This window comes from Triticum urartu, chromosome 2A (genome assembly GCF_056163025.1).
Source record: "Triticum urartu cultivar PI428250 chromosome 2A, HENAU_Tu73, whole genome shotgun sequence".
Taxonomy (NCBI): Eukaryota; Viridiplantae; Streptophyta; class Magnoliopsida; order Poales; family Poaceae; genus Triticum; species Triticum urartu.
Window position 1 is genome coordinate 75,585,958 of NC_141874.1, and position 72,089 is coordinate 75,658,046.

The following is a 72,089-nucleotide window of genomic DNA, read 5'->3' on the forward strand; positions in this document are numbered from 1 at the left end:
GGATTCATATAGGTGATTGTATGGGCATCTGTGTATGTATTGTGTTAAAAAATCACTTGAAAGAAACGCTAGCCTAAACTACTAGCCTAATTTGTACATGAATTGTCGCCATCCACCTAAACGATGCCCCGCGAAATAAAAATGCCAGCCTAAACTACTAGCTGGAGTGAGGCATGAATCGCCCTCCCCGCCACCATGCGCATGAGAGGCGGGTCGAGGGGATGTGGATCCACGAACTCGTCGGCGAAGCTTGGAAAGTACGAGTGCCCTAGCTGCTGCGGTGCAAGAAAAAAAAAGAAATTCTCATTTTGTTTTCCATTTGAGAAGTCCAATGCCCTTACACTCTATCTCCTCACTATTAAAATTCTTAGGTTTATTTTCTATGCACCATCCAAAGATACCTCCCATAAAATTCCTATGTTTAAAATCTTGTATAAATTCAAAGTGCATGCCATCTCGATCATGTGTCTTTCTTATTTACACTTTTTAAAATTCTCGCAATCTACAGAAACCATGTTCATGCTTAAGTTGTGGTTCAGTTTTTTTTTTGAGAAAACTTTCAGTTTATTCATCTTCAATCATGGCAATACAACGAACACTAGAAATAATAAAAATTACATCTAGGTCCGTAGACCACCTAGCGACGATTACAAGCACTGAAGCGAGCCGAAGGCGCGCCGCCGTCATCGCCCCTCTCTCGTCGGAGCCGGGCAAAACTTGTTGTAGTAGACAGTCGGGAAATCGTCGTGCTAAGGCCCATAGGATCAGCGCAGCAGAACAGCAACCGCCGCAGATGAAGAGTAGCGTAAATCAGAAGGATTCAACCTGAAGAAACACAAACGTAGACGAACTATGACCAGATCCGAGCAAATCCACCAAGGATAGATCTGCCGGAGACATACCTCCACACGCCCACCGACGATGCTGGACACATCACCGGACGGGGGCTAGATGGGGAAGACCTTATTCCATCTTCAGGGAGCCGCCGCCGTCTCATCTTCCTGAGAAGGACACAAACCCTAACAAAACTTAAAGAAACATCTAAAAACGAAGCCCTCCCGCCGGCAAGGGCCGGGATCCACCGCGCCGCCATGGCCCTAAGGCCACCGGAGACGAGATGGACCGGCGGCGGCGCCGACGGGAGGCAAAGGAACCCTAAGCTTTTCTCGGGGAGGAGGCTAAGTTGTGGTTCAGTTAACAGAGTGTCTGCCTATTACGATCACTTTGCCTATCTAAAAATGATTCTGTTTGTAACAGCAAAAACTTTTCTTCGTTGCAGGTTATTTTTTGCTTTACACACTAACTTTGTACGTGGTCTATGCTTTACCGCATGGAGTACTGACCGTTGTTCAAGACGGTGTGTCGGTCTTTCTCTTTTATGGTGTTATGTTGGATTTATTTTTTAGTGCTTGTGTGCATCTTAACTGTCAAGAGGCCAGTTGTTGCTCATTTGCTCTATCCACTTGGTGTGCCATTTTGAGTTAATAAAAAAGCATTTTAATCAAAATATGTTTAAGTCGTGGCTCAGCTCTTTTTTTTCGAGAGAGAGAGTGTCGTGGCTCAACTCATTGCCTCCAATCTCCCCTTCACTTCATCACTCAGCTGACGTGGCAGCCAAGTGCATGTCCCGACGGGGCTTCTGACACGACTGTAACAGAACGGGCCATGCGCCGCCAAGCTAAGTTGCCATCATGGACCAGCACCGGGTCGATCCAGACAAGCCCGAAAGCTACACTGGCCGTACGTCATCAACACAACTACACAAGGGGGCTCTACCCGTGTAGATAGATAGCTGAAGAGATAAGCCTCGCCCACGACACGATAGCACGTCCCCAACGACACGTCTTCACCCTTCACACGCGCTCGCGCTCGCATGTTGCGTGCGTCGCTCGCATCGTCGCGGGCCAACGGTTCGCGTGCGTCTGCTTTCTTCCACTCCGCCGAGCCGTGGGCTGGATCGGCTAGCCATTCCGTTGTGCTCGTTCCGTGAAAGTAATACTATCTGCCAGCGCTAGGTCGCTCGCTCTACCACTGCAAGCAATTGCTTTTTTTTTAAACTCACTGCAAGCAATTGCTGGTAGATGGATATGCGCGCGTACGGCTCGTGACCATTGAAAGTGTGTGCAAACCTTGATGGGGTGAAAGCAATACGACAGATGTGCTAGTGGTTCAGCGGTGAGAGCGAGGTTGTTGTTTGTTCTTGCTCGCTCGTCTTTAATCCATAAAATTGGGAAGTACGGTGTGGCGTGTTTATTTATTTATTTTTAAGAAAAAAGGATCACCCCAGTCTCTTCATCATTGCGACGCAGACAATCATATATTCCCTCCGTCCGAAAAAACTTGTCATAAACTTGTCCCTCAAATGAATGTAGCTAACACTATTTTGATTATAGATACATTCATATGAGGGACAAGCTTTTTCGGACGAAGAAAGTATTTATTAAAAATCAAAACTATCAATTTCCAACATTACAAGCCATAACTGACACAAATAGAGATGCAGCGGTGCTATACACACGACGCCGTGCGGACGACTTGTGCACGATAGCACATATCGAGCCGTCCATACATGCTATCCAGCGCATATCAGCGGCTGGACAGCTAATCGTCTCACTGTCGTGCACACATCCATCGTCTACATAGTAGTTTTGATAGAGATGTAGCCTACACACATTGGCGAAGCAAGCCTCAAAAATCTGTGGGGTCATTGCTAATTTTTTAAATATTTTCTTCACATGCATAATAAATGCACAATATTTTCACCTTTTTAAACTGTTTCTCTCAAAAGTTTTAGGGTCAGCTGACCCCTCACCTAACATAGAATTGACACTGTGCCTGCACACATAATCTATTTTTAAACTGCTATCCAAACCAATTGTATGTAACGTATTTATTTAAGCACAACATGATTTTAACCAGACATATATTGAAGTTAACCTAGGCATGGGAGGCCCGGCACGACAGGCCCGGCCCCAAGCCCAACATTCAGATCGGGCTCGACCCTCACTTTCCAACCAACCCTGGTCTGAAAGACGGGAGTCAATAACCATGTGTTTTTAAAAATATTTTATGAAAATTAGATATAATATAACATTACATTGTCTTGAAAAATAGGGTAATTAATATTTGTAAATAAAAAATAATCATGTATCATTATAAGAAATCGGATAAAACTTCTGTAGTAAATTGTCGGAAAGTTGTAATTTAATAGTGTAAGTATACCTCGCTACTCGCTTACAACAGTACTACCTCCATCCTGATTTATTGGTCCCTATTATATTTTGTGTCAAATTTTGACTATAGATTGAACTAACAAAATGTTCATGCATGTTATAAAAAATTATATAATTGAAGACTATGTTTAAATACGAACCTAACGATACAATTTTTGTTGACATGCATTAGCATTTTGTTAGCTAAATCTTTGATCAAAATTTGGCATAAACTACAAAGGTGGCCTATAAATCAGGACGGAGGTAGTAGGAATTAGAATCAGACCAGTTTGACCTCATCATGGCCGGAGCTGTAACGTTTGGACTTGTTCATCAGGAGTCTTCGTGTGCTGCTAACCCTTAAAACCTCCACGCCGGATAGCACTGCAAAGCTCTCGGCTTTCGTGTAGACCGACGCCACACACAACTTGCCGGAGCCCAACGGCAGGAGGTGGGTCTTCCCACACCTTCTGCAGCGCCGGCCGTGCCTCAGCGAGGTCACCGCACAGAGCTACTCGCCCTCACGTGAAAAGCCAAACCAGAGGCCATGCTCAGGGACGTACTCGGCGCGGCCTCTGAACGGCAGCGCGCACGCGTTGCCCTTGCTCCACCGGCCGCTCACCGTGTCGTAGGAGTATACGCCGGCCGCCACAGTGGATATCCAGATCCGCGAGTCACCGTACACCGTGTAGGCAATGACCGCGTAGGGGTTCACGGCCTCCTCTGGCCCGTAGCTGCTCGGGTCCTCGTCGTCATCAGGGAAATCGAAGGTAGGCTGCGGTAGAGGGCGCCAGTGCCAGTCCTCGGGGTGGAGAAAGCCCGGCCGGCGGCCGTGGACGAGGGCCTGGAAAAGGTGCGACTGGGGCGGCGATCCAGGCTCTCTGGCCAGGACGTAGAGGTCGTCGCCGACGGTGAAGGATATCGTCTTCGACCTAGGCTTGTTGGTGAGCGGCGTCGCCCGGACGGACCGCGAGGCGGCGTCGTAGAGGATGGTGCGGCCCTCGTGGTCCACGGAGAAGACGCTGTTCTTGAAGGGCATGAAATGCATCCACCCGGTTTGGTGCCGCCTGCAGGGCCAGTCGAATGATATGGCCGGCGAAGGCAGCCTCCCAGGAGCCGTCCCTCGTGGTCCACGGCCTGGTTTGTGGCTGCTGGATCTGCTGCTCCTCTTGGTGACCCGGCAGGGTGGAACAAGGTTTGAAGGCCGGTCGGGGGGCACGCAGTTTGTTGACCAGCAGATTCACGAACCAGCGGTTCATGTTTCCTCTCCCAATCTGCGAGAGGGAGAAGAAGGGGATGAAGGAGAAATGGCGTGACATGGTGGCGGCGCAATGAGAGATGCCCGTGACTTGACCTAACGCTCCCTCCGCCTCCGCCGCTACGTTCCTTTCCCAGGCCCTTTGGGCCTCTTTCACTGTCACTACTCAAACGAAGTGCCGCGCCGGCGTACCGCTAGGTACGGTACAGGTCCCGTTTTTTCACGGTGAGGTCGGCGGAGAGGGGGATCGAGAGAGTGGGGAGGACGGGGTCAGGAGGAGGAAGAGACCTGCGGCGTAGCTCGGCCTGCTCCGCGCCATGCCGCCATTTGCCCCTGCTCTTTGATATTCAGTAGGCAATGACGCAATGTGTGAGTGTAATCGCACCACACACTTCAACGCAGCTCACTCGCAAGAGTAGATCTCACCCAGGCGATCGTGCCAAGATGCATGCATGCACCTCCCTTCCCACCCGCCTGCCTCCACTGACACACGAACGCACCCGTCGTACTTGGTTGTTTGAAATTTTGGAGAGTTTTTGTAACTTTTGATCAATTTTCCTTATAAAGAAACTGAACAGGCTTGAGTGGTCCAAATTGGCATGTCTCAGTAATCAATTATATTTTTTTAGCTCATTGTGCCCAGCCGTTTAAAAGTTTGGACAATTTTTAAATTTTAGCTAACATTTTCTAAACGGGATTGCTAAAGCTCGATTGAGAGTTAACGAAGTCTCAGTCGATCATATATTCATGAGCTCTTATGTGGAGATCCGTGCAAATTTTCATTTTAAATTTTTCTTTTTCTTTCTTATATGTTGTGTCACTTAACTGAGACTTCGTTAAGTCTCGGTCGACTAAGATCTAGCCACACCCTTTCCTAAAAATGTTCAAACCTTTTTTTAAAAAAGCAGTAATTCAAGCTACCTTCCCTGAGTAAGTTGGGAACTTCTCATCTCATTTGCCTAGATGTTGATAATTTTGGTGAAAATATGGTTGAACGATATGAAAACTACCTCACACAAAAGAGGAAACATCAAGCATGCCAACTCAAGCCAGACATATGAAATCTTTCCCAAATATATTCACCGGCTTGTGGGGCCTATATGTTAGTTTTCGGCCACATTCTGCATCATAGAGATAGAAAAGAGAACCTTGCACCAAACTAAAACACCAAAGATGCCAACTCAAGCCAGGTAGTGGAAGTCTTTCATGTCAATCTTCATCTGACCAAAGCAATGTGCCTCACGTAGCTTGAAGCTGAATTGTTTGGTTACTATTGCAAATACAGAAAAGGGGAGGAATCGAAGAGAAATGAGTAAATCCGAGGCGAATTTGTTGGCATACTAGATTTAGATATATCAATAACCCATCGTACCAACAAATAGTTGGACCTTACGTATGATCAACACATCACCGCGAGCCTAAACTGTGCACCATTGTGTCGCTCTGACCTAAGCCATAAGAGCATCTCCAACTATACAGAACGAAAAGCGTAGCTGAACCAAGTGGTCAGTTTGGTAAGCTATCAACAAAAATTTGCAATCAATGAAAAAAGCGGAGTCGAAACCAAAAGCGGTTTCCTTTTTCTTTTTGGCTTCTGGGGCCAAAACATGATGACCATTTTTACCCGGACGAAGAGAAATTGCTATAAGAATGGTATGTCTGGGTCTACACTAGCAATCGACCAACCAAAACCGTTGTTAGGAACCCCAACCGCCTGATCCGAAACATCCCAGCTGCAGGCTCGCAGCAACCTCCTCGCGCCGCCGTCGTGGCCTATTTCGGCCGCCCTAAACCGCCGTCGCCACTCCCTCGGCTGCCCCAAGCCACGTTGCCACCCAACCACTCATTCCTGTCAGGACGCACATCCAACAATGCCCCACTACAGATTCGGCGAGAATTGCCGCACCCAACCAACATCTTGCCTCGATACGGCGCCCGACCCCATACCGGGCCAAGATCCCATTCCCCACGTGGCGGCCGCGACTCTGCCGCCCCTCTCCCGCTGACTGGCTACCCTCCTGTTGCAGGCTCCCCAATTGCATTGACTAGGATTTGTTGAAGCTCAATTCATCTTTGCTCGCGGGAGACACAAATGTGGCAATGATGGTCGCCGACGGTGACTATCGAAGATGGTGACACGGGGCCAAAGGTGAAGGGCAAAGAGGGTGAGGATCTGTGGCATGCAAGTGTGGGGGAACGCATGTCCCTCGTGTCCGCTTTTTATTTTGGCTTTCAATTTTCAAAGTTTTATATATTTTAAACGAAAATTTCAAATTAAGTTCTGTTTTCATATTCATGTTTCTCATAACCAGTCCATTCAAATGAGATCCATTTTGAATATACTTTGATGGTTTTTTAAAATAAGTTAAGTTTCAATGTTGAAACTTAGTACGAGCGACCGATAAAATCAATTATTTTTGTGTCTATGACCGACAAAAAAATTGCTTGAAATTATTTCTTTGAAATTGGTTGAAACTTGACAGTTTGAGATGCAAAAACCGTAAATTTCATCGTTGAAACTTCAAACTTTTTGAGATTTTTTTATGAACTACTGCGTGAATCACGGGGCAAAACAAGTGGGCGGCAGGACTTGGCAGGTGAGTGCCCGCGCACTTGCGTGCCCGTGCACATTTTCGAGGGCGAAGAACCTGATTGTAATCTCATGTTATGCTTTGGGGGTCTTTGTGCTACTTTTCATGGTGCTATTTGTGGTAAAAGAAGAGGCTAAATTTTTGGTTTGCTAGAAAAGCTGAAAATTTTATAAAGACCAAAAACTTTTTCTTTCCGCCCTAAAATCAGTTTTAGATCTCTAAATTTTTTGGTCTGCTGCTGGAGATGCTCTAAGCACTCATAACGCACGGTGTTAATATTTGAGTGTTGGGTGGAAATTAATTGCACTTCACTCACGCACAAAATTTATCCGGCTCCGGTGAGGGGCTGGCGATGATGACGACGCGTCTTCGATTCGCTTCAATGTTTGTAGTGGTCGCTAGGTGATTCACAGACCTGGTTGTTGTAATTTGTGTTACCTCTGAAGTTCTCTGCACTGTCATAATCGATTATGAATAGATCGGAAATTTCACCCGCAAAAATATTGAGGTCAACTAAAAAAATCGTTGTATCTAAAATCAATGCGAAATGTACATGTGGCCATAATTGAGGTTTCCTTCTTAAGCTTTAGCGGGCCCATGTGGCCATGTAATTTCCCTGGTTGAGTCACTAAACCACGAACAAATTGCGCAGCCGGTCTCGTCAAAATTGGAGACTTCGCAATTTAGCGTTTATTAAGCCGTGGCTTACTCATCACTTCCAACCTCCCCTTCACTTGATCATTCAGCTGGCGTGGCAACCAGTTAAGAGCATCTTCAACAGCCGCCCAAAAAAAGCTCCGCGCACTAAAAGTTTATTTTTTTGGCACCGGGCAGCTTCAGCAGAAGCTGTAGCGCTAAAAGTTTTTGGGCACGCGCTCAAAAACACTATCACGTGCAGCATATTTTAGGCGCCGGATTGCGCGCGCTTCACAATTTACACTATCTGCATTTTAGGCGCGCGTTTTTGGGCGTCTATCAAAGCAAAGTTGGTACACGCGCATTAAAAATGCTATAGTGGCGCGCTATAACGTTTATTGGCCGCGTAATTTTTATGTGGCCGTTGAAGATGCTCTAAAGATGCATGGCTCATCGCCCAAATGGGCGTGTGACACTGCCGCAACAGAACGGGCCATGCATACGCCCGCCAAGCTAGGTTGCCATCATGGACCGCCAGCCGATCGATCTGGACACGCCCGAAAGCTAGACTAACCGTACGTCAACACATTACACATGTGGGGCTCTACCCGTGCAGAGATATCTGAAGAGATAAGCGTCGGCCATGGCACGATAGCACGTTCCCCACGACACGTCTTCACTCTTCACACGCGCTTGTAGGCTTGCGTGCATCACTCACATCGTCGCGGGCCAACGGTTCGCCTGCATCTGCTTTCTTTCCCTCCTGCCATCTGGAAAAGATCCCAATTTTTTTAAGTCATCAATTTTCTTTTTAAGAAACAAAAGAGTATAGATGCTCACATACACGCACATGCGCTTATCATGAATCCGCACATCCTACCCATATGGGCAACTTTGAGACTCAACCGATGGGTCTAGAGATTAACGAAGTCATCACCCACGCCTTGCCGTCGATGGGAAGACCACCTCCCATTGAAAGAATATCCGTCTTTGTGAGACACACATGTGTTAAATCTGGGGTTTGATCCCTAATGGATTGGGGGTACAATCACCCTTCTAACGGTCTAGCGGCAAGTTGGTTCTCTTTAAGGGGCTGTTCAGCAATGCTTCGCTCCACAACTCCCGAAGAGGAGTTGGCGGAGCTGTAGTTTAAAATGATGAAGTTGTCATTTAGCTACTCTGCAGATTCTAGAAGCGGACCATTACTGAACAGTGCCTAAATTGCCAAATTTAGTTTCATGGTTCACATGTTTGACTTTCCATCTTGTATTTTGGTGAAAATACTTATTAAACCAACATGCAAAAGCTAAACTAATATCAGAGGTTGTAAAAGAACTACCTGAGCCAACCGCTCAATCATCTGAGAACCTGAAATCATTGAATGCATTGTTGTTGAAACACACGACTTGCAAGGAAAGCTTATCAATTGTTGCTTCGTTGCATCATTGTTATGAGAAGACTAGGAACATAAAAATGAAAGATGATAGATAACCTCTGACCGAAACACACATGGTGTTATTATCGTCATCGCTGCCAAGACATGTCGAGGGTCAGACAACCGGATTGCATGTCGACCCACCGGACAAAAACACGATGGATGCCTAGGTGATGGCTCCGTGGGCCACGATGATCAGGATGAAGATAGAGTCGAGAAATTTTTATTCTAGTTTAGATACATCCATTTAAGCGACACGTAATTCCGAACGAAGGGGTATGTAACAATGAAGTTTCACTGCTCTGTGATGCCCGATAGGTCCTTACAGACAAGGGGGCTCAAGCTAGGTCTTTTCAGTTGTATGTCTTCTCTAGAATCACATATGCTTGTAGGGGACACACGGTTTGTGTTCTGCTGTATGCACCTTTTTTGCATGGTTGTGTTGTATGTAATTAGGAGTACAATTTCTTCTTCTTTTGTATCGTATTCTTGTCTTGAAAAAGAAAAATGGAAATTATATGTGTCATTATCAACAAGGTCCATTGTGCTTTAATGACAAAAGGTAGGCATGGTCACATCACTATGTGCCAACTGACATTTTCATGGTGGTTATGCCGACGCGATGGATAAACCCGAATGTCTTAGTACCTCCCATTTGCAACCGACCGAAGCCCTGCCTTTTCATTCAGAAAAGAAAAACTTCCTGAAAATTGATACAATTGTGATACCCACACACACTAATCCCGAGATTGCGCACCAACCGAGCCGATGACCCTGCCACCCAAGTGACAAGAGACGACACTACAATACAACACCAAATTCGAAGCCACCGCTTCGGTGTTCGCGCTGGCGCCAAGGCTACACACAACTCTAGCTCATGACTCTGCCGCCCAACCGACCAGCACCAACATCCTACTCGCTGGAGATTTTTGGAGCCACCGCTCCGAATTTCACATCGACCTCGAGGCCGCGAACTAGCCCAGTCGAAAGCTCTTTTGCCTAAGCAACCAAAGCCAACACAAGACGCACGAGATTTTTGGAGCCGCCGCTCTGACTTCCATACCGGCCCCGAGGTTGCTCTCGCGTAGCTGATGGCGAAGCTACGAAGCCACATGAGGAACCGCCAATAGACAAAAGACTGGGCCTCTAAGGCGTCACCCCCAAAGGGTGAGCGACGAGGACCACTGCTGATGCCCCTCCGACCAAGGCCGAAGCTTGCGCTTTCACTCGGAGAGTTCATGACATAGATGAAAGATCGTGGATGTCGCCTAGAGGGGGGTGAATAGGCGCTTTAAAATAATTACAGTTTAGGCTTGAACAAATGCGGAATAAACCTAGCGATTAATTTGCCAAGCACAAAACCTAAAACAACTAGGCTCACCTATGTGCACCAACAACTTATGCTAAGCAAGATAAACTACTAGGTGATAGCAAGATATATGACAAGAAACAATATGGCTATCACAAAGTAAAGTGTATAAGTAAAGAGCTCGGGTAAGAGATAACCGAGGCACGCGGAGACGATGATGTATCCCGAAGTTCACACCCTTGCGGATGCTAATCTCCGTTTGGAGCGGTGTGGAGGCACAATGCTCCCCAAGAAGCCACTAGGGCCACCGTAATCTCCTCACGCCTCGCACAAATGCAAGATGTCGTGATTCCACTAAGGGGCCCTCGAGGGCGGTCACCGAACCCGTACAAATGGCAACTCTTGGGGGCGGTCACCGAACCCGTACACTTTGGCAACCCTTGGGGGCGGTCACCGGTACCCGTCAAATTGCTCGGGGCGATCTCCACAACCTAATTGGAGACCCCGACGCTTGCGCGGAGCTTTACACCACAATGATTGAGCTCCGAACACCACCAACCGTCTAGGGCGCCCAAGCAACCAAGAGTAATAAGCTTCTCAACTTGTAACTTCCACGTATCACATGAAGAACTCAAATCGATGCACCAAATGCAATGGCAAGGGCACACGGAGTGCCCAAGTCCTTCTCTCTCAAATCCCACCGAAGCAACTAATGTTAGGGAGGAAAATGAGAGGAAGAACAAGAAGGAGAACACCAAGAACTCCAAGATCTAGATACAAGGGGTTCCCCTCACAAAGAGGAGAAAGTGATTGGTGGAAATGTGGATCTAGATCTCCTCTCTCTTTTCCCTCAAAAACTAGCAAAAATCCATGGAGGGATTGAGAGTTAGCAAGCTCAAAGAAGGTCCACAATGGGGGAAAACGAGCTTAAGAGATTGGGTTCATTGGGGAAGAAGACCCCCTTTTATAGGTGGGGAAAAATTCAACCGTTATGCTCACAGCCCGCACAGAGCGGTACTACCGCTAGGGCGGAAGTACCCCTTTGAAAAACAACAGCGAGGAGGCAAAAGGCCAGTAGAACCGCCGGAGCGGTACTACCGCTCATCCTCACGGTACTACCGCCCGACCTCACGGTACTACCGCAAATGGTACCGGTACTACTGCTTGCGAGCGGTATAAAAAAATACTTCCGTGCCTACTTCCGCTGAGCAAAACACGAGATTTTGGTCCGGAGCGGTACTACCGCTTAGGAGCCGCGGTAGTACTGCTCTGGAGCGGTAGTAAAAAATTACATCCGCTCTAGCCACGGTAGTACCGCTGCAGCCTTTACAAAAACAGCCATAACTTCTGCAAACGGACTCCGAATTCAACGAAACCAAGTTTGTTGGAAAGCTAACGACATGGGATAACACAATATTGATAGAAATATCAATAAGAAGCAAATGAGAAAAGATCCATAAGAAAATGGTGAGAACCCTTCCTCGGAAAAGACAGGTAAAACCTCCAACACCGAAAACATCATAGAAGATTCATGCAAACTCCGTTTTTGATGAACTCAAGCTTGTCATCAAGATGACCATAAGCTCTAAGACTCACAAATAGAACTAAACAATAACCAAGAAATATGATGCAATGATGCAATGGTTTGAGCTCTCTACGAATGATACGATCAAGCTACTCATCGAGATCCCCCCTTGATAGTACGGCAATCGATCCTATGACCCGGTCTCCCAACTACCATCATGAGACCGGTAAAATAGAAAACCTATCAAGGGCAAACCTTTGCCTTGCACATGGTCCACTTGAGCTAGATGATGACAATCTTGACTCCCTCAAGTTGGACCACCTTTCTTGATTGTGTTGGCTCGATGAAGACTAGTTGATTGCTTCCCCATACTCAACTATGGGTGAGCCACTCTTCCGCACATCTTCACAAGTCCATTGTCACCACAATGGACGGCAAGCTTCAAGCATTTGATCTCTTCGTGATGCTTCACTTGAATTTGCACACCGCAACCTAACCCCACAAAGAACTCTCACGAAGACCATGGGTTAGTACACAAAGCGTAATGGACAATGCTTACCATACCATGGGATCACTTGATCCCTCTGTACATCGTGTATGCTTTATGTGTTGATAAACTTGATTCACTCTTGACTTAGTCTTGATCAACCTTGATTCTTTCCAACTCTCTTCATTTGGATGATGTCTTGAAGGTAAACATGAATGATCAAACAATCTTTTTCTTCAAGACATGCTTGCAATAAGCTCAACTTTTAAATGACCAATCTTTGGATAATTCCTTGAATAGCACCTTGGTCGACACAAACTCTCCTTGAAACCAACACATGTACTCCAAAAAAAGCCTATGGACAAAACCTTCAAATATAACTCAAGGCAACCATTAGTCCATAGAGATTGTCATCAATTACCAAAACCAAACATGGGGGCACCGCATGTTCTTTCAATAGATGACGAGGGGGTGATGGGCTCCATAATGACGCCTCCAGGGATGGAAAGACATCCTAGGATAACCTCACGCTTCCTTTTATTACGGATGGTAGACGGACGAGAGGCAGTGACGGTGCCGCGAGCAGAAACGAATAAGGTGGTCAACTTGCCAGAATGGATCATCATTGGATCCACCTATGCCCGTCTGAAAGCTAGATTAGCGTGCGTCATTAGAGCATCTACAGCCTGGCTTAGCAAATCCGCCCTCCTAAACGTCCGCAGACGCGCCCGGTCTATGCCCGAGCGTGTCCGTTTTTGAGCCCCCAGTTGTTCGTGCATGCAACGATATTCCTCATTTTCTTCCTTACACGTACGGTCACTTGCATGTGATTGATGGAGATAAAGAAAGAAAAAGAAAAGAAAGAATAAAGAAAGAGGAAAAATGGCACGGGTGGGCTGCGTCTTACATGGCAGACTGCCCGGGCGCGTCCCGAGCCTTCATATTCTCCCTAGATTTAGTATTAATATGAGGGTTTGCGGACAACCTGATTGTATAAGGATAACTAGATGATACCCCGCACGTTGTTGCGGGAATATTTTACAACATATTTCATTGTGATTCGTTGTATGAAACATGAATATTTATTATGTTTGATTAATGTATAGTTGTAAAATATTTATTAAATATAAATAGAATACTAGAATAAAAATTCTCATGTATGTTTGCATGTTGAGATGGGTCTTTTTTCATGCATGTGTTTAAAGTGACATGTTTGCATGTTAAGAGACATATGATAGTGAGGATGGATCTTTTTTTCATGCATATAATGCGATGATGTGGTATGCTTGCATGTTAAATAGATGGTGAGGGTAGCTATTTAAATATAAAAGATATGGGGTCCGGCTTTTTTTTTTCTCTCATAACTGATCGGACGCGTCGTTTGAGGAGAGGCGGCTGTTGATGCTCTTACCAGGGGCTCTACCCTCTCTTGAGGATAAACCTCGCCCATGCCTGACACGGTATGCCGGACCAGCAGCACGGCTCGCAACAAGCCGACAAGTATATCCTCCTATCTTCGTTTGATCTCTTGGCCTGTTGGGTTACGTAGGTGCCCCGGTCTCGTCACCCAAATCAGGGTAACTATTTAGCTTCGATATCCACGTACGTGCCCCAGTCTTCGTATACTCCACCATAGAGGTGATCAATACGCCACAGGATGAAGCTTTTTGGGCAATGGTGGCAGCCCCTATCTATACCCCGGTTATTTTTCGGTTTTGCTATTTCACAGACGAGTGTTTTACAATTGGGCATCATTCAATTTTGTGGCCGTTCAATCTTGCACAGAGATTCATGCTGGGAGGTGCCTTTTTTCGGGCGTTTTCCTTTTATGTTCCTTACCGGTCGCGTAATAGTTTCCGGGCGAACCCGTTACTGCCCAAGTGCCCATCCCCTAGGCCCTAGCCCTCTTTGTCTCCTTTTTTCATTTCTGTCATTTCGATTCCTTAGCGATTTCCTTGTCGACCATGGCGATTCCGAGCTCCTTCTCTACTGCAACTTGATTTCTGATCCAGTTCCTTGTGGTTTCGGTTGGTTGTTCTCGTCTGCTCTCTTTCCCCACTGGGTTTCTTCTAGATCTACTGGTTTGATTCGATTCCCCTGGTGTTTGATATAGAATGTACGTGTACGTGTACTCGTAGCGGTGGATTTTCTCTAGCGATTTTTGTTGTTCTTGTAGTGGTAGGTACATGGATGTAGCGGTGGATTCGTTTCCCCTGTCAATTTTCTATGTGCTGGCCTAGGCGTCTGATCTGCTGGATCTAGTGGTATTGCTAGTTTTATTCTTGATCGTTCTTGTTATGTAGATGTAGGTCCTTGCTCTTCCCTCGCTGATTTGATATCTGCTAGCGTGGGAGTTTGATTCAGAGGGTGTTTTTTGGGGGTTAGATGTAGGTTCCCTGGTCGTTCGTTTCTGTATGTTTGTGTGATCTAGATGCAGTTGCTTATTTTCAGTCCTTGCTCTAAATTTCCTTTGCCCTGGTCAGTTGATTTTGCTCGTCTGTGTGATGTAGAAGTAGGCGCTAATGGTCAATCCTTGCTCCTTGCTCTGAATTTGGTTCACCAGTCATTTTTATTCTAATGGCCCTTGTGATGTAGATGCATGTCCTAATTGTCAATCCTTGATCTGAATTTAGGTTCAAGTGATGTAGAGATGTAGTAGTAATTTAGGAAAACCTCCCTCATCTGAAGTCAGGTTCTTAGTCATGTGAATGTTCTTATTCATTATGTTTTGGTTTTGTATGTGTTTGGTGGTCTGTGTTGTATCTTCAGCTATTTTTTTGTTCATGAATTTCTCTGCCCTAGTACTTCTGTAATGAGCTGTTGGTACTTTAGATGCTATCTCCTTATTAGGTTGTGTAATTTTCAGTTCTAGTGTTATGCAATTTCAGTTTTTCACTCATTCTGTAGTATGGTTTGATATGGTCATGTCAGTGTTGTTGTATCCTCATATATTTGATGCTTAGGGTTTTATGTGTGTTACATTTCAAGATCATGACGAGAATGAACTTCTCTTTCATGTAATGGTTTAGAGGAGTCACGGTCCTGTTCCCTGCCAGTCTTTTTCCCTTCTAGACTAGACGAAGGAAATATTTATTCCATTCGGGCAGGTGAGCAAGGGCGGCGTCAGCTTGACCATGTCTTCTGTCTTAGTCGTTTCAGAGACTAAGTTTCTCATTCAATGGTGATGTATTTATAGAAAGCAAGGCCTCGCTCGACGAGTCATGTAGTCATAGGTTTGAGTTCCCTAATCAGTAGTGTAAGTTCCATAAGTAAGTAGTGTAACTTCCATTTGAATTCCATTAGTTTGCAACGTTTTTGAATTTGTATCACACTGGTGAGTTTCCTAGTTTTTTAGTACTGCAAGTTCCATAGGCAAGTTGTGGAAGTTTCCTAGTTTTACAATGCCCGCTTGCACTTTTAGAACCTAACATTTTGGGTTTATCTTTGTTGGATTTGTATTGAATCCATTTTACCATTTGAAAGTCTAAATGGAAATTACTGAAACTAAAGTGTAATCACAATGTTCTAGTCTCTTAAACTCATGTGTTTTTATTAGAAATACAGTGTAATTTTACTGAAATTTGTACTGAGCACAATGTATGTTTCAGTGAAATTTTAGTGCAATTATTGTGTGCATTTTCAGTGGAATTATACTGCTTTTGAATTGTAATTACAGTGAGGATTTCAGTGTAATTACAGTGAGGATTTTAGAGCAATCACATTATCTTTTTAGTTAATGTACCTCTCTAGATGTTTTGGGTTTTGTCATTGTTGGTGCATTCACTTTAGAACCATTTATTTTCTTTTGTTAGGGTTATTTGTATACTCGTACTTTATTTCTGCCCATTTGTGTAAGAAACCTTAGTTGTGCACATGATTTTCTAGTATATGTAATTTCAACAGCTTCGTAACTGTATTTTCAGTGTTTTGGGGCTTATAGCTACTATAATTTACTACTTTGGAAATGCTCTTTTTTTGCCACTGTACATGCTAAATATTGTGGTTATGCTATGTCCCTAGTGCTTTTATGCAAACTGACCAGTTTTGTGCTGTGGAATAGATAGATCATGTGATCTCTGCAAATTGTCTGGTGATTCTGCAGGTGCTTGCATATCAGAGATGTGCAATTAATTAGGAGCTGAAAGTTAAGCTACTGTTGAGTGTTGACATATCAAGTGCTCAAATAATGTGTATTTTTTCTAGTTGTGTAATTACATTGCATTTCAGTAGAGTTACCGTGCTTTTTATTTATAAAAAGAATGGACTTTCAGTGCAATTACAGTGGGGATTTTAGTGGATTTTCTAAAGTAATCGCAGTTTACGTTACAATGTAATTACGGTGAATTTTTAGTCTAACTACAGTGGGCATTTAAGAGGATTTTCAGAGATATTATACTGTATTTTATAGTGTATTCCATTGTATTTTTTGCAGTTAAATTGAACTGCCATTACATTGTCTTTTACAATGTAAGTACAATGTTTTTTCAGTGTAATTACAGTGTATATTCAGAGTAATTACAGTGTAAGTACAATGTTTTTTCAGTGTAATTACAGTGTATATTCAGAGTAATTACAGTGTAAGTACAATGTTTTTTCAGTGTAATTACAGTGTATATTCAGAGTAATTATAGTGTATGTAATTTTTTCAGTGGATATTCAGAGTAACACACTGTATGTAATTGCTGTGAATTTTCAATGTAATTACAATGGGCATTTGAGTGGTATTTCAGAGTTATTAAACTGTATTTCCGGTGTATCTTTGTAGTTAAATTGAACTGTGATTACACTGTTTTTTATAGAGCAAGTGCTGTGCTGTGCTTTTTGACTGGGATCTTCAATGTAATTACTCAGTGTGTATGTTCATTAGGATATTCTGTTTGGGGATGTGAGCATGTGGGCACACATGCTACTAAACTATCTAGTTATCCCTTGCCTGATTCATGTGGGTTTCGTATACAGTGTGTGCTTTTTTCTTCTACTATATAGTTTGTTCTGGCTTTATTTGTGCTTTGCAATGTTACTGAACTATCCAGTTCATGTTTCCTCTCTTGATTTATGCAGTACATTTGTTGTTTTCACATGTCCTGGCAAAATTTCTCTCTTGATCTTCAGAGCTTAGAAAATTCACTAGGCATCAAAATAGGGATTGGAACTGAAGAATCTTCAGAACTGCGAAAATTGGGACCCATCCCTTGACCTTTTTACTGCCCAGGCGTAATTGTGGTCTAGTTTTAAGAAACCGGATCTAGGGCATCAAACCCGTTATGGTCCAGATGGGATTTTAGGCTGGGTCGTTTCAGTCCTGATGCATAAATGGCATAAATGCGCTGCTTTTGCTGTTCGTTGACATACATACAGCCAAAGGAGGAAATAAAGGGCATACACGTGTCAGCTCCCTATTTGGTGCAAAATTTGATTGTAATCCAATTGGATTCCAGTCGACTGTCAAGTAGACAGTCCCTTTTTTTTGGGCAATCTGACTGCATAGAGGTGATCAATATGCCATAGAAGAAGAAATTTGCATTCAGGCTAGCGTTTTACCAACATTTTATATTCTTTCTATCGAGGGAGGCCAACTCTGTTGCACATACGTTGGCGCAAGAGTGATCTTAGGAGTTCTGCATGGGTGGATGACTCCCTGCTTCTATCTTTTTTCTTTCGAACTTGGCCCCTAAGGATATTGATTACGTTAAAAAAGAAGGTGGTTGCCCGGTTAATTACGAAAAACCGGGCTAAAACCATTACAACAGCCCACACAGGGCAAAACCGTCCGACTTGGCCACCCACACGGAGAAACACAAAACGCTGTAGAGAAGAACCACAAAATCGAGGTCGTCACCAAGCGTCATCGTCATCACCCAGTGACTCCGACTTCACCATCGACTTCCGCCAATGAAGCCCTTGTCGCCACAAACGCCGAAACCCATGTCGGCTCATGCCAAACAGACGATTGCCGGTGCAGAAGTCTAGACAGCTCCGATTGAGAAGACCACCAAAAGACAGAAGAAATGGCAGAGTTGGCGCCAACCAACACCTCCTCGAATACCACCAGCCACTTGTCATCGTCACCACCTAGCACACCACGGCAGCTCTGACTCTGCGACGGCATGTCGAGACGTAGAAGAGACCTCGAGCATGTTGGGTAAGAACCAACAACCGAAGCCCTATCGCGACTCTGCACCGCTTGCCATCATCATCATTGCCAAACTGGACGTCACACCACCACATTGCCGGTTGGGCACTTGCCGGTTGGGCACTTGCCGGCCGCAATGTCGTGAGCGTCTAGTATATGAAGAGCACGAACGGAATCCAAACAACGCCACAAAGAGGGAAGCGACGATACCGACGCCGTCGCCCGACCCAACCAGGCCATAGGCTTTCACCTGAAAAACCGAATTCAAGATTGTGCAGCTGGTGAACTCCTCGACGGCGCCTTCAAGAAGGTGCAGCGGCGTCCACGGCTGCCGCCGTCATCGGCCGGAAGAGACCGGCAAGCTTTCGCCCGGAGCACCACCCAACTCCACACTTCTATCATTTCGATGCTCGTGGGCGATGTAAGTGTGATATAATTAATGAAGCTAATGATGAAGACATTTCCCTAAAAAAAGCCATAAAAGTCCTTGTGTCCTGGTTACAAAATGGCAATTATATACGATCCTTAAAGAAATGGCAATTATGCATCCAGGGCATCATCATCGGACCATTATGCGGCCACCAATATTTCGCACGGTGGTTACCAAATCATGTGATGTCATCTGACTATCTATCTGATCATTATTCAGTCTGACTATGGACCCAAACAATAATTCTCGAGGTATAGCTCAGCTTAAACCCATCCTAGTGAGAGTACGACCGTACTCCCTTTTGACTTGCGCGAGCGGCCAAAGGCCCCTGAACGATCCTTGGCCGTCGGATCGACTGAAAACGCCGACGTGGATCCATCAGAGGCAGCAAGCCAGCAATAATTACATACAAGTAATGCAACCTGTTGTTTACCGTAGCCAAAATAATGGTACGTTGACCGCGACAGGTTCCGTACAGGAATACGTGTATATGCCCAATTTAAAATCGGTTGTTTGATCGCGAATGATTCCTCCTAAAATATCAAGAGGATGGCCAATGATTAGGGTTTGTTTATTGCACTGACGGGACACGAATCATATTAAAATTTTTTTTCATACCGGTGTTGGTGTAAGATTGGATGCGGCCGCTCCATCCACGCATGACATTTGCAAACTTTTTTTTTCAAACGCGCAAAAGCTTTTCATCAAAGGACAAACATCCGAACAGACAAACAGCTACTCCCGCTGTTCACTTTTATAAGTTGTTTCAGACAACTGTAGTTGAGTTGTTTTGCAAGTCGTCTGAAGTATCTACAATGCCTTATAAAAATAAACAGAGAGAGTAATATTAATCGAGCATAGAAACAAAAAATAAATAAATACGCGAGCGTAGTTTGGATGTTATATAACTTGACCTACTATGATCAACTTCTATAGTAGTATTTATTTAGAGCCTGTTTGGCAGCTCTCAGCTCCGTAGCTCCACTCCTGGAGGGACCGGAGCGGGAGTGTCCCGCAGTCCATTTTCTCGAAGTTGCCAAACATGGTGCTCCGTGCACTTCTGTATTTCTGCGGAGCTGGATGAATGCCGAACAGGCCCTTGCTAGTGCTAGTAGTACTTGTTTTCGCAAATTTACATGGAGCTCAACTGGCTCCAATTTCAACATATTAACTTGATCCCCGTTTCACTTTTCAACAAACACCGCGTGGCGCTCCCGAAAAACAAACCCCGCGTGAGCACGTTTGCGCGCATCCGCCTGCTGTCCACGGCGTTCTCTTCTCCTACAAGAAACCGAACGGCCATTCTTGTTTCAGAAATTGCAGGCGCACGTTTTTTTTCCGTTGAGACAAAAACACACGAGTAAAATCGCCCACGGAATAATAACAGCAACAGCAACCGCACCACACCACACATGCGCAATCTCGCCCGGCCCGGCCCACCCGCAGCAGTAGATATGTAGATCCCATCCCCATCCCTTTCCACCTGCCGTGCACGCCCGCCGCACGTGCGAGCCCGCATCCACTGACCCACACGCCAGTCCGCCTCCCCTGCCGGACCCACACGCCAGCGACCTCCCGCCCCACGAACCCCACGGCGCCGCCGCCCGCCCACGCTGCTCCTACGCGTCGTCCTCGAGACGGCGACGTGAGCAGGCAGGCACCAGGCTCGCGGCTCCCACCCCCGGTCGATAGCTCTCCTCCTCTCTCGTCGTCGTCCGCGCCTACAAAACCAGACGAGGGGAGAGGGGAAGCTTCTCTCCTCCTCCCACCCCCACCCCACCCCCGTCGCTTTCCCAGGCCCTCCCGCCTCGCCGCGCTAGCCCCGGGGGAGCTAGCATCAGCTTCCTCTGCTGCTGCTGCAGCCGCTTCGAGTAGCCGCCGCCGCGAGATTCCAGTGGCGGGCGGGCGCCCCCAATGGACGAGGAGATCGGCGCCGCCGCCGCGCCGCAGGTAACGAACCGCTCCGCTCCGCTCCACCCGTCTCCATGCCGCGTCGGGAATTCGGATTATGATGTTGTGATTTGGAAGGCGGCCGTGTTCGGGTTTTACTTTATGGTGGTGCCGAGATTTCGATCTCGCTTGTTCGGAGCGGGGGTGAGAAAATTACCGCCGGATGCGGGATGATGCGGTGCGGCTGTGCAATTATTCTGGGTATATACAATTGGTTGGGTACTTGTTTTGTTACAAGTTCAATTTTGCTCGGTTCTACAGTAGAACATTGGGTTCATCAGTACCATGTGATCGAATCGGGTCAACTGTTTCGTTGGTGCTCCCTTAATGCTCAGGGAGTAGTCAGGGTGACCATGGATCGACCTTTTTGTTTTCACCTTCTTATTACAGGCATGCGCATCCTCATCATAGAGTTCTCTGTTGATACAGCTTCAGTTTCTGAACTTCAAATCACCGTAGAGGTGTAGACTGTATCGGAAATTCTTTGATACAGCAAAAGCTGTTTCATCAGCTGCTGGCTTATCAAATTCTGGCCAACGTCGCCAGAAATAGACATATCGTTGCAATTGCATTGGCCGTTTGTTTTGTGTACTACTCCCTCTCTCCACTATTTTAAGATGTTCTAGCTTTGTTCTGATTCGGATGTATTTAGACGCATTTTAGTGTGTTTGTTCACTAGTTTCAGTCCGTATGTAGTCCATATTGAAATATCTAAAACATCTTATATTTGTGAACGGAGGGAGTAGTTTATTAGAGACATTCACCAGTTTCTTGTGGTCATTGTTCGTAGTCTTGCTGTGCTGATGGTTGTTGTTTTGCAGGGCCAGTGGAAATATCACAAAGCTCTTTCCTTACTAGCGTTTCAGAGCTTTGGTGTGGTGTATGGAGACCTGAGTACGTCGCCTCTTTATGTCTTCAAAAGCGCACTGTCTGGACTGGACAAGTATAGTGATGAGGCGACCGTCTTTGGATTGCTTTCACTGATATTTTGGACCTTGACACTCATTCCGTTGCTAAAGTACGTCATAATTGTCTTGGCTGCTGACGATAATGGCGAGGGTGAGTGATCTCATTGAACTAGTTTGTCTTGTTGGTTTCTTAATAGAAGTACTTATGCTCCCGTGTTCAAATTTTAGTTTATTGAATTTGGAGGAAGTGTTAGCCTAGCTTAGTAGAGCACACATAAATTCTGGTAGGCGGAAAGGAATATAGAAAATGTGATGTTCTGTAATAAGATTGTAAGCATAACATGTGCAGCGGACCTTTTTGCCATAAGTATTTTTTCTTTCTCCGAAGGATGAACTTGTGTTCCTTCTCTTTTACAGTAGAGTGGTGACTTGAGCTATCTAGGAGTAGTTATTTTGTTAAGCTAGTTTTTTTCACTGCATGTGGTTACTGAATAAAGTAAATGTGTTATCCAGGCGGGACGTTTGCTTTGTATTCACTACTCTGCAGACATGCAAAGATGAGCCTGCTTCCAAACCAGCAAGCGGCAGATGAAGAGCTGTCAACATATTATCAGCCTGGGGTTGATCGGACTGCTATGTCCTCTCCATTCAAAAGGTTTCTAGAGAAGCACAAGAAGCTGCGGACATGTTTGCTTCTTTTTGTTCTGTTTGGAGCTTGCATGGTGATAGGTGATGGCGTCCTTACACCCACCATCTCTGGTATGCACAACATGTCCTTGTTTATTTGCTTTGTTTTTCTTTCTAATTGTGGATACATACTTTTGCTTTTATCAGTTGTCACATCTCATGCTGTGCTTGTTGCAGTTTTGGCAGCCTTGTCTGGATTACAAGACCGAGGCACAGGTGGATTAGGAAATGGTATGTGTAGATTCTTCTTTATTTCCCCCCAACCGCATAATACTCCCTCCGGTCCTTTTTACTCCGCGTATTAGATTTGTGTCAAGTCAAACTTTGCAAAGTTTGACCAAATTTGTATTAAAAAATATCAACATCCACAATATCGAATATATATACTATGAAACTACATTTCATAATGAATCTAACAATATTAGTTCGGCATTGTGAATGTTGATATTTTTTTTCTATAAGTTTGATCAAAGTTGAGATATTTTGACTTCACACAAACCTTACATGCGGACCGAGTAGATATTTAGCAACCCGTTCATGTGACAGTAATATGCTATAATCGTTACATATTTATTAAAAAAAAACCTCTTAAGAAGGTGTTTCATCTAGTTTTACTTCAAACCTTCAGAGTGGGTAAGTGAACTTCCATATGTTAGAATGGAATTAAACAACACAAGCATCTCCAGACTTCCCTTGATTAGTATGGTCAAATTCTATGTAGGGGTTTTCCTATTTTGCAAGTGCCAGTCAAGCTATCTGATATAATATTAATCTTGGTTGTTCTTAATCTATATGCTGAAATCCAATGCATTTCAATGTTTAGTTATCTATCTGTCATGCGTGGAACTGTAAAATTTGAGCTGTAGCTCAAATTACCTGCAAGTAATCAAAGGTTTTTTCGTCTTCATCTTTAGTTGAGGAAAATAATCGTCCCATTTTATGATAATGAAATCAATTATTTAGTGTACTTTAAGATTTTCTTCGTGTGCTTATTTGCGTGAGTTCGACAAAGTTGATAGGAAACAGATGGAACATTGAAATTGGAAAGAATCGGTTGCATGAATTCGACAAAGTTGATAGGTGACAGATGGAACATTGAAATTTGAAAGAATCAGAACACCTAATTATTTGTTTGAATTATATTAGTAGTATGGGGGATGATGTGACTGAAAATTAGATAAATTTCAAGGCACCCCTGTTTGCATGATGATCTGGTGTAGAATTTAAATGAGCTGCCTTTATGACTTCGTAACCTGTATATCTTGAAAGAGTACATAGTTCTTTTTTTGCATCAAAGATATTACTGTTGCCGTTGATTTCTTCCTTGAGGAACATATCTGCATTACTTCTAGTTTCCTTTAGTAAATGGGTCCCATTATATTGACTAACTTGTTCTTTTACAGGTTGGGTAGTACTCATTGCATGTGTTGTGCTTGTTGGCCTCTTTGCGCTACAACACCGAGGTACTCATAGGGTGGCATTCGTGTTTGCCCCCATTGTTGTACTTTGGCTCTTGAGCATTGGTATCATTGGTCTCTATAATATCATCCACTGGAATCCCAGAGTATGTCTTGCTCTTTCCCCGCATTATATTGTGAAGTTCTTCAAGATAACAGGAAGAGATGGTTGGATTTCTCTAGGAGGAGTCCTTCTTGCCGTGACAGGTGAATTCAAATGGATGTGCTATCTAGCTATGATTATCCATTATTTGTAATGAAGAGTTTGTCTTATGAATATTTGTGATACATGCAGGCACTGAAGCTATGTTTGCCGATCTTGGCCATTTCACTGCTGCATCCATCAGGGTATGCAGAACTTCATATATGAGTTGTGACATTAATATTTTAAGGCTAGACTGATAAAAAAATATGTATCATGCTGACTGACTACAACTCTTCACCGTTTTTAGCTGGCTTTTGTTGGTGTCATATATCCCTGTCTTGTTCTGCAATACATGGGGCAGGCTGCGTTTCTTTCGAAGAACATGTCTGATGTACATGACAGTTTTTACCTATCAATTCCACGTAAGTTTCAGAAGACCAAAGCATGCTTGAGAATTTTCACTTCACATGTTGCTGAAAATAGTATTAAATCATATCACATCACTTTTGCAGGTACTGTGTTTTGGCCCATGTTTGTCCTGGCATCTCTTGCTGCAATTGTGGGCAGCCAATCAATTATATCTGCAACCTTCTCTATTGTCAAGCAGTGCCTTTCTTTGGGATGCTTTCCACGGGTGAAAGTTGTGCATACATCAAGGTGGATCTATGGCCAGATTTACATACCTGAGATAAATTGGATTCTGATGGTCCTTTGTTTAGCTGTGACAGTTGGCTTCCGTGACATAAACATTATAGGAAATGCTTATGGTAAGTTCGACCACTTCAATAATGCAGAAACTATGCAGATCCTATGGTACACTTGGGTTTTGCTCTTGAATCTGATGGTTCCTCATATACTTCATTTTATTCAGAACCTGCTATTTCTGTGCAACATAGTTCACCATCTTATGTTGACAATTCATTTCTGTCATACACATTCAATGTCACTGTTCTTGATTCAACCAAAATATAGCTATGAACTTCTAATTTCTGTGCTAAGAATTTATAATTGTCTAAATTATGTATCGCGCATATCTCATTTATGTTGGCAAATTCAGCCAACCAGCTACTATGTTTCTTGTATAGGCTGTAAGTGTGATGTTCATATCCTTTAGAGGTGAATGGTCTATCTTGGGTAGGAGGGGTTAAGTTGATGTTCATATCTTGGGAGGTGTGTATAGTTAGCTGGTCACTACCATCTTTCCTTGTTTTGTCACTGTATTTAGCCTTCCCTTTTTTTCATGATTTTTTAATGCTTGGTATGCCTGGACTAACTTTTGCTCCCATCCTGTGCATGATCTTAGGTCTTGCGTGCATCACTGTGATGTTTGTTACGACATGGCTGATGGCACTGGTCATCATATTTGTGTGGAAAAAGAATATCCTGCTTGCCTTGTCGTTCCTCATATTCTTCGGGTTAATTGAGGGCGCATATCTGTCTGCATCATTCATAAAGGTTCCTCAGGGAGGATGGACTCCGATTGCGCTTGCTTTTGTGTTCATGTTCATCATGTACGTGTGGCACTACGGCACACGGCGAAAGTACCTGTTTGATCTCCAAAACAAGGTCTCAATGAAATGGATCCTTACACTTGGCCCGAGCCTTGGAATCGTGCGTGTGCCTGGAATCGGCCTCATCTACACAGAGCTAGTGACTGGGGTGCCTGCCATCTTCTCACATTTCGTCACCAACCTGCCCGCATTTCACCAGATTTTGGTCTTCGTCTGCGTGAAGTCCGTGCCAGTGCCCTATGTTCCAGCTGATGAACGGTACCTCATCGGGCGCATCGGCCCCAGGCAGTACCGGATGTACCGGTGCATTGTGAGATACGGTTATAAGGATGTGCAGAAAGACGATGAGAACTTTGAGAACCACCTGGTGATGAGCATCGCCAAGTTCATCCAAATGGAAGCGGAGGAAGCCGCCTCTTCTGGAAGCTACGAGTCATCGAACGAAGGAAGAATGGCGGTCATACACACCACCGATGCAACCGGAACCGGTTTGATCATGAGAGACTCCAACGAAGGCACCTCCCTGACCAGGAGCAGCAAGTCAGAGACCCTCCAGAGCCTGCAGTCCATCTACGAGCAGGAGTCGGGCAGCCTGAGCCGCCGCAGGGTCCGTTTCCAGATCGCCGAGGAGGAGCAGATCAATCCGCAGGTGAGGGACGAGCTGTCGGACCTCCTGGAGGCCAAGGAGGCCGGCGTGGCGTACATCATCGGCCACTCCTACGTCAAGGCGAGGAAGAACTCCAACTTCCTGAAGTCGTTTGCGATCGACTACGCCTACTCATTCCTCCGTAAGAACTGCAGGGGCCCGTCGGTGACGCTGCATATACCCCACATCAGTCTCATCGAGGTCGGCATGATCTACTATGTCTAGTGTAATTTTTTGTCTGGTCTTTCGGATCCCTGTCAGTGTCACCGAGCTTTCAGGCGATGTAAAGATGGGCGGTGGCCGGCCGAACAGGCTAAAGCTGCCATCGTTCTGAATTCCGGGGCTTTGGTGAACATGTAAATACACCATGTTTCAGATTTTCAGTTCATGATAGGTAACATCATTACTGCGATCAACAACTACAAAGTTCGAACATTCTTTGCTTGTGCCTGTCAGTAACTTCAATTACCACGTATTTGAGCAAGCACGGTGTGTTATCTGCTTGAGATGAACAATGGACAGTATGCAGTATACATCTATCCCCATATCTTGTGATCTTTCTTATGAGCTTCCTTGGTAATACAGCAGAAACATGAAATTACAGCATGGCTTAACATGGTGATAGCTTCCACCTATTTGACGGAGCGCGATCTGGTCTCAACTTGAGATAAAGAACGGATAGCAGGAATATATGGACGAGGCGGTTCGGTGCCCAGGCTTGGCTGCACCTGTGATGAACAGAAAATTCAAAAAAATCTGACTTTTTGTTGCATGAAAGTTTTTTTTTTTGCGGGATGCGCTTCAAATTTTAGATCATTTAAACATCTGGGGATCTCTTAGCAAAAAAACAAAAAAAACAAAAATGAGATCTGTGAAGAAGTTTACTAGTGATGTATTGTTCTGATCCTTCTTTTGTGCTGATAGCTGCTCATATGCCCAAATAGTATGATATCTGGAGCGCACCTCACACATTAAATTATCTTTTATGCAAAAAAAATAATCAGATTTAAGAAAAATAATAACTCTTATGATTTTCTCTTCACCAGGTGTAGATGAGCTTGGCTTCAAGAATAAATATTCGGAAATACTCTCTTCATTCCTAAATATTTGTTTTTCTAGAGATTTCAACAAGTAACTACGTACGAAACAAATTGAGTGAATCTACACTTTAAAATATGTCTATATACATCCATATGTAGTAGTCCATTCAAAATCTCTAAAAAGACAAATATTTAGAAACGGAGGAAGTATATAGCAAAATAACACTAGTGTTTCTTATATTAAGTTAGAGTAGTACTCCCTCCGTCCCATAAGTAGGACGGAGGGAGTATTTTCTAATGCAGCATAATCACATAACATGATCATAGCCTTGTAGATTTTGCTTGGCAGTACTGAACTTTTGCTTGGAAAAGAGACAATTCCTTCATACGAGGCATCTTTCATGAATTCGTCGATCTCAATATGATATGTCGGCTCAGTTTTTTAAAGGTGCTCATCGAAATAGGATGTGCATGTATGCGCATATATATGAGCGTCTGCGTCTGTATTATGTTAGAAAAATAAGCGTATCTTCTTTTTGACCGCTTTAGAGCCTTGGAAAGAATCACATCTGTACATACGGCCCCATCTGCCATACTAGGCTCGATTGCACGGTCCGGCCAGGCTGCAAACCTAGCCCGACCGAACCCCAAACCGGTGCGCATGGGCCCACACGGCATAGAGGGAAAGCCGATCTGGTCCGATCGAACCCCAAGAGAGCAACCAACCAACCCGAACAGACGAGTCGCCTTCCTCCTCCTCCTCGTCCCATCGCACGGCGGCGGCGGCATGGCGGCGGGCGGCGACCTGACCGAGGACGAGCGCAAAGCGCTGCGGGGGAGCAAGTTCGCGCCCCTCCCGGCGCCACGGCCGTCCTCCGGCCCCAACCCGAGGTACCGCATCGCCCCCTCACTAGCGCCTGCCGCCTCCAGATGCACTAAATGTAGCTCGCGGTCTGACGGTCCACGCGCGTCGTGTGGTTTCGCCGTTGTAGTGGGCGGGGTTGGGGCTCGATTCAAGCGTGGGTGTTTGCTTAATTCGGTTCAGTGGAGGAACTGGAGGGCTTTCTGGCCTTCTGGGGCTGTGGATTAGGGCTTCGTCATTTTGCTCGTTGATTGCTTCATTTGAAGCGGAGTGCGTGTAGTTGAATTCAGGTTGTGTGATTGAAGTCTTCCGATAAGCTGATTTCAAGTAGTTTCTCGCTGCTTGCTTCTGTTGCTTGCAGTGCTGCTGATTAAATTTGTGAGGTTTGCAGTGCTAGATGAGAAAAAATGACTCGGATTTAGATTGTGCTTTCAACACTCGTGGCGTGTCTGCTGCTTGCACATGAAGTGAAGAATGAGCGAGTGCGCCACGTGATTCAAAATTTCATATCACTGGGATGCTTTACTTTTTGTGGCTTTCATGAGTGATTGGTGATGTATCTGATTTTTGGATTAAGTTGGGGTTATTGCTTCTATGCATACTTGCGTCCGTATAGTCCTATTTTTGTATATATAAAAAATATAACATTCATGCTCGATGGGTATCGCATGGAACATAAAACAGTGTCATGCACAAATAACCAGCAGAGTTAATTCCTTGTGATGTTTATATGGGCTTGCTAAAGAACATATAATTTGCATGAGTACTTTTCTTTGGTTATGGATATGACTGTTTCATCTCCTTTCAAATAGGATGGCCCATCCTGGAGGACCACTAACTACAAATAAGGCTGCTGCTTTAGCGAAATTCCTCGAGAGAAAACTACAGCAACCTGATGGCTTGGACTCTCTAAATCCTGATCTTGTAAATTTGGCTGTGAAAAATGCAAAGGAAACCATTAAGGCAAGCAAGGGTACGGATTGTCATTCCACTTATCCTATATTCATATGTCTAGCCCTTGAAATGCATGTATTGGATGAGTTATATCATGATTAAAGTTTATGCTTCTATTTTAGGTGCCATTTGTTACTTCTGAGTGCAATATTGAAATAGGAGCATGAATAAACCTTATTTTATGCCTTTTGTTTCCAAGTCTTGCCTGCTTAGAGTGCTTGTTACTACATCTCTTGTGATTTTTGCCACAGAACATGACACAGAAGTTCGAAAGAGTGGATGCCATTTGTTTTAGGACCACGCAGTCTCCAGTTATAGATCGAGCGAGAAACACCTGAATCACTAACGATAACTTTAAGACTAGATCTTATTTTCCTGATACTGGTTGATTTAAAATTAATGGTAAAGCTTTGCCTGATTTCTGGACTACTGTGAAGATGTGGTTGAGCTCTGCCACTGTTTTTTGCTTTATTGATGTTGTCAACTTTACTCTTTTTATATTGCGCTAGCAAATTTCACGTACATGACCAGTTGGCCACATCCCCTCAAAACCTATTTTGACCTACACCCCTTCCAGACCTGACCAAATTCGACCTACACTGTCCTGCTAATGTAGGTGAGGCCTCAACTTCTGGGAGAGTAGTACGGCATGTTCCATCATTTGAGGATTCCTCTGAGGTTTCCAATCAAGATGACGGGGCGCAGAGACAGGAAAAGAAGAAAAAGAAAAAGAAAAGGAGAAAAACAAAGGTAATACTATTTTTTGACCGAAACATAATATAATACAGTGGCTGTTTTGGTTTTCTGTTTGTCCTTTTCTAATGGAAAATAGGAAATCATTGGGTAGACACTAGATAATGTGATGAACTGAAATGTATTCTACAATCCTCATTCATAAAGTGAGTTTTGGAAAGTAAAGCAGTTATGCAGTTGTCCAGTGGCGGAGCTTGACAAGGATCAATGGGGGGGCCAATTAGAAAATATGAACATTTGGGGGGGCTAAGCAGACTGTTTCCTCTAATATATGTTTTCCCAGAAAAATTTTCTTCATTAATTTGCTCAAACCTGGGGGGGCCGTGGCCCCTGCAGGGTTGCACTAAGCTCCGCCACTGCAGTTGTCATTGGCCAGAACTACTTGATATACATAATATAGGTTCTGGGCACTGTCACCTCTGTTCACCGTATGAGCGTGATATTTATAGTCCACAGTGTCTCCTTGCAGTGTTGCTCATTGGATGGTGCCATATGAAATGGTTCCTTATTGATGTGATAATTCTGTTACTGGAATTTTACTTCACCGTCTGGCACCTACCACCTATATGGAACATTCATTCATTCATGATGTTCATGGTTTCCTCTAACAGTATCTTATCTGTGTTTTCTTGAGTCATCAGCCTTCCTATGTCTCTGATGGATGATTTCCTCATGCAGGCCGCTAAAGATTCCAAGCTCCACAATACATCAAAGAAGAAAAAGAAGTTATCGTTATGACTCTTGAATATCCATGGGACCATGGAGTTAAAAGAAGGCAGGCGTTCACACTTTTGCACTTCTTAGATCTCTTGGTTTCATCTGAACCTCAATCAACACTGTAAAGTGTAAACCTAGCAGTGGATCAAGGTGACCCGTCACAGTGAACAAAAGAGCACTTGTGAACCCCAGAGTGCAAAACTGAATGTAGTTGGTTCTTCTTTTTGAGGGCGAATGTAGTTGGTTCTGGTCTAACGGTCCCTATACCATTAGAGTTGCTTGGAAACATCTATGTATTCTGCACTTCGTTACTGTTGTTGAATGCTGTTCTGAGTTTGTGATGATGCAGCTCGCCACTGATCTGCTTGAGGTCTTTTTTTAGGGTTGCTTGAGGAGGTGTTGTGGGAACTGAGAAATGCAATGCCGCTGTGTCCTTTTGGGGGTTTTACTGGATATTTTTTGGATCACGTGGACGATGATGGATTGGAAGCTTTGTCCGGGCCCTTCCTCAATAGAGTGCCTGCTCGATGTGTCTTTTCCTGTGTTCCAGTGATTGGCATGGCCTGCTGGCCCGATGAATCTGTCAGGCTTGTTATTTTCCAGAGAAGTCAACATGTCTGCCTATATAGGTATAGCCTGTGCTAGTATACGCCTGTATGATATGCCCTAGTTGATGATGGGCCAAAATGCTAACATTTTCCCCTGCAATTGATCTTAGAGCATCTCAAACCGGACCCCTATTTCTCCCCGTAAACGTCTGGCCGGTCCGCCTGAACATGGCCCAGACCAAAAAAGGTCATCCAATCACTCCTTAAACCGAGGCCAGGTCCGCCTGAACATGGCCCAGACCAAAAAAGGTCATCCAATCACTCCTTAAACCGAGGCCAAATGTTCGGGCTGTTGGAAATATGCCTTAGAGGAAATAATAAATATTATTATTCATTTTTAAGTTTATATTAATGTTTTTATGTGATATAATTGCAATGGTTCTCGAGTCTGCGATAACCATGAGACTCAGAGGAAAACTCATGTGTATGTGTGGAATAATAAGCAGAAAATAGATTCCTAGTCTCCCTCTAAGACTAGCTCAAGTGTTATATGATGGTTCTGTTTTCTTGATCATGGGCTTAGGCATAATTAAAGTAATAAGGATGTTTTGAGAGCACATTATTGGAAGAACATTTGTGGGCTTAGGCATAATTAAAGTAATAAGGATGTTTTGAGAGCACATTATTGGAAGAACATTTGTGTTCAACAGACCAATTTATTGTTATACTACGAGATCATATCGTCACAGTTATTAGTACAAGCACACAGATGTTAACGTATGCATAATTCCTTTGACCATGAGAGTATCATGTTCTGCATACCGGATGATGTACTTTGGGGTTTGTCAAACGTCAACCGTAAGAGGGTAATCATAACAACAAATTTCAGGCGCATCAGAAAAGTATGACAATGGACTTGATAGCTCGAGACTATGATTTGCTCCTCCGATGATGGAGAGATATTCTTAGGGCCCCCTCGGTGCGGAGGTATCCATCATTGTCTGGCTAGACACAATGTGATTTTTCACAGGGATGGCGAAACGCGGGAACGAGAAAAGAGAACAAAACCGGTAAAGAGGATAATTGACATAGTGATCAAGTGCCGATTTACCTGGATGGCGATAAATCTCACCTTGGGTTTTGTAAAGCATTTCGATAATCATTCGTGTGGGTATAGGGATCAATATGGATGTTCACAATTCCGCTATTGATCATTGAATGGAAGGAGTTCCGGTCATGTCTATACTTTACTGAACCCATGCGGTCAATGCTTAAGGGTCACCTATCTCTTGAGTATTAGAAGCGTAGGAGCTTATGTAATTTTCACCAGAAAAGTTTCGAATAAAGAGAAAAATGCTTCGGAGAGAGAGCCAGAAGGTTTTGGAAGAAAATCGAAAACCAAAAATGTTCCGTGTAACCCTAGAAAGCATCCAGAAGGAGTGGGAAGATTTTGAAAGTTTCCTAAACCTCCCTGAATGTTTTAGAGGGCGTTGTGGGGCTGCCACTTGGCAATGCCCAAGTGGAGCAGCCCTACATGGGCCACTAGGGCTCAATAGTGGGGGCAAGCCCAACTTGGTGCAGCTAGGCCCTTTGGGGGCAGCTGGCCCTAGATGCGGGCACACCCCTTTGGGATAGCCCCCTCCCCAAGTCGGCCACCCCATGGCCTATTATAAAAAGAGAGGAGGAACAACCCCCTCGCCATGTCATCCACCCCTGCCCTATTAATAAATAGAGGGGAGGAGAAGCCTGCCCCAAGACACAATTTCCTGTGCTGCACCCCCCTCTCTCCCACCATTTCCTCCACGCCATGAGGCTATTGCTCCTTCGTTCTTCTACTCCGGCACAACATGGCCTGGACTGTGAAGCCTTGTCAGATTATTGATTCCATACGCGTGGATACCAACAAAGAGGCCGTCCAGTCGATCTTTCTTCGAGAGAAAAATCTCGTGGTTGGGAGGTTGTATATCCTAGCTGCGGGAATATGCATCAACTATCTACACCAACTCTACTTCCCTTGCACTCTAGTTGATAATGATCTAATCTAATCCCAAATGGATCTTCATAGTGTTCCCGGATTTGATTCGTAGGATGATTTTTTTCTACTGTGTTTCCATACACGGACTGTCTGGCACCCCTCAAATCCAACCTATATATGAGATGGATATGAGGCGGTCTAGACGCACCTGCCATGTGTGACATGCCCCAGGCTGATCCACCCTGATCCTACATAAACCTCATTATCGACAGCTTTGCTCCCCTCTCCATCCTCTCCCCTAACCATGGCCGGCTTCGACACCAAATCCGGATCCTAAGCAGACCCCATTGACTGGGATGCGCTCGCCCGAGAGTATTTGAGCTCCGTGGCATCCAACAAGGATCTCGCTCGCTGTCGGGTGTGGGTGGACAAGGACGGCTCGGGCTCTTCTTGCTCCGCGCCTGGCAGGGTGAGTGTAGTCACGGCTCTAGGCAGTCTGAGCCGTCCCTAGTGGCACGACAAGGCTTGGGAGCTCCGGCCGTTGATACGTCTCAAATATATCTATAATTTTTTATTGTCTCATGCTATTATAATATCACATTTGAATACTTTTTATAGCAATTTATAATTTTTTTCCGGACTAACCTATTAATTCAGTGACAGAGTCAGTTGCTCTTTTCTGCATGTTTTCTTACTTTCAGAAAATCCATATTTACGAAGCTCAAAATACCGTGAAGATTTACGGAGATTTTTTTTTTCAGGAGACGAAGGTTCCAGAAAGTGCCAGGAGGGGCCAGGAGCGGACCCTAGGCCTCCACGCCGCCAGGTGGCGCGAGCAGGGGCCCACCTGGGTCACTTAGAAGTGACACTTTTTTCCACCACAAAAAAAGAAATGACACTTTTTTAGAGGAGAAAATCTACTCATTTGTCCTTTAAGAATACTCTGTTGTATCGTAATAGTGATGCTCCTCGCATTTTTTTTTATAATAGTGATGCCCTTATTATTTCGCAGAAAAAGTGATTCCCTTATTACCATTTTGGGCGGAGGCGCACGGGCTGACACGTCCGGCCCATGCCCTCCCCTCATCCATCATCATCGATCGATCGTGTGCTGCATGAACAGTGCGCAACTCCCCGCTATCTATCCTTCTACCCTCCCGTTCCATCTGGCCGTCAACTTGTCCCGCGCACGTACGTACGCCCTTCTTCTTTATCCTGCACACCAGGCACGACATCTGGACCCGGGGACAGGCCCGTCGATCGATCCCACCCTCTCACGTGGTGACAGGCAAGCTGGAGCGTGACGACTGAAGGAATTGATCGTGGGCGAGGGCGACCTATCTTGCTCACATTCTCGTTTCCCATGCGTACTTGCGGGGCTGATGAAGTACACTGAAAACATGCACTTGTCCCGGACCCTGCGAACTCGTGACTTTTAATCGAATCGCACACGTTTTCGCAAGTGTGTGTGTACCAAGAATGGACACCGAAAAAGATAAGAAAAATCAATGTTGGCATAGCAATTCCTGGCCGGTTCATCAAGAAGAAAAAACACCCGAAATGTGCACAGTTCTTGCATGCAGGTACACTAGACGCGGAATACACGTCCATGCGGCCCGCTGCATTGCGCGACTGAGTATGGCGCCGGCGGGGCGCCGGCGGTGTACGAGGTAGGGTGTGATCAGCGCCGGCAGGCACGTCCCGGCTCGCGGCGCCCGCCGTGCCGCCCGGCCGGCGCGCGGCGGTGGCTGGCTGGCTGGCTAGTCCAGCGGCTACGTGGGACGACATACATACGCGCGGCTGGTACGAGGTAAGGTGTAGAGTCAGCGGCCGGCACGTCCCGGCTCGCGGCGCGCGGCGTACCTACGTACGCGCGCGGGCGGGCGATGGACGGAGCGGCTGGTCGTCTCTCTCGCTGGCCCGTGCGTACCGCGTAGGCCAGGGGCGCAGTACCTCCGCGCGCATGCGTGCGCCGTATGTCGCTGTGGCTGGCGCAAGCGGGGCGTACCCGGCGTACCGGGGCCCCTCCCTCCGGCGCGACACGTCGCCCCTCGCCACTGTCACCCGCACGACCCTACGCCCGGTTCCCATATACGCACTCCTCTCCCTCCTCTCTACCTTGTCACCCCGGCCAGCCCCTAGCCTCTGCCGGCCCATCCACGTCTCTCGTTTCATGACCAAGAAACTCATTATTTTATGCTGCTGCGCGCGCCCGTCTACGTATGTGTCTGCCTGGCTAGCTGCGGGGCCGGGGAGTGGTTGGGGCGCTGTGGATTTCCTTGCATGTGTGTGTGCATGCATGCATGTCGATCGATGCATATTCTCTCTTCTCTTCTCGTGTGGTGTGGTGTGGTAGTGTACTGTGGAGCGAGCGAGACAGGCTACCGGGTCCGTCATGTATGGTCAGGAGGCCCGTTCTTGCAAGGGGCTGTACTCTCGTACTTGCCACATCTGTCGCGCTCCTACTAGCTAGCCACCCCACGCTCCACCCCTCCCTCGTTGTTGCATGCTCGTAATGTCACTGAAAAAGACTAGCATTTCTTTCGTATAGAGACTACTGCCTTAGGCGTCTCCAGCGGACCGTGTTCGTGGACACATTTGGACCGTGTTCGCAAACATATGGCCGGACGGAGGCCATCCAACTCTATTCCTCATACATCAATTTTTTTATATCAAAATAGATGTCCACCATTACACTACCGCAGAAATGCATAACAGAGGCAGGCGCTAAAAGTGTTGGAAATATGCCCTAGAGGCAATAATAAAAGCATTATTATTATATTTCCTTGTTCATGATAATTGTCTTTATTCATGCTATAATTGTGTTATCCGGAAATCGTAATACATGTGTGAATAACAGACACCAACATGTCCCTAGTAAGCCTCTAGTTGACTAGCTCGTTGATCAATAGATAGTCATGGTTTCCTGACTATGGACATTGGATGTCATTGATAACGAGATCACATCATTAGGAGAATGATGTGATGGACAAGACCCAATCCTGAACATAGCACAAGATCGTATAGTTCGTTTGCTAGAGTTTTCCAATGTCAAAGTATCTTTTCCTTAGACCATGAGATCGTGTAACTCCCGGATATCGTAGGAGTGCTTTGGGTATACCAAACGTCACAACGTAACTGGGTGACTATAAAGGTAGACTACGGGTATCTCCAAAAGTGTCTGTTGGGTGACATGGATCAAGACTGGGATTTGTTACTCCGTATGACGGAGAGGTATCACTGGGCCCACTCGGTAATGCATCATCATAATGAGCTCAAAGTGACCAAGTGTCTGGTCACGGGATCATGCATTACGGTACGAGTAAAGTGACTTGCCGGTAACGAGATTGAACGAGGTATTGGGATACCGACGATCGAATCTCGGGCAAGTAACATATCGTTAGACAAAGGGAATTGCGTACGGGGTTGATTGAATCCTCGACATCGTGGTTCATCCGATGAGATCATCGTGGAGCATGTGGGAGCCAACATGGGTATCCAGATCCCGCTGTTGGTTATTGACCGGAGAGTCGTCTCGGTCATGTCTGCTTGTCTCCCGAACCCGTAGGGTCTACACACTTAAGGTTCGGTGACGCTAGGGTTGTGAAGATATGTATATGCAGTAACCCGAATGTTGTTCGGAGTCCCGGATGAGATCCCGGACGTCACGAGGAGTTCCGAAATAGTCCGGAGGTAAAGAATTATATATAGGAAGTGCTATTTCGGCCATCGGGACAAGTTTCGGGGTACCCGGTATTGTACCGGGACCACCGGAAGGGTCCCGGGGGTCCACCGGGTGGGGCCACCTATTCCGGAGGGCCCCATGGGCTGACATAGGAGGGGACCCAGCCCAAAGTGGGCTGGGGTGCCACACCCCTTGGGGCCCATGCGGCTAGGGTTGGGGAAACCCTAAAGGGGGCGCCCCTTGCCTTGGGGGGCAAGCCCCCCACCCTTGGCCGCCGCCCCCCCTAGGAGATCCATCTCCTAGGGCCGGCCACACCCCTTGGGCACCCCTATATATAGTTGAGGAGAGGGAGGACTTCATACACCAGCCCCTGGCGCCTCCCTCTCTCCCCGTTACGTCTCTCTCTCGTTGCAAAGGCGAAGCCCTGCAACTGTGACGCCCTGCATCCACCACCAAGCCGTCGTGCTGCTGGATCTTCATCAACCTCTCCTCTTGCCTTGCTGGATCAAGAAGGAGGAGACGTATCCCGTACCGTACGTGTGTTGAACGCGGAGGTGCCGTCCGTTCGGCGCTTGTCATCGGTGATTTGGATCACGTCGTGTACGACTGCTTCATCCTCGTTCTAACGAACGCTTCCGCTCGTGATCTACAAAGGTATGTAGATGCAATCTGAATACTCGTTGCTTGATGAACTCCTAGATGATCTTGGTGAAACGAGTAGGAAAATTTTTGTTTTCTGCAACGTTCCCCAACAAAAAGCCCATCAGTGACAAGCGGTGCTCTTAGAGGCGTTCGCCACTACCAATATGGCATCAGTGGCGGGTGGGACGCCCGCTACTGGTAGAACATTCTTAGTGGCGGGCATGACTTATAGCCCGCCACGGGTCCACGAGGTAGTAATGGCGGGCGTCCGTGTATGCATGTCACGGTCATGTGGGGCAGCAGTGGTCATCCCTTTTTTACACCCACCACTGGTAGAAATCCAGGCCTACAGAGGAAATCATCATATTGCATTACATATATAAAATATAGTCTCAACATTCAATGTCGACACAATAATTAAGAGTGTTTGTGAAGCAAACATAGTAATTAAGAAGTGAAGCCGACTTGGTACGTCGGCAATCGTCGAGAACAAGTCATCCATGTTCTTCGAATGTTTGTGCTCACAATTGGTTTTGTTGTTCGTCATATGGATCTAACTTGCAGTGAAACTTCCTGTCCTTCCCGACAGCCTCCCTATTGATGATCTTGGCCCACACCTTCTGGAGGCGCTCATGCTCTCTTGAGAATTCCCCTATCTCCATGTGCCTGTCCTTCTCCTCACACCATTTGGTGATTTGACGATGACTTTGCAAAAGTTTGCTTATGCGCAAAAAGTCGCCCATGATGGCCATAGCATAGTAGCCAGACCTTGGGGGGGGGGGTGGACATTTGGTTCTTGGTAGCAAGAAGAGCTGGTGATGAACGTGAATTCCAAATGGTGTGCTATATTTCATTTTGTAATTCTTAAACACGAGTAAGCATTTAGAGCCTCCTTCAGTTTGGTCTAAAACTTTTGAGGGTATCTCTTCGAATCGAAGAAATAAGCCCGACCCTGTCAGCAATAGTGCGATTATGATCCAGTGGCGGTTCTTGCGCAGAAAATTGAAGAAATTACATGGATGAGATCAAACCACAAGGTCAGGTATATGCGTGGAATCCACAGAGTGAGTGACTTATGTTCTGAAGTACGGGACGGACAGGTGTCCTTCTGTGTATGATTCACAATCATGCACCGGAAGAGGTAGTCCACGATGAGTTTCTGGCCATCGGTGGATTCCACGTTCACTACTAGGGAAAAGCCTAGTAGTAGCGCGGGTTAAATAGCTAGTAGTAGCGCGGGCACCCGCGCTACTATTACGGCGCTACAACTAACTTGTAGTAGTAGCGTGGGTGCGCCCGGGCTACTACTACATCTGTTAGCAATAGCGTGGGTGCCACCCGCGCTACTACTATTAATTTCAAAAACAAAAAAAAATTCTAGATCCCGTGCGTGCTGTCAATGGCAGCAATGCTTCGATCCAGCGACGCTAGGGGTCGCCGGAGCTGCAGAAGGGCAGAGGCAGACAAGATCCGGCGCCGGCTGCTGCAGAGGGCCCGGATCCATGGCTGAGCAAGGCGGCGGATTGAGGTTCCTCTTCGCAGCCAAGGCAGCGAGCTCCTGGTCGTCTATGGCGATGACCTGCACGGGCAAGGACATGGAAGGGTGAGTGAAACCAGAAGGCAGAGGGAAAAAGAGAAAGAAGGGAGAGAGGAAGGAGATCGAGGGAGCACCGGGGCTAGTCGTTGGTGGTGAGGTGCTCCGGTGTGGTCGCGGGAGGCGAGGGGGAAGACCGGTGAGCTCCTGGATGCCAGCGGCGTGAGGCGACGACCTCGTTGGGCGCCATGGAGGAGGAGACGCGCATGGCCATGAGCGCCATGGGAGAGCCTATGGCGAGAGAGAGGTGGAGAGGGACTGGGAGAGGAGTGATTTGGACGAGGAGATGGGGATTCCAGGACTGTTAAAAACCCTAGCACTTAGTAGTAGCGCGGGTTTTTACCCCTCGCTACTACTATGGCATGTTCCGGGGGGACACGGTAGAGACCGCTTAGTAGTAGCGAGGGGTAAAAACCCGCGCTACTACTATCAACTTAGTAGTAGCGCGGGTTTATAACCCTCGCTACTACTATGGCATGTCCCGGGGGAAACGGTAGAGACCGCTTAGTAGTAGCGAGGGTTAAAAACCCGCGCTACTACTATGAACTTAGTAGTAGCAAGGGGTAAAAACCCGCGCTGCTAGTAAGTAGCAGTAGCGAGGGGTATAAACCCGCGCTACTAGTAAGCGTCTGTGTATAAGCTTTTCCCTAGTAGTGGTTGTGCCAGTGCATGTGATAAGGATCAGCTAAGGCCACATTTCTATACCGGACTTGGGGATCTGAAGCTTGATCAAGTGCCCAAAGTCTCATTAAGGATGAGGAGATTGTACTGTCATAGAAGATATTTGCATAGATCACCTCATTAAAGTGTAGATAAATTTTATCGGTGGGTAACTCATCGAAGAAATGAACACCCTTTATACACTTGGCCTTGTAACACTGGTCACCTTCTTTTGACCTAGCTACCACGTCGGCATGTAGAAGGTGAAGTTTGATCGAGAGGGTCCTCAACATAGTGTCCGATAGCATCGGTTGACCGGGCTTATACATATTCCATATGCGCCCTTCGGAGACGATAATGGGCACATGTGGTTTGTCTGCGGATGGTCTGGAGCCCGATTTCCCCCCTTGTCATAAGACCTTGATCAAGCTCCATTGGTGCCGGTGAATTGGCAGGTAGATCTTTCTCTGTTGATGGCGGAATATCTTGGACCATGTCTGTGGCGCCGACAAGGCCGAATAGGGGGTCAAGGTTGGAGAAGGCGGGATCACCCACATTAGCAGAAAATCTATGGGGAATCTCCTCTATATCACTCAGCGTCCACTCAAGATGGTGGCCGTGGGTTACTTGTCCTAATGTAGTGACACCCTCTTCAGGGGGATGAGGCAACGACCATGCTTCAAAGCCCGTCTTTGCCTCCAGCACTTCCAACCTCGTCATTGTCCAGTGGCAGGACGACCCCATGCATCATTCTAGTACCATCGGTAAACAGGATGACTTGCCCCTTGGTAATCCTTGTCATCACGTTGTCCACATTGGCAAGCAGCCATCATCAAGTAAATTACAATGATCATGGTTGCTGGCTGCTACTAGACATATGTTACTAGGGAGGACTCGATGTCACATGCGGGAGCATTTCAGCTAACCTCTTTTGAACTGCTTCATCTGCTGTTGCATCTACCGCGGGTCCAAGTTCTTCTCTTCGGCTGCGATCCTTTCATCATACCTGGGTTTCCTTCCGACTTTTAAAGTTCTTTGTTTTCGGGATAGACACCGTTCCACTTGGCCTTTCCCAAGCCCAACACACGCCCAATCTTTGAAGTCCCATTGACCTAGAACCCTCGTTGTTTGCCCAGGTAAGAGGGTCGTCATACCTATGGCCGTGGCGAGAATCTTGGTGAGTGGGTCCAAACTCCTACTTTATATTTCTCCAGGAAAAAAAACATATTTCATGGTAAACGGTAGGAAGGCACTAAATGTATTAGTTAATAAATTATTAGCGGTCCTTGTGGTTACCAGGTTCTCTTAGGTCGAGCAAAGTTTCGGCATCAGGAGGTACAACTCCTTAGTCTCTGGATCCTGCACAACATGGGCCCCTGGGGAAACAAAAGTCACGAGGACGATCTCGATGTTCCGAGAATTAATGGAGCCGGTTACCTACGGCTTCAAAGTCCGCGACCTTCTCTGTCCACATGCCATCTGCAGCTTTGTAACCACCAGGGCCAAGGCAGTGGTTACCTGGGACCTTTGACCGTAAATTACGGTAATAAGCACTGACCTCTTTGCTTGACTTGCTTTCGGAGGATTCACAAAATGTACTCCATTCATCGGGATCCATATTGGGATTCAGCCGCTTAACGAAGCTATCGAAGTCCTTACCCTTTAGAGTCACTTTGGCCCTGCTCTTCCAGTCTCTTAACATCTTTTGCCATTTTTAGTTCATAGTCTTCGCCTTTTTCTTTTTCAGTGATACGCCTCCAACATATCTATAATTTTTTTGTTTCATGCTATTATATTATCAATATTATATGCTTTATATGCCCTTTTTTATGGACTAACCTATAACTCAATGCCCAGTGCCAACTCCTGTTTTCTGCATGTTTCTGGATTTCTAGAAAATCCATACCAAACGAAGTCGAAACACGGCGAAACTTTTTGACGATTTTTCTGGATGAAAAGAGACCCTGGAAGCTTCGGGAAAAGGCCAGATGACATACGAGGGAGCCACAAGACAAGGGGTGCGCCCTGCGGGAAGGGAGCGTCCAGGTGCCTTGTGCCCCCCCTCTGCATGTGATTGAGCTAATTCAAGTGATATAAATTCCCACATACCCAGAAACCACTAGGAGAGGTCCTGAAACAATTTTATCGCCTCCGCAATCCTCTGTTCTTCTGTGGTCCCATTTGGAGGACTTTTCTGGTACTCTGCTAGAGGGGGAATCCATTGGGGAGAAAATCTTCATCGACCTTGCTGCCTCCATGATGTGTGAGTAGTCCTTCAGGACCTACGAGTCCATAGCAGTAGCTAGACGTCTCTCTCTCTCTCTCCCTCCTTCTCTCTCCAATACAATGATCTCCTCTGAGATCTATTCAACGTAATTCTCGCGGTGTGTTTGTTGGGGTCCGATGAATTGTGGGTTTATGCATGATCAGATTATTCATTGAACCTATTTGATTCTTTTTTTCAGATTTGTCTATGTGTGATTTTATAGCTATGTATGGTTTCCGATCTATGAGTTCCTGTGGCCAATCATATGAGTAGATATTTAGAGGGAGTGGTGCATAATAGTAGGTTCAATCGTGCGGTTTCCTTACTCTGCGACAAGAGGAATTGCAAGGCATATATTGTATTGTTGCTACTAAGGATAAAACGACGGGGTTTGAACATATAGCTTGGTCTTACTTTGTCTACATTACGTCATCTTGCTTAAAGCATTACTCTATTTGTCATTAACTAAATACCTTGCGATGCATGCTGGATAGCGGTCAAGGGGTGGAGTGGTAGTAGTAGGCGTCAGTAAGTTTAACGGTCTACTTATCACAGACGTAATGCCTATGCATTGATCATGCCATGAAGAATCATCGTATATTTTGAAAAAGCAATGATTATGTTTCTTATATTTATGGATATTAGTATGTTGATATTATTACTTCATCGTTTCTTATCATTTATACCCGTAAAGAGATTACATGATAAACATGCTAGGTAGCATTCAACATCCAAAATTCTGTTTTTATCATTTATCTACTCAAGAACGAGCAGGAATTGACCTTGGAGATGCTGATACGTCTCCAAAGCATCTATAATTTTTGATTGTGTCATGCTATTATATTCTCAATCTTGGATATTTTATATGCTTTATTACGCAATTCTATATCTTTTTGGGAACCAATCTATTAACCCAGTGCCTAGTGCCAGTACCAAATAGAGTCCAAACGCTAAGAAACTTTTTGACGATTTTTTTCTGGACAAAAGAGACCCTGGAAGCTTCGGGAGGAGACCAGACACAAACAAGGAGACAACAAGGAAACGGGGCATGCCCTGGGGGGGGGGGGGAGGGTAGGCACGCCCTCAGCCTTGTGGGCCCCACATGGCTCCGTCTGACCTAATTCCACTTCTATAAATTCTCAAATATTGGGAAACCCCCATAGAGCCACCCAAAACAATTTTTCCACCACCGCAAGCTTCTGTTCTTCCGTGATCCCATTTGGAGGCCTTTTTCGGTACTCTGCCGGAGGAGGAATCGATCATGGAGGGCTTGCACATCAACCTTGTTACCCTACCGATGATGTGTGAGTACTTCACCACAAACCTACGGGTCTATAGCTAGTAGCTAGATTGCTTCTTCTTCTCTCTCTCTCTTTGATCTTCAATACAATGTTCACCTCGATCTTCTTGGAGTTCTATCCGATGTAATCTCTTTTGCGATGTGTTTGTTGGGATCCGATGAACTGTGGGTTTATATGATCATCTTATTCATTGAAAGTAATCGAGTCTTTTTTGAACTTTATTATGCATGATTATGATAGCTTTGTATTTCTCTCCGATCTATCCATTTTGTTTGGCCAACTAGATTTATTTATCTTCAGTGGGAGAGGTGCTTTGTAATGGGTTTAATCTTGTGGTGTCCTCAAAAGTGACATAAGGGGTAGCGAGGCGCGTATTTGTATTGTTTCTATTAAGGATAAAACAATGGGATTTATTAATATTGCTTGAGTTTATTTTGTCTACATCATGTCATCTTGGTTAAACCGTTACTCTATTTGTCATGAACTTAATACCATAGATGCATGTTGGATACCGGTCGATTGGTGGAGTAATAGTAGTAGATGAAGGCATGAGTCGGTGCTACTTGTCACGAACGTGATGCCTATATATGTGATCATTGCCGTGAATAACATCATAACTATGCACTTTTCTATTAATTGCCCAACAATAATTTGCCTACCCACCGTATGTTATTGTTTCGAGAGAGAAGCCTCTAGTGAAAACTATGGTCCTCAGGTCTACTTTAATCGTATTACTAAAACCAAAAATACCTTGCTGTAATTTATTTACTTTTACTTTACTTTACTTTTTATCTATCTACCATTACCAGATTTAATCATTGCAAGTAACGAGTTCAATGGGATTGACAACCCTCTTGCCCGTGTTGGGTGCGAGTATTTTCTTTTGTGTGTGTAGGTGGTGTTAACGAGATTTTGTGTGGTTCTCCTATTGGTTCGATAACGTTGGTTCCCACTGAGGGAAATACTTATCAACTACTATATTGCTTCACCCTTCCTCTTTGGGGAAAATCCCAACGCAGCTCACAAGTAGCACAAAACCTTTTGATCATCAAGCTATATGGAAAATGAAAATATTAAAAGAAGTTTTGATGAAGTTGCTAAAGAAACACTAGATAATCTTGACGATGATGATCCTAATAAAGAAGAACCCACTATTATGCATAAAAACTCCGTATAGGTAGTGGTAATGTTATTGGAAAAGGTGTTATTCAAGATTTCTTTACTTGTCCTGGCTCATCACCTATGATAGGGGGATCAATTGTTGCTAGAACTACTTGAAGGAAATATGCCCTGGAGGCAATAATAAAGTTATTATTTATTTCCTTATTTCATGATAAATGTTTATTATTCATGCTAGAATTGTATTAACCGGAAACATAATACATGTGTGAATACATAGACAAACAGAGTGTCACTAGTATGCCTCTACTTGACTAGCTCGTTGATCAAAGATGGTTAAGTTTCCTAACCATAGACATGAGTTGTCATTTGATTAACGGGATCACATCATTAGGAGAATGATGTGATTGACTTGACCCATTCCGTTAGCTTAGCACTTGATCGTTTAGTTTGTTGCTATTGCTTTCTTCATGACTTATACATGTTCCTATGACTATGAGATTATGCAACTCCCGTTTACCGGAGGAACACTTTGTGTGCCACCAAACGTCACAACGTAACTGGGTGATTATAAAGGTGCTCTACATGTGTCTCCAAAGGTACTTGTTGGGTTGGCGTATTTCGAGATTAGGATTTGTCACTCCGATTGTCGGAGAGGTATCTCTGGGCCCACTCGGTAATGCACATCACTATAAGCCTTGCAAGCATTGCAACTAATGAGTTAGTTGCGGGATGATGTATTACGGAACGAGTAAAGAGACTTGACGGTAACGGGATTGAACTAGGTATTGAGATACCGACGATCGAATCTCGGGCAAGTAACATACCGATGACAAAGGGAACAACGTATGTTGTCATGCGGTCTGACCGATAAAGATCTTCGTAGAATATGTAGGAGCCAATATGGGCATCCAGGTCCCGCTATTGGTTATTGACCAGAGAGGTGTCTCGGTCATGTCTACATAGTTCTCGAACCCGTAGGGTCCGCACGCTTAACGTTCATTGACGATATAGTACTATGTGAGTTATGTATGTTGGTGACCGAATGTTATTCGGAGTCCGGGATGAGATCACGAACATGACGAGGAACTCCGGAATGGTCCGGAGATAAAGTTTGATATATGGGATAATAGTGTTTGGTCACCGGAAGGGGTTCCGGATGTTTCCCGAAATGTTTGGGTACGAGAACACTTTATTTGGGCCAAAGGGGAAAGCCCACAAGGTTTTTGGAAAGCGCAAAAGGAAGTTTTGCGGAGTGGAGGGGCCAGACGCCAGGGTCCCTGGCATCTGGGTCCAGACGCCGGGAGCCCTGGCGTCTAGCCCTGGAGTCCGAGAAGGACTCTTGCCTTTCGGGTGAAACTGACTTTGTGGAGGCTTTTACTCCAAGTTTCGACCCCAGGGCTCAACATATAAATAGAGGGGCAGGGCTAGCACCAAAGACACATCAAGAAACACCAAGCCGTGTGCCGGCTACCCCGTCTCCTCTAGTTTATCCTTCGTCATAGTTTTCGTAGTGCTTAGGTGAAGCCCTGCGTAGATTGTTCTTCACCAACACCGTCACCACGCCGTCGTGCTGCCGGAACTCATCTACTACTTCGCCCCTCTTGCTGGATCGAGAAGGTGAGGACGTCACCGAGCCGAACGTGTGCAGAACTCGGAGGTGCCATGCTTTCGGTACTTGGATCGGTCGGATCGTGAAGACGTACGACTACATCAACCGCGTTGATATAACGCTTCCGCGAACGGTCTACGAGGGTACGTAGACAACACTCTCCCCTCTCGTTGCTATGCATCACCATGATCTTGCGTGTGCGTAGGAATTTTTTTAAAATTACTACGTTCCCCAACAGTGGCATCCGAGCCAGGTTTTATGCGTTGATGTAATATGCACAAGTAGAACACAAGTGAGTTGTGGGCGATATAAGTCATACTGCTTACCAGCATGTCACACTTTGGTTCGGCGGTATTGTTGGATGAAGCGGCCCGGACCGACATTACGCGTACGCTTATGCGAGACTGGTTTTACCGCCGTGCTATGCACACAGGTGACTAGCGGGTGTCAGTTTCTCCAACTTTAGTTGAACCGAGTGTGGCTATGCCCGGTCCTTGTGAAGGTTAAAACAACACCAACTTGACAAACTATTGTTGTGGTTTTGATGCGTAGGTAAGAACGGTTCTTACTAAGCCCAGTAGCAGCCACGTAGAACTTGCAACAACAAAGTAGAGGACGTCTAACTTGTTTTTGCAGGGCATGTTGTGATGTGATATGGTCAAGACGTGATGAGATATAAGTTGTTGTATAAGATTACCATGTTTTGTTGAAGTTATCGGCAACTGGCAGAAGCCTTATGGTTGTCTCTTTATTGCATAAGATGCAAGCGCCAAATAATTGCTTTACTTTATCGCTATGCGATAGCAATAGTTGCAAGAGCTATAGTTGGCGAGACGACCATGTAACGACACATTGATATAGATCAAGATGATGGAGATCATGGTGTCATGCCGGTGATGATGGAAATCATGACGATGCTTTGGAGATGGAGATCAAAGGCACAAGATGATGATGGCCATATCATGTCACATATTTTGATTGCATGTGATGTTTATCTTTTATGCATCTTATTTTGCTTAGTTCGACGGTAGCTTTATAAGATGATCTCTCACTAAATTTCAAGATAAAAAGTGTTCTCCCTGAGTATGCACCGTTGCCAAAGTTCGCCGTGCCCAGATACCACGTGATGATCGGGTGTGATAAGCTCTACGTCCATCTACAACGGGTGCAAGCCAGTTTTGCACACGCAGAATACTCAGGTTAAACTTGACGAGCCTAGCATATGCAGATATGGCCTCGGAACACTGAGACCGAAAGGTCGAGCGTGAATCATATAGTAGATATGATCAACATAGTGATGTTCACCATTGAAAACTACTCCATTTCACGTGATGATCGGTTATGGTTTAGTTGATTTGGATCACGTGATCACTTAGAAGATTAGAGGGATGTCTTTCTAAGTGGGAGTTCTTAAGTAATATGATTAATTGAACTTAAATTTATCATGAACTTAGTCCTGGTAGTATTAGCATATCTATGTTGTAGATCAATAGCTCGCATTTAGCTCCCCTATTTTATTTTAGATATGTTCCTAGAGAAAATTAAGTTGAAAGATGATAGTAGCAATGATGCAGACTGGGTCCGTGATATGAGGTTTATCCTCATTGCTGCACAGAAGAATTATGTCCTTGATGCACCGCTAGGTGACTAACCTATTTCAGGAGCAGATGCAGACATTACGAACGTTTGGCTAGCTCAATATGATGACTACTTGATAGTTTAGTGCACCATGCTTAACGGCTTAGAATCGGGGCTTCAAAGACGTTTTGAACGCCATGGAGCATATAAGATGTTCCAAGAGTTGAAATTGGTATTTCATACTCATGCCCGTGTCGAGAGGTATGAGACCTCTGACAGTACTTTGCCTACAAGATGGAGGAAAATAGCTCAACCAGTGAGCATGTGCTCAGATTGTCTGAGTACTACAATTGCTTGAATCAAGTGGGAGTTAATCTTCCAGATAACAGAGTAATTGACAAAGTTCTCTAGTCACTATCACCGAGTTACTAGAACTTAGTGATGAACTATAATATGCAAGGGATGATAAAAGTAATTCCCAAACTCTTCGTGATGCTGAAATCGACGAAGGTAGAAATCAAGAAAAGCATCAAGTGTTGATGGTTGACAAAGACCACTAGTTTCAAAAAGGGTAAAGGGAAGAAAGGGAACTTTAAGTAGAACGGCAAGCAAGTTGCTGCTCAAGTGAAGAAGCCCAAATCTGGATCTAAGACTGAGACTGAGTGCTACTACTACAAAGGGACTGGTCACTAGAAGTGGAACTGCCCCAAGTGTTTGGCGGATAAGAAGGATGGCAAGGTGAACAAAAGTATATTGGATATGCATGTTATTGATGTGTACTTTACTAGTGTTTATAGCAACCGCTCGGTATTTGATACTAGTTCAGTTGCTAAGAGTAGTAACTCGAAATGGGAGTTGTAAAATAAACAGAGACTAGTTAAGGGTGAAGTGACGATGTGTGTTGGAAGTGGTTCCAAGATTGATATGATCATCATCACACACTCCCTATACTTTCGGGATTAGTGTTGAACCTAAATAAATGTTATTTGGTGCTTGTGTTGAGCATGAATATGATTTGATCATGTTTATTGCAATACGGTTATTCATTTAAGTAAGAGAATAAATTGTTGTTCTGTTTACATGAATAAAACCTTATATGGTTACACACCCAATGAAAATGGTTCGTTGGATCTCGATCATAGTGATACACATATTCATAATATTGAAACCAAAAGATGCAAAGTTAATAATGATAGTGCAACTTATTTGTGGCACTGCCGTTTAGGTCATATTGGTGTAAAGCGCATGAAGAAACTCCATGCTGATGGACTTTTGGAATCACTTGATGCTTGCGAACCATGCCTCATGGGCAAGATGACTAAGACTCCATTCTCCGGAACAATGGAGCGAGCAACTGACTTATTGGAAATAATACATACTGATGTATGCGGTCCGATGAGTGTTAAGGCTCACGACAAGTATCGTTATTTTCTGACCTTCACAGATGATTTGAGCGGATATGGGTATATCTACTTAATGAAACACAAGTCTGAAACATTTGAAAAGTTCAAAGAATTTCAAGAGTGAAGTGGAGAATCATTGTAACAAGAAAAAAAAAGTTTCTACGATATGATCGCAGAGGTAAAATATTTGAGTTAAGAATTTGGCCTTCAGTTAAAACAATGTGAAATAGTTTCACTACTCACACCACCTGGAACACCACAGTGTAATGGTGTGTCCGAACGTCATAACCGTACTTTATTAGATATGGTGCGATCTATGATGTCTCTTACCGATCTACCACTATCGTTTTGGGGTTATGCATTAGAGACAGCTACATTCACGTTAAATAGGGCACCATCTAAATCCGTTGAGACGACACCGTATGAACTATGGTTTGGCAAGAAACCTAAGCTGTCGTTTCTTAAAGTTTGAGGTTGCAATGCTTATGTGAAAAAGTTTCAACCTGAAAAGCTCAAACCCAAATCAGAGAAGTGCGTCTTCATAGGATACCCAAAAGAAAATGTTGGGTACACCTTCTATCACAGATCCGAAGGAAAGATATTCGTTGCTGAAAATGGATCCTTTCTAGAGAAGGAGTTTCTCTCGAAAGAAGTGAGTGGGAGGTAACTGTACCTGCTCCCTTATTGGAAAGTAGTTCATCACAAAATATGTTCCTGTGACTACTACACCAATTAGTGAGGAAGCTAATGATGATGATCATGTAACTTCAGATCAAGTTGCTACCGAACCTCGTAGGTAATCCAGAGTGAGATCCGCACCAGAGTGGTAAGGTAATCCTGTTCTGGAGGTCATGTTACTTGACCATGACGAGCCTACGAACTATGAGGAAGCGATGATGAGCCCAGATTCCGCGAAATGGCTTGAGGCCCTGAAATCTGAGATGAGATCCATGTATGAGAACAAAGTATGGACTTTGATTGACTTGCCCATTGATCGGCGAGCCATTGAGATTAAATGGATTTTCAATAGGAAGACGGACGCTGGTAGTAGTGTTACTATCTACAAAGCTAGAATTGTCGCAAGAAGGTTTTCGACAAGTTCAAGGTGTTGACTACGATGAGAGTTTCTCACTCGTATCTATGCTTAAATCTGTCCGAATCATGTTAGCAATTGCCGCATTTTATGAAATCTGGCAAATGGATAAACAAAACTGCATTTCTTAATGGATTTATTAAAGAAGAGTTGTATATGATGCATCCAGAAGGTTTTGTCAATCCTAAAGGTACTAACAAAATATGCAAGCTCTAGCGATCCATCTATGGACTGGTGCAAGCATCTCAGAGTTGGAATATATGCTTTGATAAGTTGATCAAAGCATATAGTTTTATACAGACTTGCGGTGAAGTCTGTATTTACAAGAAAGTGAGTGGGAGCACTACAACATTTCTGATAAGTATATGTGAATGACATATTGTTGATCGGAGATAATGTAGAATTATTCTGCAAAGCATAAATGAGTGTTTGAAAGGAGTTTTTCAAAGAAAGACCTCGATGAAGCTGCTTACATATTAAGCATCAAGATCTATAGAGACAGATCAAGACGCTTGATAAGTTTTTTCAATGAGTACATACCTTGACAAGATTTTGAAATAGTTCAAAATGGAACAGTCAAAGAAAGAGTTCTTGCCTGTGTTACAAGGTGTGAAATTGAGTAATACTCAAAGCCCGACCACGGTAGAAGATAGAAAGAGAATGAAAGTCATTCCCTATGCCTCAGCCATAGGTTCTATAAAGTATGCCATGCTGTGTACCAGACCTATTGTATACCCTGCCCTAAGTTTGGCAAGGGAGTACAATAGTGATCTAGGAGTAGATCACTGGACATTGGTCAAAATTATCCTTACTGGAGTAAGGATATGTTTCTCGATTATGGAGGTGACAAAAGGTTCGTCGTAAAGGGTTACGACAATGCAAGTTTTGACACTGATCCAGATGACTCTAAGTCTCAATCTGGATACATATTGAAAGTGGGAGCAATTAGCTAGAGTAGCTCCGTGTAGAGCATTGTTGACATAAAAATTTGCAAAATACATACGGATCTGAATGTTGCAGACCCGTTGACTAAACTTCTCTCACAAGCAAAACATGATCACACCTTAGTACTCTTTGAGTGTTAATCACATAGCGATGTGAACTAGATTATTGACTCTAGTAAACCCTTTGGGTGTTGGTCACATGACGATGTGAACTATGGGTGTTAATGACATGGTGATGTGAACTATCGATGTTAAATCACATGGTGATGTGATCTAGATTACTGACTCTAGTGCAAGTGGGAGACTGAAGGAAATATGCCCTAGAGGCAATAATAAAGTTATTATTTATTTCCTTATTTCATGATAAATGTTTATTATTCATGCTAGAATTGTATTAACCAAAAACATAATACATGTGTGAATACATAGACAAACAGAGTGTCACTAGTATGCCTCTACTTGACTAGCTCGTTGATCAAAGATGGTTAAGTTTCCTAACCATAGACATGAGTTGTCATTTGATTAACGGGGTCACATCATTAGGAGAATGATGTGATTGACTTGACCCATTCCGTTAGCTTAGCACTTGATCGTTTAGTTTGTTGCTATTGCTTTCTTCATGACTTATACATGTTCCTATGACTATGAGATTATGCAACTCCCGTGTATCGGAGGAATACTTTGTGTGCCACCAAACGTCACAACGTAACTGGGTGATTATAAAGGTGCTCTACAGGTGTCTCCAAAGGTACTTGTTGGGTTGGCGTATTTCGAGATTAGGATTTGTCACTCCGATTGTCGGAGAGGTATCTCTGGGCCCACTCGGTAATGCACATCACTATAAGCCTTGCAAGCATTGCAACTAATGAGTTAGTTGCGGGATGATGTATTACGGAACGAGTAAAGAGACTTGCCGGTAACGAGAATGAACTAGGTATTGAGATACCGACGATTGAATCTCGGGCAAGTAACATACCGATGACAAAGGGAACAACGTATGTTGTTATGCGGTCTGACCGATAAAGATCTTCGTAGAATATGTAGGAGCCAATATGGGCATCCAGGTCCCGCTATTGATTATTGACCAGAGAGGTGTCTCGGTCATGTCTACATAGTTCTCGAACCCGTAGGGTCCGCACGCTTAACGTTCGTTGACGATATAGTACTATGTGAGTTATGTATGTTGGTGACCGAATGTTGTTCGGAGTCCGAGATGAGATCACGGACATGACGAGGAACTCCGGAATGGTCCGAAGATAAAGTTTGATATATGGGATAATAGTGTTTGGTCACCGGAAGGGTTCCGGAATTCACCGGAAGGGGTTCCGGATGTTTCCCGAAATGTTTGGGTACGAGAACACTTTATTTGGGCCAAAGGGGAAAGCCCACAAGGTTTTTGAAAAGCGCAAAAGGAAGTTTTGCGGAGTGGAGGGGCCAGACGCCAGGGTCCCTGGCGTCTGGGTCCAGACGCCGGGAACCCTGGCGTCTGGCCCTAGAGTCCAAGAAGGACTCTTGCCTTTCGGGTGAAACCGACTTTGTGGAGGGTTTTACTCAAGTTTCGACCCCAGGGCTCAACATATAAATAGAGGGGCAGGGCTAGCACCAAAGACACATCAAGAAACACCAATCGTGTGCCGGCTACCCCGTCTCCTCTAGTTTATCCTCCGTCATAGTTTTCGTAGTGCTTAGGTGAAGCCCTGCGGAGATTGTTCTTCACCAACACCGTCACCACGCCGTCGTGCTGCCGGAACTCATCTACTACTTCACCCCTCTTGCTGGATCGAGAAGGTGAGGACGTCATCGAGCCGAACGTGTGCAGAACTCGGAGGTGCCGTGCTTTCAGTACTTGGATCGGTCGGATCGTGAAGACGTACGACTACATCAACCGCATGGATATAACGCTTCCGCGAACGGTCCACGAGGGTACGTAGACAACACTCTCCCCTCTCGTTGCTATGCATCACCATGATCTTGCGTGTGCGTAGGAATTTTTTTGAAATTACTACGTTCCCCAACACTACTAGTCTCCCGGATGTCGTATCTTTGCTTATAGTTGATTTGGAAAGACAATTTATGCATATGCATCCTGCTATACAATGGATATTCCTAGAATTTTCTAACATTCATGATCCTTCTGCTAAGCACTTAGCCACCATACTTCTGGTCCATGAATTTGGTCACAATATGAGAGAGGCAAGAGAGATATTTGCTTACTATAGAATAAATAGTGAGTGCCCTTCTATAGAAGAAATTCTTTATGATCAAGAGGAGATACGAAAATTAAAATCAACAGACTATGCTGCTTATAATGAGAATCTTAGAAAAAAAGGCTTCTCCAACTATCTTAATTGATAAAATTTCCAAACATAATGATCAATTTTCTAAGAAAATCTTGGACTAGGTTGTGTGCTTAAAAAAGGTTAAGAGAATATCTCTATAGAATTTTGTGTGTGTAGGTGATGTTAACGAGGATTTGCGTGCTTCTCCTATTGGTTCGATAACCTTGATTCTTACTGAGGAAAATACTTATCAGCTACTATATTGCTTCACCCTTCCTCTTCGGGAAAAATCCTAACACAACTCACAAGTAGCATTCGTGTACAAAATGAGCCCTCTCCGTCGAGGTATTAGCATTTGGAGAGGAAATCACAACCTACCATGCTCAACTCCATTGCATTACATCATTTCAACCTCAAACTTTTTCATGTTTAATACACGCATTGAAAGTCTCATACTCAAAATTAGCCACTTTTTGAGTTGGTTTCCTATTTTCGAAGCATTAACTGATATTCCCCACCATTAAAAAGTGCAAAACGTTCTTCATTTTCAAATAACGTGCAAATGATCTCCGAAATGGATGAAACTTGGCACGGTGTCTTCATAGGAACACTGTAGGGTGTGGTAAAATTTAATAGTGTGACGGAAAAAAATTGTTGCACTTTGTGTATAGACTGAACCTTCAATGTCAAAGTATTAGCTTTTCGAACGAAAACCATAGCCTACCAGACACAACTCCATTCTTTTACATCATTTCAACTTCAAGTTTTTTTTCCATGTTTAATACACATCATTGGAAGTCCCATGCTAAAATTCGGCCACCTTTTGAGTTTGTTTGATATTTTTGATGCATTAACTGATTTTCTAGCCATTACAAAGGGCAAAACGCTTTCCGGTTCCAAACAACGTGCAAACGAGCTCGAAAATGGATGAAATTTGGCATGGTGTCTTCAAAGGACCACTGTAATGTGTGCTTAAAATTTGAGAGCATTTCGAAAAAAAATTGATGCACTTCATGTACAAATTGACCCTATCTGACTAAGTGTCAATGTTTCAAACGAAACCTACAACCTACCACACACAACTCCTTTCTTTTACATCATTTTAACCTCAAACTTTTTCTATGTCTAATACACGCCATTGAAAGTCTCATGCCCGAACTTGGCCACTATTCGGGTTTAGTAAATATGATTTTTTTTCAAGCATTTTTCTTACTAGTTATATCTATGGTGGTCTCTCTAGTACGCCCGCCACTTCTAACTTGTGAAAATTCTGGAAAATTTTGGCGCGGGTCAGCGAAAAATTTCTATGGCGGGGAATTGCCCGCCGTTGGTGCATGACAAACATGTGGTGTGTCACCCGCCACTACTGCTTTTAGCTCACGAATAAATTTGTAAAACGTTATGAGTGGCGGGCACTTATATTTGCCTGCCATTGCTTTCCACGTAGCAGCGGTCGACACCATTTCTTACCCGCCACTGCTAGTTTTTGAAAAAAAACTGTGGCAGGTTACTTTCCTCGCCTGCCACAAATTTCAGCCCACCTATAAGCCTTTTCCTACTAGCGTTACATTTGGCATAGAAATATAAACTAATCTAAGCCCGCGAAGACACCGCCTCGTCGGACATATTTGAGTGGGCATCCTCTATGTCGGTTGGAGAGGTTGGGGCCGGAGCGGCGATTGGTGCAGTGGGGAGTGGAGCGGCGACTGGTGCGGCCGTGGCGATCTTGGCTTCTTCTTTGGCATAGAAGTGGGCGTCACCGCTGCTCATACTAGCCACCTTCTTCTGTGACACCCGCTGCAACCTTGGCTTGGGCCTTGTGACAGGCGGCGAGCGCCTCCTTCTCGTTTGCACATGGCATGATGGGAAGCACGCGACTCCAAGTTAATCCGCATGGAGTGAGGAGCGGTGAGTGTCTCCTCCTTGTTTGCTTCTGCGGTCACATGGGCGACGTGTGCCTCCTTCCCCTTGGTTCCTCTGAACGGCGACGACATGAGCACAACATTTGGTGGGAGGGCGGGTTGTTGTGAGGGTTGTCGTGGGGGCTGTCCGGGGAGGTACGGCCTCCCGAGCTTGCGCAGCGGAGATGATGAAGATGTGGTGAGGGAAGGATCGTGGCGGCAACGCGGATGGGCGGGAATGAAAAACTAGGTGACGCTAGGGTTTTTTTGGGAGGGGGAAGGGTGGTCACCTGGCTAGTTTTATTTGGCTCTGAGCTGTTGGAATCCGAGGTGGCGGACGCCCGAACTTTCATAGACCGCCCCTTCATATGGGGCTAGATTGAGAGATTTTGAACGTCCAGGTCGATCCGACCCAATATGAAATCCGCGTCGGAGCCATAAAAATGGCTGAACCGTCGGGTCCAGACATACAGGGAAGAACGAGCTTCTGCGTTGGAGATGCTCTAGTGTAACTAAAACATCTAGCGGTATTTCTTTCGTACAGATACTGCCTAGCCATACTAGGACAGCACGTACCAGCGGGGCTTTTTGCAGAGAGGATTTACCTCTGGTGAATGATCGGCTACCAATCCCCAAGCCACGTGCAAGCCCCAACTAGTAATTTTTTACAGTCAAACCCCAAGTAGTTACTGCACACACACGATGCTTGTGTTAGGTTAATCATTTGCTTTGCTCAGTCAAGTACACGCGTCGAGCCATGCATCGGAACTTGCTCAAGGAAATCAGATCGGCCCAGTGCCAATCATGCCCGTCTATTCTGTTCACGGCGATGTTCAAGTGTGCGTACCACTGGTGGCGTTGCACCTGATATGCTGCCTCTTGGTACTTGGTCGGCTTGCTTAATTAAATCGCACAAACAGCACCACTGTTTGACCAGTTCGACGTAACCCCCTGTCCTAATTGCGGGCTTTTGGTTCGAACTCAAAAGTTTCCTTATATGGTCCCCCTCTCTCATGCTGTTAATTGACTAATCAGCTTCAATTTTCCAAATGGTACTGAAAAGTTAAGTACTCCCTCTATATCAAAATATAAGACGTTTTTTTGACACTGATATAGTGAAGCCTGACATGTTTTTTGTATATGAAAGAAAACAAGTGTCGACATATATGTAGCAAACGATGGTCCGGTTCATTTGGCGGCTTCTAAAATCCACAACTTATTTAAAAGTCGGATGTCCCGGGAGGGAGTGAATTAAGCCATAAATCAGCAAAAGAATTGCTCCGAAGAAGTTACCACGCCTTCGTCACCCTTAGGGGGTGGCACAAGCAATTACCCTAGCCACCACCGCCCCGTCTAACTTCTCCTCATTGCCATCGGTTCACCCATCAATGGTGGCGAATGTGCCTGCTCTTCTTCGTTCGACACACTAGTTTTCTTTGTTTTTCCATTCTTCTCCGTCTTTGACTGTGTCCATTTTCAATGTCTTAACTAGATCTTGATATTTTGTCATTGCGGAGGCTTGATATAATTGGTATCATCTTGATATTATTATATTATCATTTGTTAAAATAATATGGCAACAATTAAAATCATGTTCACGAAAATAGGAGTATATTTTGATTTTTTTTGGACTAAACCCAACAGTTTTATTGAAGAATTCACAATAGCGCCACTGCGACATCATTGATGATTTCATCATGATGTCACGATCAGTGCAATGACACCCCGTCATATGGAGCTGCATGTGTCACCTGTAGGGAAGTGTAGCGAACGTTCACGACATATAAATTCCCAATTTTTGTGAAATATAGAATTAGTGAAAAAACTACAAACTGAAACGAGGCTTCAAAATTCCAAATGATTAAAGCCAGTCTTGGGAGCTATGATCTATTTGCGAGTACGCACACTTTCCACTATTAAACTCCTGTTTCTCCCCACTTTATTCAAACCACAACTTGGTGGGACAAATGTGCATGCCACAAGTGGTCTTTCTCTACCTTTTTCTTAATTATGTTTACTGAACTTGTCTTGCATACTTCGACAGTTCCTCCCTCCCTCTCTTCCCACACCCCAAACATGAAATACCTTTTTTTCTTGGTTGTGTCTTGCACAGCACCTGTTGCTCTAATAGGAGGTCCAAAGTCAAAGTAGTGAAAAGGGCACCCCAAAACCCGGGCGACCCTATGAAATGGACAAGAACATGTGTCTTGTGAGCCGCGCTCGTTCCATCATAATTAGTACGCTCCGGTTTTGGTCTCTCTCTCGGCAGATTAACTAACTTAAACATTTCTGGTACAATCTTGTCATGCATATATATATATATTTTGCATGCATGTGTGGAGCCTCCATGCCCTCAGATTGTGCCCCAACCCCAGCCCCCTTTTCCTTTCTCTACTAGTTGAACATGCACCACCTTCTCCTCCTCACACCTTTTCAGATGTTGTCTAGCTAGGGCGCTTGACCAGCCTGACCGGCCTGGCCTGACCCCATCTTGCATTTCACAAACCAACATATGCCAAATTCACACACAAGAGAAGGGGAGAAGAGATGGGGTAGGGGAAGTCAAGGTCATGAGATAAGATCTCTCTTGGCATGCATGCACTCCACATCTACACACATGCTTATGTATAGTTGCACTCGTAGAAGCTATGGCCTTAGATGCAAGAATTGCACCACCAGATGCAGCTTTCCATAAGAATCCAACTTCCCCATTGTTCTCACCAGGAAGTCAAGGCTTTGTAAACTCCAAGAACATCCTTTTCAAGATGCTCCCTACTAGGAAGATTTAAACATCATGTTTAAGTGGATCAATTCATTTGTTTCATTACCATTCACAGATGTAATTTTTCCTAAAGTATTGTAATAGTACGATGATTTTGGTTTCAAAAGTCATACGGAATTAGATAATCGTGTTTAATTTCTCGAGGAAAAATTAGGTGGGTAAAAAGCAGTGCCGATCCACGTCAACTGTTCTTTTTCATCAGCCTCACATGGCACACACTTAACAGTCGGTTGCGAGTGGTGTTAATCGCAGCATTACCTCGACGTTCCTTTCAGGTTAAGCTCTCTCTCTCTCTCTCAATGTCCTTTTTTGACCCCATAAAGCCATAGATTAGGCTCTATAGAATGGCTCTAGAGAGACATGAAAGGGATAGTTCTCTTGTTTCCTGATTTAATATCGTCACTCCTTTCGATTTGTTCCGGTTTGAAGCTCGGCACCGGCACGCACATGCGCACTAATTCGTAGAATGTCCAGTAGGGATAAAGAATCAGCATAAATCCAATGGGTTTGTAGGGATAATGATCCTTGTCCAAGCATTTGTCTAGCTCATGCAGGCAAAGCAAAGCTTCACTAGGGAAAAGGAGTCAAAGAGGGCCCTCACCTCATGTGAGAGTCACTCAAGGTTGCATGCATGGAAACAAAGAAGCATAATTAACAGGAAGTGGTGGCATAAGAAAGAGTGCCTTGTACACATCTCACACTGTTGTTTTATCTTGTTTTGAGGGCAAGCTAACCACTCCATTTGAATGTTTCTTACTACATGCAAGAGGAGGCAATATGATGTTCTAGAATCTGAGTGGTCAAGGCGGATTAACTTTGACCTCTGATGATACACACAAGACTATTTAGATCGATGATATGGAAACTATAACGTTAGATTGTTACGAGAAATATTTTTCAAAATATAACAATTGTGTACTTTCATTAAATTTATTGTCTATCGAACCCATGGGCAAATCGGTTAATGTTTTAGCGAAGACAAAGTTTTACTTACTCGTATGTCCGTGTCGAGAACATCACCAACATATGTTGGTGAAGTTATTGCGGTTAATGTTTTAGGGAAGACAAAGGGGCTTTCATTCTAGTTTGCACGTATTGCGCGAGCAGGCACATGGACACATAAGAAAGCAAAGCCATATGGTCAGAGTGTAAAAAAGCACATAATTGTGTAGCATTTTGGCATGTATCATAATAGCTAGTGTAGTACTAGTATCTTGGAGCATAGATTGCAATTGTCTCTTTCAAAACAAATAGATTACAATTCTTCAAAAGGCTTGATGCATAGGTAGGTAAGCTCTCTTCTTTCCCTTCTTTTCTTGTCAGTGGCAGGCATCTTTACACCATCTTATTAGTTTGCAATACTTGGTACTCAGTAGTAAATCATCAAAGCATGCAAGGCAGTATGCCCAACTAACATAGATGCCACAACAAGCTATGCATGTAGGCCCATTAATAATTATTAAAGTGTTTGTCTTGGCAGGGGCTTCAATCGGCTCTGGCTTCACAACCAGTGTGTCATATACTCATATGCTGGTTGATTAATTTGGAGTGGGCTAGAATCATGACAAAGATAATCATATCTGAAAACGACACTAATTAATACTTATTTGCAAGGATTGTGGCATGCATAATATTCATAAATGAATTGTGTGCATGAAAACTAAGAGTAGAACATTCTTACTTCCAAGTGTTATTTTTCTAGCAACACATACACACACATATATATAGCTATATGTTTGACTGGCACAACATTCTCCTCATCTCTTTGGTCCTAAGATTAGGGCACACAAATCCAAACACAAGGTGCATACATACAAACTTGCAGTGAGCTTTCCATTCCATTCCCTCCTTTTACTCCTAGAATTAAACAAGTGCAGCGCATGCATGTCCCTCCCCTCCTCCCCTACCTCGCCATCTCATCCACAGTGCTCTCACTCCTTCTAGCTTCTCCCTCCTCCGAGCTCCCCATTTAAATACCACCCTGCCTCCCTCCATAGTGAGCACTACACACTAGAAGCTCACAGTCTCAGCAACCACCTCCTCAACCTAAGCTAGCTAGCTCACACCTCAGAGCTCAAGCTAGGCGGGAGCAGTAGTATAGTAGCCAGCCAACCTCACTTCACTTCTGCCATGAGCTCTCGCAGCAGCAGCGGCGGCGGCGGTGCCTCCCAGATGATGGCCTTCTCGGAGCATTCGCTGCCGAAGCCGATCGCCGGTCACCCGCAGCCGCAGCCGTCCCCGCCGTCGTCGCCGAGCGAGCGGCCGGCGCCGCGCGGCAGGCGGCGCGCGCAGGAGCCCGGGCGCTTCCTGGGCGTGCGCCGGCGGCCGTGGGGCCGGTACGCGGCCGAGATACGCGACCCGACCACCAAGGAGCGGCACTGGCTCGGCACCTTCGACACGGCGCAGGAGGCCGCCCTGGCCTACGACCGCGCCGCGCTCTCCATGAAGGGCGCGCAGGCGCGCACCAACTTCGTCTACGCGCACGCCGCCTACAACAACTACCCGCCCTTCCTCGCGCCGTTCCACGCGCAGCACCAGCCCGCCGCCTACGCCGCGTCCTCGGCCATGCCGTACGGCGGCCAGCAGCAGCACGCGGGCGCGGGGCCGCCGCACATTGGCAGCTCGTACCACCACGGCCACGGCTACCACCAGCAGGGCCCGGGCGAGTGTTCCATGCCGGTGCCCAGTGCCGCGGATCACGGCGCCAGCGGCCCGATGGACGTGCGCGGCAGCAGCGGCCACGACTTCCTCTTCCCCAGCGCCGACGACAACTCCGGGTACCTGAGCAGCGTGGTGCCGGAGAGCTGCCTCCGGCCCCGCGGCGGCGACCTGCAGGACGCGCGGCGCTACTCCGTGTCCGACGCCGACGCCTACGGGCTGGGCCTCCGGGAGGACGTGGACGACCTGGCGACGATGGTGGCCGGCTTCTGGGGCGGCGCCGACGCGCCGTACGGCGGCGGCCACGACATGGTCGCCTCGTCGCAGGGCTCGGACAACGGCTACTCCCCCTTCAGCTTCCTCTCCCACTGAAACGGACGCGCTGGCATTGCTCTTAGCCTCTTACGTACTCAGTGGTCTGCTGTGCCCACCGTCGGCCATTAGCTAGGTAGTGTTTGCTTCGTGAGTTCGATCGATCGATCATAGTAGAAGATCGTGAAGAAGAGTGGCTTTGTTGTTTCGGTGCCCTAGCTTAGCGGATGCTCACATCCATGTACTTAGGTTCTTTCAATTAGCAGCACTATTACTACGTACTACTAGTACTAGTAAGTTTTCATGCATGCACGAGTGACATGCTTAAGTTATCTCTCTCTAAAATTATTACAGCCTCTCTCTAATTAGTTAGTCGTGTGGAATTAAAGTGGCGGATCGAGAGTACTCGAGAGGCCCGGGAATGTAGTACGCACACGCACACTGTTGTTGATCCTTGAAAGCTTCAGTTTTGGGTTGTAGTTTTGTTTGATTCAGATAGGCCGGCCGGAGGAACATGTCAAAGTACGTACTCTCCTACGTACTTACCTCAAGGAAGAAGATAAGGGGAATAGTACACGGACCACGTACTAGACGTAGTACTACCCATTGACAGTTCAACGGAAAGGTAGATGTTCAGGACAAGTGTCAAGCAGGCGACCTCCTTTTTTTTCTTGGGTCGCCACTCGCCAGGTACTTGGTGCTGATTCTAGGGTACGTCACGCTCAGAGCCTCAGACCCATTCATCAGATGATCAGAGGGCCATGCACAAAATGTATCCTCTTCTATGCTGGTGCAGGGCTTATATATAAACCCTTTCATTTCCTCCGTAGCTTGCTTGGATTTGTTGGATGGGAAATGTTCTTATTAATCAATAGCAAAAAAAGGAGAAGATATAAATGTGCATGTAACCATTTGAATTTATTGGACAATCAAACAAATTCAGTTTTGCCAGATCGCTATATAGTGCTTGACTTGTACAATATTTCTTATGACATAAATGAGACATGTATTACCATGCACAAAAAGTATATCACACAAAAGAACAAGCAATTGGGTTCAAGTCCTAACCTTGGCACGGATGCTCGCACTTTGCTAGATTTTTTTAAGGAACATTTTGCTGGATTTATTCAAGACATTCCGACGATATTTATTCAGTAGGAGAGATGTTCACATCGACAGAGAGGTGCGTTGGTTCTCCGTTGCGTCAGATATGGGGGGTTCCCCTTTCTCCTGTTGCCTCTGTCGTCGTTCCGGTGGTTTGCGGCTGCAGGCTCCGGTGGTGGTGAGCCATGGTGGTGTACTTTGGGTCTGGGGGGAACCCTGGCCAGTCTGGCCGGCCCGGCGGCGGCGATGCCCATGGGCGCCGCTTTCATTCATGAAGGCGCAGCTGAGGGCCCAATCTATCCACCCTGATCCCCGGCCGGGTGAAAACCTTCAATCCTATTCGGATCTGGCGGCAGCGGCGCTTTTCGTGTCGTGACCTTCCTGGAGGTGTGTTAGGGCCACTGGAGCTCGGTTGGTAGTGCAGACGATCTACAGGTGGAGGGGATGGGACCAGTGGTAGCAGGTGGTGTTCGCGAAGGAGGAGCGGCGTTGCATCTGACATGTCGACAACAGCGGGTCTCAGCGGCATGGAGTAGCGGGGTCTCGCTGCTGGGCGTGTGTTGATGGACGAGCGCAAGATGGTGGCGTTGTCTGGCGTCGTGGTGACGTCTACGGCAGATAGACTGGGCAAGGTTGATGCATCAGTACAGCTCTGAAGATGGAGTGGTGGCAGTTGGCGGCGGCGGCCTCTGAGAAAGCGCCGGACCGGTGTGTTCCCCATACCCGACAAGTGGCTTGGTTAGGGTCTCAGGTCTTAGATGTTAGGCTGGGCTGCGAGGTCTGTTTGGTATTAGGCTCGGACCATCAACATCCCTTCATCAAATGGATAGGAGTAGCGACAGATGTTGCCTCGACGGTAGCTTCAGACTTACAGTTGTATTTCTTTGTAAGGTCTTTTGAGAATAATTAATAAAGTGGCTACATGCATCGCCCAGATGCAGAGGCCGGGGGTCTTCCTCCTTTTATAAAAAAAATCGACAAAGAGGTGCTTGTAATGACTTCGTCAATCTCAAGATTTACCAGACCACTCTCTCGAAGGTGCTTATAGGAGTAGTCTACGCACAGCCCGTGCGTTCATTCTCCACGATGATGTTTATTTCTAATTTAATTGGCAGTGCAACATAGAAAAGAAAGGACATAGTGATATTGTTAACAACAAAATGTAAAAAGGAGAATATGAAACAAAAAATCGTCAAGATTATATCATCATATATGGCCATAGAGTGGGGGGTGCACTGCAAGAAAGAACAACCCCCCCTCCCCCCCCCCCCCCCCCCCCCCAGTCGACGCTGTTCATAGCGGATACCATGCCAGGCAGGTGTTCGGTCAAATGCCATTAAGCTTATTTCCAAATTTCATGTAGTTTTTTAGAGTAAGAGAGATGCCGGGGTACTCGGTGAACGAGGATGAGTTGTTGTGTGATTCGTGGTTGGCCGTATCTGCGTACTTCATAGGCGGGGGCGGGGCGCGGGGGGGGGGGGGGGGGTCTTTTGGCAACGTGCATGGTTTGTCTCATGCCCGAAAATACACACACATAATTCATGAACATAGTGCCAAGTCCTTAGCCCGATGAAAATATACGATTTTGGGTCGTTAGACAGTCTCCATTTTTTTGCAACGAGTTGTCACTCGAGAGCTCCTCCCATTTGCCGCCAACAAACGGTGTAGCGCCCGTGTGCTACATCTTGGGCCACGGTCCAACACTTGTTTCACCATCTGCCTCCACTCGATCCGTCGATTATGCACAATTTTTTTTCAATCGTTTTCTGCGCTGCTACTTTGCTAGTTCAGAAAATAAAATCGGCTAGTGTTTTTATCAACAGTTGATGAATTGGTGAAATGAAAAAATGGTCACAAATTTTAAGAACTGTTTGCAAGTTTGAAAAAAAACATGAATTCAAAAAGTTCATTAATTAAAAAAACTTCGTGAATTTGAAAAGGTACACAAATTCAAAAAACAACAAATTTTAAAAGCTCATGAATTCAAAAAAGGATCACAATTTTTGAACATTTCATGGTCTCAAAAAGTGTATGAATTTGAAAAATATATTAATAAAATTCGAAATTTTTCATGTATTCAAAATATGTTCGCGTATTTGAAAGAATTCACGCATTTGAAAAAAAGTTCATGGATTCAAAAAAAAGTTAATATCTTTTCAAATGAAAACAAAAAAAAAATGAAGATGAAAATGAGGTCCTTATCTCTGGTAGAGTTAATGGGCCTTGATAGGCCATGAGGAAGAGAGGAGGAGGCGGCCAAGTGGTGCCCCCCCCCCAGGCCCAATCCGAATTGGGGAGGGGGGCGGCCCCCTCTTCCCTTCCTTCTCCCTCCTAGTTGGACTAGGAAAAGGGGGGAAACCTACTCCTAGTAGGAGTAGGAATCCCTCCTTGGGGCACGCCATAGAGGCCGGCCCTCCCCCTCCTCCACTCCTTTATATACGGGGGAGGGGGGCACCCCATAGACACCCAAGTTGATTGTTTAGCCGTGTGCGGTGTCCCCCTCCACAGATTTCCACCTCGGTCATATCGTTGTAGAACTTAGGCGAAGCCCTGTGTCGGTAACTTCATCATCATCATCATCATGCCGTCGTGCTGACGAAACTCTCCCTCGACCTCAGCTGGATCTAGAGTTCATGGGACGTCACCGAGTTGAACGTATGCAGATCGCGGAGGTGATGTACCTTCGGTGCTAGGATCGGTCGGATCGTGAAGACGTACGACTACAGCAACCGCGTTGTCATAACACTTCCGCTTACGGTCTACGAGGGTACATGGACAACTCTCTTCCCTCTCGTTGCTATGCATCACCTAGATGGATCTTGCATGTGTGTATGATTTTTTTTGAAATTACTGTGTTCCCCAACAGTGGCATCCGAGCCAGGTCTATGCGTAGATGTTATATGCACGAGTAGAACACAAAGGAGTTGTGGCGTGCGTATATACATATTGCTTGCCGTCACTAGTTGATTCAGCGGCATTGTTGGATGAAGCGGCTCAGACCGACATTACGCGTACACTTACGCAAGACTAGTTCTACCGACGTGCTTCGCACACAGGTGGCTAGTGGGTGCCTGTTTTGTTGGGGAACGTAGTAATTTCAAAAAAAAAATCCTACGCACACGCAAGATCATGGTTGCATAGCAACGAGAGGGGGGAGTGTTGTCCACGTACCCTCGTAGACCAAAAGCGGAAGCGTTAGCACAACGCGGTTGATGTAGTCGTACGTCTTCACGATCCGACCGATCAAGTACCGAACGCACGGCACCTCCGAGTTCAGCACACGTTCAGCCCGATGACGTCCCTCAAACTCCGATCCAGCCGAGTGTTGAGGGAGAGTTTCGTCAGCACGACGGCGTGGTGACGATGATGATGTTCTACCGACGCAGGGCTTCGCCTAAGCACCGCTACAGTATTATCGAGGTGGACTATGGTGGAGGGGGGCACCGCACACGGCTAAAAGGCCTATTAAGTCCCCGGGGGGTTCCGGTAACCTTCCGGTACTCCGGTAAAATCCCGATTTCACCCGGAGCACTTCCGATATCCAAACATAGGCTTCCAATATATCAATCTTCATGTCTCGACCATTTCGAGACTCCTCGTCATGTCCGTGATCACATCCGGGACTCCGAACAACCTTCGGTACATCAAAACATATAAACTCATAATATAACTGTAATCGAAACGTTAAGCGTGCGGACCCTATGGGTTCGAGAACTATGTAGACATGACCGAGACACGTCTCCGCTCAATAACCAATAGCGGAACCTGGATGTTCATATTGGCTCCCACATATTCTACGAAGATCTTTATCGGTCATACCGCATAACAACATACATTGTTCCCTTTGTCATTGGTATGTTACTTGCCCGAGATTCGATCGTCGGTATCTCAATACCTAGTTCAATCTCGTTACCGGCAAGTCTCTTTACTCGTTCCGTAATACAGCATCCCGCAACTAACTCATTAGTTGCAATGCTTGCAAGGCTTAAGTGATGTGCATTACCGAGAGGGCCCAGAGATACCTCTTCGACAATCGGAGTGACAAATCCTAATCTCGAAATACGTCAACCCAACAAGTACCTTCGGAGACACCTGTAGAGCACCTTTATAATGACCCAGTTACGTTGTGACGTTTGGTAGCACACAAGGTGTTCCTTTGGTAAACGGGAGTTGCATAATCTCATAGTCATAGGAACATGTATAAGTCATGAAGAAAGCAATAGCAACATACTAAACGATCGAGTGCTAAGCTAACGGAATGGGTCAAGTCAATCACATCATTCTCCTAATGGTGTGATCCCGTTAATCAAATGACAACCCATGTCAATGGTTAGGAAACTTAACCATATTTGATCAACGAGCTAGCCAAGTAGAGGCATACTAGTGACACTCTGTTTGTCTATGTATTCACACATGTATTATGTTTCCGGTTAATACAATTATAGCATGAATAATAAACATTTATCATGATATAAGCAAATAAATAATAACTTTATTATTGCCTCTAGGGCATATTTCCTTCAGTCTCCCACTTGCACTAGAGTCAATAATCTAGATTAGATAGTAATGATTCTAACACCCATGGAGTCTTGGTGTTGATCATGTTTTGCTCGTGGAAGAGGCTTAGTCAACGGGTATGCAACATACAGATCCATATGTATCTTGCAAATTTCCGTGTCTCCCACCTGGACTAAATCCCAGATGGAATTGAAGCGTCTCTTGATGTGCTTGGTTCTCTTGTGAAATCTGGATTCCTTCGCCAAGGCAATTGCACCAGTATTGTCACAAAAGATTTTCATTGGACCTGATGCACTAGGTATTACACCTAGATCGGATATGAACTCCTTCATCCAGACTCCTTCATTTGCTGCTTCCTAAGAAGCTATGTACTCTGCTTTACACGTAGATCCTGCCACAACGCTTTGTTTAGAACTGCACCAACTGACAGCTCCACCGTTCAATATAAACACGTATCCGGCTTGCGATTTAGAATCGTCCGGATCAGTGTCAAAGCTTGCATCAACGTAACCGTTTACGATGAGCTCTTTGTCACCTCCATAAACGAGAAACATATCCTTAGTCCTTTTGAGGTATTTCAGGATGTTCTTGACCGCTGTCCAGTGATCCACTCCTGGATTACTTTGGTACCTCCCTGCTAGACTTATAGCAAGGCACACATCAGGTCTGGTACACATCATTGCATACATGATAGAGCCTATGGTGAAGCATAGGGAACGTCTTTCATTTTCTCTCTATCTTCTGCAGTGGTCGGGCATTGAGTCTTACTCAATTTCACACCTTGTAACACAGGCAAGAACCCTTTCTTTGCTTGATCCATTTTGAACTTCTTCAAAACTTTGTCAAGGTATGTGCTTTGTGAAAGTCCAATTAAGCGTCTTGATCTATCTCTATGATCTTGATGCCCAATATGTAAGCAGCTTCACCGAGGTCTTTCATTGAAAAACTCTTATTCAAGTATCCCTTTATGCTATCCAGAAATTCTATATCATTTCCAATCAACAATATGTCATCGACATATAATATTAGAAATGCTACAGAGCTCCCACTCACTTTCTTGTAAATACAGCCTTCTCCAAAAGTCTGTATAAAACCAAATGCGTTGATCATACTATCAAAGCGTTTATTCCAACTCCGAGAGGCTTGCACCAGTCCATAAATGGATCGCTGGAGCTTGCACACTTTGTTAGCTCCCTTTTGGATCGACAAAACCTTCTGGTTGCATCATATACAACTCTTCTTCCAGAAATGCATTCAGGAATGCAGTTTTGACATCCATTTGCCAAATTTCATAATCATAAAATGCGGCAATTGCTAACATGATTCGGACAGACTTAAGCATCGCTACGGGTGAGAAGGTCTCATCGTAGTCAATCCCTTGAACTTGTCGAAAACCTTTTGCAACAAGTCGAGCTTTATAGACAGTAACATTTCCGTCAGCGTCAGTCTTCTTCTTGAAGATCCATTTATTCTCAATCGCTTGCCGATCAACGGGCAAGTCAACCAAAGTCCACACTTTGTTCTCATACATGGATCCCATCTCAGATTTCATGGATTCAAGCCATTTTGTGGAATCTGGGCTCACCATCGCTTCTTCATAGTTCTTAGGTTCGTCATGGTTTAGTAACATAACTTCCAGAATAGGATTACCGTACCACTCTGGTGCGGATCTTACTCTGGTTGACCTTCGAGGTTCAGTAACAACTTGATCTAAAGTTTCATGATCATCATCATTAACTTCCTCACCAATTGGTGTAGGTGTCGTAGAAACCGGTTTCTGTGATGAACTACTTTCCAATAAGGGAGCAGGTACAGTTACCTCATCAAGTTCTACTTTCCTCTCACTCACTTCTTTCGAGAGAAACTCCTTCTCTAGAAAAACTCCGAATTTAGCAAAAAAAAAGTCTTGCCTTCGAATCTGTGATAGAAGGTGTACCCAACAGTCTCCTTTGGGTATCCTATGAAGACACATTTCTCTGATTTGGGTTCGAGCTTATCAGGTTGAAGCTTTTTCACATAAGCATCACAGCTCCAAACTTTCAGAAACGACAACTTTGGTTTCTTACCAAACCACAGTTCATAAGGCGTCGTCTCAATGGATTTCGATGGTGCCCTATTTAAGGTGAATGCGGCCGTCTCTAAAGCATAACCCCAAAACGATAGCGGTAAATCAGTAAGAGACATCATAGATCGCACCATATCTAGTAAAGTACGATTACGACGTTCGGATACACCATTACACTGTGGTGTTCCGGGTGGCGTGAGTTGCGAAACTATTCCGCATTGTTTCAAATGAAGACCAAACTCATAACTCAAATATTCTCCTCCACGATCAGATCGTAGAAACTTTATTTTCTTGTTACGATGATTTTCAACTTCACTCTGAAATTCTTTGAACTTTTCAAATGTTTTCAGAATTATGTTTCATTAAGTAGATATACCCATATCTGCTTAAATCATCTGTGAAGGTGAGAAAATAACGATATCCGCCACGAGCCTCAACATTCATCGGACCACATACATTTGTATGTATGATCTCCAACAAATCTGTTGCTCTCTCCATAGTTTCGGAGAACGGCATTTTAGTCATCTTGCCCATGAGGCACGGTTCACAAGTACCAAGTGATTCATAATCAAGTGGTTCCAAAAGTCCATCAGTATGGAGTTTCTTCATGCGCTTTACTCCGATATGACCTAAACGGCAGTGCTACAAATAAGTTGCACTATCATTATCAACTCTGCATCTTTTGGTTTCAATATTATGAATATGTGTATCACCACTATCGAGATTTAGCAAAAATAGACCACTCTTCAAGGGTGCATGACCATAAGAGATATTACTCATATAAATATAACAACCATTATTCTTTGATTTAAATGAATAACCGTCTCGCATCAAACAAGATCCAGATATAATGTTCATGCTCAACGCTGGCACCAAATAACAATTATTTAGGTCTAATACTAATCCCGAAGGTAGATGTAGAGGTAGCGTGCCGACCGCGATCACATCGACTTTGGAACCATTTCCCACGCGCATCGTCACCTCGTCCTTAGCCAATCTTCGCTTAATCCGTAGCCCCTGTTTCGAGTTGCAAATATTAGCAACAGAACCAGTATCAAATACACAGGTGCTACTGCGAGCATTAGTAAGGTACACATCAATAACATGTATATCACATATACCTTTATTCACCTTACCATCCTTCTTATCCGCCAAATACTTGGGGCAGTTCCGCTTCCAGTGACCAGTCTGCTTGCAGTAGAAGCACTCAGTCTTAGGCTTATGTCCAGACTTGGGTTTCTTCTCCTGAGCAGCAACTTGCTTGCTGTTCTTCTTGAAGTTCCCCTTCTTCTTCCCTTTGCCCTTTTTCTTGAAACTGGTGGTCTTATTGACCATCAACACTTGATGCTCCTTCTTGATTTCTACCTCCACTGCCTTTAGCATTGCGAAGAGCTCGGGAATTGTCTTATCCATCCCTTGCATATTATAGTTCATCACGATGCTCTTGTAGCTTGGTGGCAGTGATTGAAGAATTCTGTCAATGACGCTATCATCCAGAAGATTAACTCCCAGTTGAATCAAGTGATTGCAGTACCCAGACATCTTGAGTATATGCTCACTGACAGAATTATTCTCCTCCATCTTGCAGCTGTAGAACTTATTGGAGACTTCATATGTCTCAATCCGGGCATTCTTTTGAAATATTAACTTCAACTCCTGGAACATCTCATATGCTCCATGACGTTCAAAACGTCGTTGAAGTCCCGGTTCTAAGTCGTAAAGCATGGCACACTGAACTATCGAGTAGTCATCAACACGTGTCTGCCAGGCATTCACAATGTTTGTAGTTGCTGGTGCAGGTGGTACACCTAGCGGTGCTTCCAGGACGTAATTCTTCTGAGCAGCAATGAGGATAATCCTCAAGTTATGGACCCAGTCCATGTAATTGCTACCATCATCTTTCAACTTTGCTTTCTCAAGGAACGCATTAAAATTCAACGGAACAACAACACGGGCCATCTATCTACAATCAACATAGACAAGCAAGATACTATCAGGTACTAAGTTCATGATAAATTTAAGTTCAAATAATCATATTATTTAAGAACTCCCACTTAGATAGACATCCCTCTAATCCTCTAAGTGATCACGTGATCCATATCAACTAAACCATGTCCGATCATCACGTGAGATGGAGTAGTATCAACGGTGAACATCACTATGTTGATCATATCTACTATATGATTCACGCTCGACCTTTCGGTCTCCGTGTTCGGAGGCCATATCTGTTATATGCTAGGCTCGTCAAGTTTAACCTGAGTATTCCGCGTGTGCAACTGTTTTGCACCCGTTGTATTTGAACGTAGAGCCTATCACACTCGATCATCACGTGGTGTCTCAGCACGAAGAACTTTCGCAACGGTGCATACTTAGGGAGAACACTTATACTTTGATAATTTAGTGAGGGATCATCTTATAATGCTACCGTCAATCAAAGCAAGATAAGATGCATAAAAGATAAACATCACATGCAATCAATATAAGTGATATGATATGGCCATCATCATCTTGTGCTTGTGATCTCCATCTCCGAAGCACCATCATGATCACCATCGTCACCGGCGCGACACCTTGATCTCCATCGTAGCATCGTTGTCGTCTCGCCAATCTTATGCTTCCACGACTATCGCTATCGCTTAGTGATAAAGTAAAGCATTACATTGCATACAATAAAGTGACAACCATATGGCTCCTGCCAGTTGCTGATAACTCGGTTACAAAACATGATCATCTCATACAATAAAATTTAGCATCATGTCTTGACCATATCACATCACAATATGCCCTGCAAAAAAAAGTTAGACGTCATCTACTTTGTTGTTGCAAATTTTACGTGGCTGCTATGGGCTTAGCAAGAACCGTTCTTACCTACGCATCAAAACCACAACGATAGTTTGTCAAGTTGGTGCTGTTTTAACCTTCGCAAGGACCGGGCGTAGCCACAGTCGGTTCAAATAAGTTGGAGAAACTGACACCCACCAGCCACCTGTGTGCAAAGCACGTCGGTAGAACCATAGATCGGGTGCTAAGCTAACGGAATGGGTCAAGTCAATCACATCATTCTCCTAATGGTGTGATCCCGTTAATCAAATGACAACTCATGTCTATGGCTAGGAAACATAACTATCTTTGAACCGACTGTCTATGGTTCTACCGACGTGCTTTGCACACAGGTGGCTGGCGGGTGTCAGTTTCTCCAACTTATTTGAACCGACTGTGGCTACGCCCGGTCCTTGCGAAGGTTAAAACAGCACCAACTTGACAAACTATCGTTGTGGTTTTGATGCGTAGGTAAGAACGGTTCTTGCTAAGCCCATAGCAGCCACGTAAAATTTGCAACAACAAAGTAGATGACGTCTAACTTGTTTTTGCAGGGCATGTTGTGATGTGATATGGTCAAGACA

At 45.0% G+C, this 72,089-nt stretch overlaps 3 protein-coding genes and 1 pseudogene across 3 annotated transcripts; 3 read left to right on the plus strand and 1 right to left on the minus strand.

Annotated features, from left to right (window-relative positions):
* Positions 1 to 3,492: 3,492 nt before the first annotated feature.
* On the minus strand, positions 3,493 to 4,630 carry LOC147983869 (uncharacterized; annotated as a pseudogene).
* A 15,993-nt stretch (positions 4,631 to 20,623) lies between these two features.
* LOC125535748 (potassium transporter 7) lies at positions 20,624 to 26,755 on the plus strand. Its single transcript, XM_048698822.2, has 9 exons — positions 20,624 to 20,966; positions 21,788 to 22,025; positions 22,388 to 22,633; positions 22,739 to 22,792; positions 23,965 to 24,225; positions 24,314 to 24,366; positions 24,471 to 24,585; positions 24,676 to 24,930; positions 25,467 to 26,755. Exons 1-9 carry the CDS (start codon positions 20,931 to 20,933, stop codon positions 26,543 to 26,545), a joined length of 2,337 nt encoding a protein of 778 aa, XP_048554779.1. The 5' UTR covers positions 20,624 to 20,930; the 3' UTR covers positions 26,546 to 26,755.
* A 1,251-nt stretch (positions 26,756 to 28,006) lies between these two features.
* On the plus strand, positions 28,007 to 30,987 carry LOC125535749 (E3 ubiquitin-protein ligase). The gene is made up of 4 exons (XM_048698823.2): positions 28,007 to 28,251; positions 29,035 to 29,195; positions 29,793 to 29,926; positions 30,608 to 30,987. The coding sequence occupies exons 1-4, from the start codon at positions 28,022 to 28,024 to the stop codon at positions 30,665 to 30,667; spliced, it is 585 nt and encodes a 194-aa protein (XP_048554780.1). The 5' UTR covers positions 28,007 to 28,021; the 3' UTR covers positions 30,668 to 30,987.
* Positions 30,988 to 60,019: 29,032 nt separating this feature from the next.
* LOC125541022 (ethylene-responsive transcription factor FZP) lies at positions 60,020 to 61,343 on the plus strand. Its single transcript, XM_048704520.2, has one exon. It carries the CDS (start codon positions 60,159 to 60,161, stop codon positions 61,056 to 61,058), a length of 900 nt encoding a protein of 299 aa, XP_048560477.1. The 5' UTR covers positions 60,020 to 60,158; the 3' UTR covers positions 61,059 to 61,343.
* Positions 61,344 to 72,089: the final 10,746 nt, after the last annotated feature.

Excerpts from the sequence above, each read along its gene's own strand:
- LOC125535749 (XM_048698823.2), top strand. The coding sequence starts at position 28,022 with ATGGGCCCACACGGCATAGAGGGAAAGCCGATCTGGTCCGATCGAACC. Across the intron at positions 28,252-29,034 it reads TCCTCCGGCCCCAACCCGAG|GATGGCCCATCCTGGAGGAC; the intron begins GTACCGCATCGC and ends CCTTTCAAATAG. Across the intron at positions 29,196-29,792 it reads AACCATTAAGGCAAGCAAGG|GTGAGGCCTCAACTTCTGGG; the intron begins GTACGGATTGTC and ends CTGCTAATGTAG.
- LOC125541022 (XM_048704520.2), top strand. The coding sequence starts at position 60,159 with ATGAGCTCTCGCAGCAGCAGCGGCGGCGGCGGTGCCTCCCAGATGATG.
- LOC125535748 (XM_048698822.2), top strand. The coding sequence starts at position 20,931 with ATGGACGAGGAGATCGGCGCCGCCGCCGCGCCGCAG. Across the intron at positions 20,967-21,787 it reads GCGCCGCCGCCGCGCCGCAG|GGCCAGTGGAAATATCACAA; the intron begins GTAACGAACCGC and ends GTTGTTTTGCAG. Across the intron at positions 24,931-25,466 it reads CATTATAGGAAATGCTTATG|GTCTTGCGTGCATCACTGTG; the intron begins GTAAGTTCGACC and ends GCATGATCTTAG.